This window comes from Pelodiscus sinensis, chromosome 33 (genome assembly GCF_049634645.1).
Source record: "Pelodiscus sinensis isolate JC-2024 chromosome 33, ASM4963464v1, whole genome shotgun sequence".
Classification (NCBI taxonomy): domain Eukaryota; kingdom Metazoa; phylum Chordata; order Testudines; family Trionychidae; genus Pelodiscus; species Pelodiscus sinensis.
The window spans coordinates 2,513,816-2,572,241 of record NC_134743.1 but is presented as its reverse complement, the minus strand read 5'-3'; the positions used below and the strand labels follow the sequence as shown (position 1 = coordinate 2,572,241).

Genomic DNA, 58,426 nt, shown 5'->3' with positions numbered 1-58,426 from the left:
GCCTGCCCCAGGAGCGAGCCAGGGCCCTTGGCAGCACCACGGCCCTGCTGGGAGTCGCCACCACCCTCCCGGGGTTTGACGTAAGTGACCTCGGAGCCGGGGGGTCTGGGGCTGCAGGGCGCGGGGCTGGGAGCGTCCCCGGGAGGCAGAGGCAGGGCCGGGAATGGGCCGGGAATGGGCCGCGTTCTCCTTTCCCCGGGGAGGGGCGACCCTGGGCCCTTCAGGGGGGCTCTTGAGGGACTGGGCCTGGGGACTGGGGAGTGGCCGTCAGTGGATCCCCTTGTTCCACCCCCGGAGTGACCCTTCAGTCGGGGCCATTGCTCAGGGTTGTCTCCTCGCAAGGCCGGCCCCGTCCCGCCCCGGGAGGTGTCTCTGTCCGTCCCCCGAGCTCAGACCCGCCTCGGCGGCCGTTTGCATGGGACGTGCAGCCCCAGGATGCTGAGGGACCCCCCCTCTTCTCTCCCCTCAGAACTCCGCTGACTGGCCGAGGATGGGTCACCACGTGGCCCAGCTGGGCCTTTTTATTTCGGACCCATCCGAAGACGTCAGCCGGCTGGCCCGGGAGGGGGTGCACAGCCTGTATCAACTCCTCCTGCACCACAGGGGTAAGGAACCCAGCCGGGACCTGGGCCCCAGGGACACCCTGAGGGTGCCGGCGGCGGGGGGAGGGGACCCAGCCCTTTTCCCCCAGACTGGCCCAAGGGGGGATGCGTCCCTCTGTGTTCCCCTTCTGCCCCCTGTGCCCCTCCATTTGCCCAGGGATGCCTGCAGGGGCCCGTGGGAGGGGAAGGGCTCAGACCTGCCAGCAGAATGACCCTGTTGTGTCTCTTGCAGGCCTCAACATCCACCAGGCAGAGGACCTGTGGTGCAGACACTACTACAAAGAAAGATGGGTCCTGGCTCACAGCAACAGCGTGAGGGTGGGAGAGGTAAGGACGCGCTGCCAGGGCAGGGCAGGGCTCGGGGGTGGGGCTGGCTGGGGCCCTCGTGGGGGTAGGAGGGTCTTGGGGGCAGGAGGAAGCTGTGACCTGGGGCAGGGGTTGGGGTGCCGGGTGAGGAGAGCGTCTGGGTGCAGGGTCTGGAAGGGAGTTTGGGGGAGGAGGAAGCTGTTTTAGCCCCAGGAGTTGGGGCCGGGCTCTGGGCCGTCAGCTGAAACCTCCTGTGCTCTTGATTTCAGGTCTTTGGGCAGCTCTTCACACCAGAGCAGGAGAACTGCTTTTTGGACAAGGCTCTGCTCGCTGCCCGCTCCCCTCCTACGGCGCCCCAGCCAGGCCGGGCTGGTCCTGGCCCACGCCCTGCATGGGCAGGCCCATCAGCTCCTGGAATACATGGTGAGCAGCCGGAGCAGATCAGGAGAGTGGGGCAGGGCCAGGGTCTCCTTCCCATCCCCTCAGGGAGTCCCCCGCCCCTTTCCTCAGGCTGCCCCCACCCCACATCCCTGCTGGCAGAATCCCTCCTGCCCCTGCGAGCGTCCCTGGGGGTGGGGGAGGCTCTGAACACAGAAACTGTCCTAGGAGGCGGGACGGGAGGGGGCCGAGGTGTCAGGAGCTCTGGGGGGGTCAGGAGCTCACCCTGCGGGCCTGACGGGGGGTGACCAGAGAGCAGGGGGGAGGAGGGTGGAAATGCTGGGGGGGCCAGTTCCCCTGAGTCCCCAGGGATGAATGTGACGGATTCTGCTTCCCTTGCAGCAGGAAGACACCCAGTGAGAGCAGCAAGAGCTGAGGAGCCAGCAGCTGCGTCCCCCTCCCCCCAACCCTCCCAATTGTATTGAATTGTATTTACATTCTCATTAAACAATGTTTCAAAAAACATTTGGATCAGGCTTGGTCAATAATTTGTAATGGGGGGGCCATTTTGGCAACTGATCAAGGGCCACATTTCTACCGAGGGCTTTGGGGTCTGGGACGGGGCGGTTGGGTGCAGAAGGGAGCTTAGAGTAGGAGCCTCGTTCGCCCTGAGATGGGGACACTGTGCAGACGCGACTCTTGCACCTACAGCAGGGCCTTGTCGTGGTGAGAACGCCAATGAGCACTTCAGTGGCGGTTACCTTCCTACCTCCCATTGACGTTCCATGGGAACTGAGCACCTCACTTTGTACCTTTCACCATCACGCCTCCCGTCCTTTGGCCAAGATACATAAAGCTACATAAAACCCACCTGCAAGCAGCTTTATGGATCTAGGCCAAAGGACAGCGCTCATGTAACCCACACACCTACTGGGTGGGTTGTACTGTCCCAGCCAGTGGCACGGAGACCACATCCAGCGACAGTGACTGGGCTCTGCAACTTTAGCGGCTTTTACCTCATGCAGTAGAGGAGGCTCCAGACTTACAACCCAGGTAACAGAATTTTTGCGTTCTCCTCCAGCAGCAGGCGCTCCTACACAGCTGGACTGAGTACAACACCTGCAAATAACCCAGGGTATGTCTACACTACCCCGCTAGTTCGAGTCGCCCCGAGCTGGTGGGATCCAGCTTCCCCGCCCGCGGGGACGGAGAAGCTGCTCCCCACCGGCCCTGGGGCCATCTTCAGGGCTTTCTTGAACCACAGCCGAAAACGTTTGGCCATGCTGCAAATGAGGGGAGCAAAGGGGAGCTTGGGGCGCAGCCTGCAGAGCGAAATCCAGGGGTTCCAGCTCCCCAGAGCGACTGCCCCCAGCCCCCAAATGGCCCCTTGCTTATCGGTTCGGTCTTGCACAGGCACTGCAAGGACCTGAGGGTATGTCTACACTACCCCGCTAGTTCGAACTAGGAGGGTAATGTAGGCATACCGCACTTGCAAATGAAGCCCGGGATTTGAATTTCCCGGGCTTCATTTGCATAAGCGGGAAGCCGCCATTTTTAAATCCCCGCTGGTTCGAACCCCGTGCAGCGTGGCTACACGGGGCACGAACTAGGTAGTTCGGACTAGGTTCCTATTCCGAACTACCGGTACACCTCATTTCACGAGGAGTAACGGTAGTTCGGAATAGGAACCTAGTCCGAACTACTTAGTTCGAGCCCCGTGTAGCCACGCTGCACGGGGTTCGAACCAGCGGGGATTTAAAAATGGCGGCTCCCCGCTTATGCATATGAAGCCCGGGAAATTCAAATCCCGGGCTTCATTTGCAAGTGCGGTATGCCTACATTACCCCACTAGTTCGAACTAGCGGGGTAGTGTAGACATACCCCCAGTTAGTTAATGCAAGCATAAAGATGCAGATGGACCAGATGCAACCATTCATTAACTTCCAGGCCAGAGAGGGCCATTGTGATCTTCAGTCTAGCCTGGCATCCTATGAGGTGCACACAGGCCCTTCTCTTCCACTTGTTTAAACAGAGGCACCCTGGGGCACCTTAAAGACTAACACGTGTATTTGGGCATCCGCTTCCAGGGGTAAAAACACTTGCACCTGCTTTTCCTCCGCAACAGCTGATGCCCAAATAAATCTTCAAGGTGCCACAGGACTCCTTGTTAGTAATGACTGTTGGGGTTGCCCCTCTAAGGCTATGTCTACACTGCAGGCTTTTTGCACAAGAACAGCTGTTCTTTCGCAAAAACTTGCAGAGCGTCTGCACTGCATGCGTGTTTTTGCACAAGTATTACAGTACAGCATCAGCAAACAGGGCTTCTTCCGGAAGAGTTATTCCTCTCCCTACGAGGAATAAGCCCTCTTGCACAAGAGCTCTTCCAGAAGGCGGCAGTGTAGACAGGCAACATGAATTTCTTGCACAAAAAACCCCTACGGCTAAAATGGCCATCAGAGCTTTCTTGTGCAAGAGAGTGTCGACACTGCCATGGATGCTCTTGTGCAAAAGCACATCTCTTCCACAAAAGCACACGGCAGTGTGGACACGCTCGTATGGAAGACCTTTTGCACAAGAACTCTTCTGCAAAACAGTTCTTGTGCAAGAAGCCTGCAGTGTAGACAGAGCCCACGAGTTTCAGAGGGGTAGCTGAGTGAGTCTGTAACAGGAAAAACTTAAAACACAACATATAGTCACCTTAAAGATTAACAAACCGTGTCGATGGGATCATGAGCTTTCCTGGGCATAGCCCACTTCTTCAGATGACTGGAGTGTTGTATGTCCAGAACCAAAATGAACAGGGGAGGAAAAAATGGGAGGGGGGGGAAAGGAGGCAGGGGGTATGTAAATATCACAGGGAAAACCCAGCTGGTATGTAACGGGCACCACTGATAAGAGTTGTTTGGAATTTCCCAGGAACCGATCGGGGTTTCTTAGGAACAAGTTTAAAACGGGGTGAGAATCGGGGTGAACTGGGTGGATGCCTGGGTGAGGGTTGTGTCGAACAACGCAGGGAGGGAAAAGCAGGAGCGTGGGGCGTGAGGGCAGGTGAGCGCTGCGGTGAAAGCCACGTGCGCAGGCCGGGCCGGGCCGGGCCCCTCTCTCCTCCAGCTGACTAGCAACTTGCAACTTCCACTGCCGGCCCACGTGGCCCTCGAAGGGCAGAGCTTCCCCTTCCCTGCGCCTGCCCCTGGGGCCCTCCAGCCAATGGGAAGCGAGGGCTAATGTTGCTGGTGTTTCAACATTCGGAGCCGGCTGGCACAGCTGCTGCCGCGGGCCCGGGGGCTGCGAGCAGGCAGGAGGCGGAGGTGAGGGGCGGGGGGCGGTGACTCCTGGCCCCGCAGCGCAGGGGGTTCCGGATCCGTCCGGGGTTACCAGGCCGCGCGCTCCCCTCGCTCTTGGAGGCGACGCTGGTGCCAGTGTCTGCTTCAATGCGACCCTACAATAACAAGCCCCAATCGACCGAGTTGCTGCTTGTTTCACCTCGTGTCCCCCTGCGCTGCAGAAATCCTTCCTGTGCTGGGCCAGCCCCGAGACACGGGGTTGCCCCTGGATTGTAAGCAAGCTGCCCCCTTCTCCCCCATGCTCCCCGTTCCCTGAGTATCAGTCCTGCCCCCGCAGCCTGCACAAATCTTCATCCTTTAGGACCAAATAGGAAGGGGAGGGGGCGAGGGATTATTTTCTTTATTCCCACCCCCCCTAACGGAAGGAGCTGTTCTCTGTGTCTGTGTTTACAAACCAAGGAACGTGTTTCTCCCTGGTTTGGGTTGGGGTTTTTTTTTTGCCTGTTTCTTGACAAGATTGATTGAAATGTTGGTCTGACTAGAGTAGTCCCCAAGTTTAGTGCCCTGCCCTGAAGCAGGACGAAGTCAACCAAGACCTATGGGTTTGTCTAACCCTGTCTAATTCTTTCTTCCCACCCATGCTTCCCCAGAAGGGATCAGACAGGCTGTACACAGCGGGTGTTTAAGTCTCAGCTTGACAAAGCCCTGGCCGGGTTGATTTAGTTGGGATTGGTCCTGCCTAGAGCAGGGGGCTGGATTTGATGACCTTCTGAGGTCTCCTCCAGCTCTATGATTCTATGATTCCCTCCCCTTTCCTTCACCAGCATTAATATCCTTTTGCAGTGAGTTCCAGAGGTTGATTATACACTTCAAAATACGGCCATTTTAACTAGAGCTGGAAGGAAGTTTTCTGAGGGGATGTTTTTCCATTGGAAAACGCTGATTTTAGTGACCTTTTGTTTGGAAGGGGAAAACTCCACCATTTCAGAACATTAAAATGTAGTTTTCCATTCCTGAAATGACTCTTTGTTTGGTCTCTTTAAAGTTTATCTTCCGTAATCCACTGTAATAAATTTTTAAAAAGTCAAAATCTAAACAAAATGTGAATTTATTTGCAGAACTGGGTGTGATCAGGAAAAAAAAGTCAAAATCCTGGAATTTCTAGTCCCAGTTCAACCCTACTTTTAGCCACCTTGGTGCCAGGGATGTAAAATCTCATTTAATTAGCTAACCAGTTAAACAATACGTTGAACCAGTTAACCGATTAAATGGGACACGTAGGGCGAGTGGTCCCCCTGCGTGTTAAAGATGGACTTGGAGCAGCCCCAGCACCTACCCCCGTGGCACACTGCTGTGACTGCTGAGCAACCCTACCCGTGGTGTGCCAGAGTGCCCTGTGCCTATGGCTGGTGGAGGGCTGCTCCAGCCCCCACTGGTTAACCATAACCGGCTTACTGGTTAACCGTTCACTTCCGAACTTGGTGTCCCCACTGCTAACATTAGGACAGTGGTCCCCAACACGGTGCCCGCATTTGTATGCGCCCGCCAAGTGCTCAGGGCTGGCCTGGCCCCGGGCACGTGGCACATGTGCGGTGCCGGAGCTGGCCCCGGGCGCATGGTGCACGGTGAGCGCCGGCCCCGGGGGCGCCGCGGATTGGCTGCCCGCGCTATGGCCACGTGGTGCATGGGGGGAGCGCAGGCCCCGGGCGCGTGGCGCTTGCAGGGTGCGCCGGCCCCGGGCGCGCGGTGCTTGGGGGAGAGCGCCGGTCCCGGGCGCGCGGCGCTTGGCGGGGGGCCCGGCCCTGGGCGTGCGGTGCTTGTGGGGGGGGGGGGGGCGGCCCTGGGAATGCGGCTATGGGGGGGCCCCGCCCGGCAATGTGGCTATGGGGGGTCCCCGCCCGGGAATGTGGCTATGGGGGGGTTCCCGCCCCCAGGTGCACAATGGGGGTCCCCGCGCCAGGGCGCCCTGCGGGCAAACGGCCACGCCCCTTGGCGCCGGGAAACCTCAAATGGTTGGGGACCACTGAATTAGGAGAAGCCGTTGGCTGCCTGCCCCGCCCTGCCCCATTCCTTCTTTTACATTCCCCTGCTCCCATGGGGGTCACGCTGCCCCCCTTTGAGAGCTGATGCTGAAAAGTGCTGGGAAAGCTCGGGGCGATTATCTGCCTGACCCCGGTGAATAGGAGCTGGCAAAGGCCCTGAAGTGTGACAGACCCTGGAGCTGTGACCGGCCCTTTCACCCAGCAGGATGTGCCGAATGCCCCAGAGGACCAAGGGATGGTGGGCGTGGCACTTCAAGCACACCTTGATTTTCTTCTGTCAGGGCTGGGGCATCGGACCGTCCAGGCTGGGTTCCTGTGATTTCCCGCGCGTGCTGGGCGGATGGTTTCCTGTCCAGTGCAGACTGCCGCTGGTGCGGGACCTCTGCATATAAACGCTGGGTAAGTCCTGGTGGGTTTTTAATGGGCAGTGTCATGTGGGTTGGTAACTCAGGGTGCCCCTGTATAAAACTATGGGACACCAACATCTTGAATACTGTGTACAGATGTGGTCTCCTCACCTCAAAACAGATATTTTGGCCTTGGAAAGGGTTCAGAAAAGGGCAACTAACATGATTAGGGGTTTGAAACGGGTCCCATATGAAGAGAGGTTAAAGCGATGGGACTTTTCAGTTTAGAAAAGAGGAGATTGAGGGGGGATATGATAGAGGTCTATAAAAACATGAGTGGTGTGGAGAGGGTGAATCAAGAAAAGTGATTTATTAGTTCCCATAATAGAAGAACTAGAGGACACCAAATGAAGTTAATGGGTAGCAGGTTTAAAACTAATAAAAGAAAGTTCTTCTTCACACAGGGTGTAGTCAACCTGTGGAACTCCTTGCCAGAGGAGACTGTGAAGGCTAGAACTATAACAGGATTTAAAGAGAAGCTAGATAATTTCACGGAGGTTAGGTCCATAAAAGGCCATTAGCCAAGAGATAGAAATAGTGTCCCTGGCCTCTGTTTGTGGAAGGCTGGAGAAGGATGGCAGGAGACAAATCGCTTGATCATTGTCTTTGGTCAACCCTCTTTGGGGCACCTGGTGCTGGCCACTGTCAGCAGACAGGCTACCCAGTACTGCCGTTCTTATGTTAGGGTTCTTGGTTGGGGCACAGGGCAGAGCCCATCGGTTCAGAGCTGCTAAGAGCAGAGTTATTTGCACTTACGTCCCAGCCAGACTCCCTCGTATCCCCTAACACAGGGCTGGGGGGATCCTTTTTTGGGTCGGGGGCCACAGAGAAATCCGTCGGGCCTTGTAGGAGTTGGGCGGCAGGAGTGGAGCTTAGTGCCTACGGGGCCAAGGGAAACAGAGAGGGCACCATGTCCACAGGGCCGGGGTGCCATTTTCCCTAGGGCCTCTGGGGGGGTGGGGGGGGAGTGTGTCTATGGTCTAGGAGCCAGGGCCCACCAAAGATGAATCCGACCCAGGCTCTGGTACATCTCTGCAGCGCTGCCGGCCGGTTCCCCCACCTCTTGGTCCTCAACCCAACTAGACCCGCTTCCCGACGGCTGGTTGCCCCCCGGCCAGCCCCGCTCCCTCCAGCCCCCTCCCAGCCAGCCCCGCTTCCCGGCGGCCGGTTCCCCCCCACCCCCTCTCTTCCAGCCAGTCCCACCCCCCCCCGGCCCCTGCTGTTCGGTATTTTTTTTAAACCATCTGGTAACCCTAGCAGGTGGGGGTGAAAAGTGCATGGAAATGCCCGCACAGGCGCGTCTGGGAATGAGATGCTGCTCTAACATCTCCGCCTCTGTTCACTTCCAGCCCCTGCCTCGTGGCGCTGGCCCCCCGTGGCCTGGGAGGGCTCCCCAGGCGCACCATGGCCCGGCATAGCAAGCTGCAGAAGCACGTCCTGAGCCTATACAGGCAGTTCCTGCGCACCGGCCGGGAGAAGCCGGGATTCCTGCCTCGCATCCAGGCCGAGTTCCGGAAGAACGCCAGCATCCCCCGGGCCGACGTGATGCACATCGAGTATCTGCTCCGCCGTGGCCAGAGGCAGCTGGCGCAGCTCCGAGACGCGAACACCAAACAGATGGGCACCTTTGTCCAAGCCAAACCGGAGGAGCAGTGACCCCTGCTGGTTGGCGCAAGCGTCTGTCTTGTACTGGGACGGTTGGGGGTGAATTCACAGATCAGCCTTCCTGGTTCTCACATCCCTGTGCACCCCTCGTGTCCAAACACAGGTGCCTGGCTTGGCATTTGCTGAGCTAAGGTGTCTTTATTGGCAGCCAAGCTTTTAAACAGTTCAGGTGTGGATGGGTGATCTGGAGGAGATGCTCTTGTTTCCAGGACCTGGTACACAATTCATTCTACCCCTGCTGGCTCCTCTCTTCGGGTATGTCTACACTACAGCGCTAGTTCGAACTAAGCTAATTCGAACTAACGCGTCTAGAACTAAAAACTAGTTTTGCTAATTCGAACTAGCAAGTCCACATTGAGTGGACTCTGAACAGGGCTTAAGGATGGCCGGAAGCAGTGCCAGCAGGGCATCAGAGGAGGACTTAGAGCGTGGAGATGCAGTCTCAGGCTAGCCGAGGGCTGCGCTTAAAGGGTCCCGACCCCCACCCCGGACAGACAGTTCTAAGGGGTGCCCCGCTTGAAAACCAGTCCTGGCTTGGAGTGCCCGGAGTACCTACACTGGGCACATCACACCACTCAGCCATCAGCCCGGCTGCACTTGCCGCAGGCTGCCATCTGGGGAGAGGGGGTAATCGGGGGGCTGCAGGAGAGCTTCCACCCCCAGAAGCCTGCAGAGCCAGCCCAGTCCTCCCCATCGGGGGCTCGTACCCCATTCCTCCCTCACCTCCTTCCACTTACCCTTCCCTAGCCCCCCTTCTTATTGATGTACAAAATAAAGATAACGTTTCTTCCAACATTGACTCTGTCTTTATTGAACAAAACTGGGGGAGACTGGGAAAAGGAGGTGGGAGAGGGGAAGATTAAGGCTGGGAGAGGGGAGGGCAACTAACATGATAAGGGGTTGGGAACAGGTCCCAGATGAAGAGAGGCTACAGAGACTGGGACTGTTCAGCTTAGAAAAGAGGAGACGGAGGGGGGACAGGATAGAGGTCTCTAAAAGCAGGGGTTGGGTGGAGAGGGTGCATTCAGAAAAGTTCTTCATGAGTTCCCATAAAGAAGGACTAGAGGACACCAAAGGAAAGGACTGGGTAGCAGGCTTGAAACTAGTAAGAGAAAGTTGTTGTTCTTGACAAAGCAAATAGTTAACCGGTGGAACTCCTTGCTGCAGGAGGCTGTGAAGGCTACAACTAGAACAGAGTTTAAAGGGAAGGGAGATCAAGTCATGGAGGTTGGGTCCATGGAGTAGTCTTAGCCAGGGGGTAGGAGTGGTGTCCCTGCCCAAAGTTTGTGCAAGGCTGGAGAGGGATGGCACGAGACAAATGGCTTGGTCACTGTCTTTGGTCCATCCCCTCCACGGTCCCTAGGGTTGGCCGCTGTCGGCAGACAGGCTACTGGGCTAGATGGACCTTTGGTCTGACCCAGGACGGCCATTGTAAGCTCAGGGCTCAGGGTCGGGGGTCTCAGTGGACCCCCTTGATTTTCATGCAAACCTGCTCCTGGGTGGCCAGGCTGGCAGCTCTCCTGCCCTAGATGGCCACTTTCCTGTGCCTAGTGCGGAGATCGTGGACGAGGTCCACGATGTCCGCACTAGCCCAGGAATGTACCCGCCTCTTGCGGTCCCGGGCAAGCTTCCGGGAGCCGCCAGCCTGGTCCCGGGAAGAGGGGGTGGGCTGGGGGACATCGGGTGGGTGGCTCTGTGCCGTGCCAGGTGCAGGGTCTGCTGGCTGGGTGCTAGCAGGCTTGCACCTGGCACGGGCACCGTAGCCAGCCCATGCCCCTTTAAGGGGTCCGGGGCCGGGAGGGGGGCATAGAGTTTCCCTGGTGTTGGCCAGAGTGGCCACCAGGGAAACCTGGGGAGGGCTAGCCTCCCACTCGTTCAAATTAAGGGGCTACACAGCCCTTAATTCGAACTAGTAAGTTCGAACTAGGCTTAAGCCTCGTAAAATGAGGTTTTCCTAGTTCGAACTAAGCGCTCCGCTAGTTCGATTCAAATTCGAACTAGCGGAGCGCTAGTGTAGCGGCTATGAATGTTAGTTCGAACTAACGTCCGTTAGTTCGAACTAACATTGTAGTGTAGACATACCCTTCCATCCTTAGCCAAAGAGGAACAAGCCAGTTAGCCCAGGGAAATAAAAGAAAGGGAGAGCGGTGACGGAAAACCCTGTGTCTGTCATTTTTTCAAATGATCTATCTTGCCTAAAAGCCTGTCAGGGATTGGGCTCTGTTGCAGGAGGTGCTGGCGAAACACTCCGTGGATTTGGGTGCTACAATTCCTGAGTGTCGTCCGCCTTCCTGCCCCCTCCCCCCACCGAAGCGCTTTGGAAGGCTCACAAAGGACAGAGACCTGCCTTTTGAAAATCCGACTCCCCACCGGTGTCTCAAGACAGGCGGCTCTCTCTCGCCAAAAACGGAGGCAGCAGCGTGGGATGACAGGCAGCCAGGTCGCAAGGGGAGGTGCTTTTTAGACCAGTTCCCTCCTGGCACTCCGTACTGCTGCCTCTGTATCAGAGGCAGCAGCACAAGCTGGCAGCAGCCCTTGCCTGGGGGCTGGGTCTGAGCTTCTGGACCTGGTGCAAACTGGAACTGAGCCGGGCTGCCTGCCTGCCTGGCTCCTAACACACTGTAAATGCAGAGCCGCAGAGGGGGTAGGTCCCGCACCCAGCGCGAGCCAGGACTGAGACAGCTGGCCCCTGGGGACTATCGAAAAGTCAAGTAACCGATAAGAAATCATGAGGTTAATTGACTACTCAGTAAATATCTAACGTCCCTAATCCCTTTTCATAGTTCCCCTCTGGACTCTCTCTCCTAAAGCATGGCCCTGAGATCTGGACACAGTGCTCCAGCTGAGGCCTCCTCCGTGCCAAATAGCTAGGAGAGTGACCTCCCATGTCTGCCGTACGTCTCCTACCACGCCCCAGGGCTATGCCCTCTTACTGAAGGGCTTTGTGTCTGAGATAGCTTCTCTCCTAGGCTACGTCTACACAACGAGTTTTTTTGGCAACAAATATGCTAACGAGGGACTCTATGACACGCAATGTCATTTGCATATTTTCTGCCGATCCGTTTTTGTGCTCGGGGTTTGTGCGCAAAACCAAGCCATGTGGATGTTTACTTTTTGTGCAAAAAACCCCCTTTTCCCACAAGATCCCTATTTCTGCAAAAAGGCCGACTGATCTTGTGCAAAAAGGGGCTTTTGCCTAAAAAGAAAACATCCACATGGCTTGTTTTTGTGTGTTCTTGCGAAAAAACTTGTGGCGCGTCTACACTCTACGTGTGTTCTTGCAGAAGTAAATTTGCAGTAAAGCATCAGAGAACAGGGCTCCTTGCACAGGAGTTATTCCTCTCCCGACGATGACTAAGCCCCCTTTGTGCAAGAGCTGTTGTGCAAGAAGGCAGCGTGGACGGGCACCAGGGGCTTCTTGAGCAAGACACTTTTATGGCTAAAATGACCATCAGAGCTTTCTTGCACAAGAGAGCGTTCACACTGCCATGGACGCTCTTGTGCAAAAGCCCATGGCAGGGTGGAGGCACTCTTGCACGAGACCTTTTGCGCAAGAACTCCGGCGTGAAACAGCTCTCGTGCAAGAAGCCTGCAGTGTAGGGCAGGGAGCAGCCTATGAGGGAGGGGGAGGGACCCCTAGTAATGGCTCAAACTTCCCAGGGGGGTGGCCAGAGGCAGGACATTTGCCTGGCAGGGTGGGGGGGGGCGGTGACCTCACAGGGGCTTTGGGCAGCCCTCAGCATATAAGGCAAAGGGCAGGTGGGGAGGTGATGACCTCACAGAGGGACCCACATCTCAGGCTGATAAAAGCGGGGGGCGGGCCCAGGGGACTTTGGAGACCCCCGGTTGCTTTAGCTCTGGTGCGTCTCCTCCTCACGGTTCGTTCGCGTTCTGTGAGTTCCACATCCCGACACCTTTGTGACGAAGGTAAGAGCCCCCAGGGGTTGGATCCCGCCCGGGGCCGGCTGGGTTCCAGGCAGGCCCAGCCCTCGGTCAAGGGCCAGAAGGTGATTCCTCACCTGGGCTGCGTCCTTAGCGCCACTGGGGCTTTCTCCTGGTTGGTTTCCCTTTTCCTCCATCCCCCCACATTTCTGCTCTGTTCTTGCCTCCTCTGTGACCTTCCCTTGCTGCCTCCCCCAGCTTGGGACCCAACAGACTAGCTGAAGGACGGGGGGTGGTTTGCAGGAGCCGTGGGGTGGGGGATGCAGCCCCCATTGTGGGGACTGGGGAGGTGGGGCTGGAACAAGTCTATGCCGGTGTCTTTGGGGAGAACGCTCCACCCCCCACACCTTAGATTCTCCCCTGATTGGCCAAGAAGGGGCTGTTGATGGGCAGGAGACTCGTGGAATGAGGAGTAACGGTAGTTTGAACTAGGAAGCCTAGTTCGAACTACCTAGTTCGTGCCCCGTGTAGCCGCGCTGCACGGGGTTCGAACGAGCGGGGTTTTAAAAATGGCGGCTCCCCGCTTATGCAAATGAAGCCCGGGAAATTCAAATCCCGGGCTTCATTTGCAAGTGCGGTATGCCTACATTACCCTCCTAGTTCGAACTAGCGGGGTAGTGTAGACATACCCTCAGGTCCTTGCAGTGCCTGTGCAAGACCGAACCGATAAGCAAGGGGCCATTTGGGGGCTGGGGGCAGTCGCTCTGGGGAGCTGGAACCCCTGGATTTCGTTCATCAGGCTGCGCCCCAAGCTCCCCTTTGCTCCCCTCATTTCCAGCATGGCCAAACGTTTTCGGCTGTGGTTCAAGAAAGCCCTGAAGATGGCCCCAGGGCCGGTGGGGAGCAGCTTCTCCGTCCCCGCGGGCGGGGAAGCTGAATCCCACCAGCTCGGGGCGACTCGCCCACCGGCCAGGCCCCCCCGGACCTCGCTCCAGAGGCGGCTGGGCAGGCGGGACCCAGCCCAGCGGGGGAGCCGGGTAGGGTGGCTCCGGGGCCTCCTCTGTGGAGAGAAACACCTGCCCCGGGAGCCCAGCCCCCATTACCACCAGGGGGCATCGCCCTGCCCGGCCCCCGGGGACCTGCCAGTCTCCGGGAGCCCCCAGCCCGTCGCTCCCCGCACCAGCCCCTGCAGCTGTGGGTCCAGGTCCGTCAGCAGCAGCGCCTGGGCCTCCAGCTGCAGCCGGGCCACCTCCTGCAGCCGCTCTGACCCAGGTGAGGGGCCGTGAACACGCTGGGCCCAGGGGCTCACCCAGTACCCGGGGGGGGGCGGGGAGGGGCAGCCCCAGTGTCTGCCCCGCAGCCAGGGCAATGGATGGGGGGGGGCTGCTTGGCTCTCTTGTTCCTGGTGGGGGCTCTGCTGAGGGCGTTGGCAGATGTGAGGGTGGCAGGGGGATGGGTCCCTGCGAGGGGCGTGTGGGGCCCAACCTGCCCTGGGTCCCTGACATGGGGGCGCGTGACCCCTGCTGGCCGCTGGAGTCACCCTGGTCCCTTCCCTCCCGCACAGAGCCCCCCTGCGCCTCGGCGGAGCTCTGCCAGGAGCGGGTGGACTCCCGGGTGGAGGAAGGGGCCATCTATGACATCGAAGAGCAGCTCCACACCCGGGACACGGTAGGAACCTTCTCCACACGGGGGGGACCCGAGATTGTCCGGCCCCTTCCCAGCACGTTCCCCCCCCTCCGGGAGGGGCTTGTCCCTGGGGATCCTCCTGGGGCCCCTTCTCCTGCATGACCTGGACCCCCCAAGCTGGGGGCTCTTGTCATGCACCAGCTGGGCCCCCACAAGCCTGAGGCAGCAGTTGGGGGGGGAGTGTGGGTGCTTGGACAACCGGCAGCTCCCACCTCCACTCCTGGGAGACCTGAGCCCTGCAGCTGTCCGTGGGGGGCAGGCAGGCCCCAGGCTCACAGACTCTCTCTGGGGTGCAGAGCCCAGCCGCCCTGCAGCGGTTCCTTCTGGCCGTCCCCCTCGCCTGCCTCGCCGCCCTCCAAAGGGGCGAGGACACCCTGGCGCCGCGCTGCTGCAAGGACACCATGATGGCCAGGATCGTTGTAAGCGAGTCGCGGCAGCCGGGAGGAGGGAAGGGGATACGTGGGGTGGACGGGGGTCTGCCTGGGCCATGGCGGCGGGTGGGGGTGCTGGATACGGGATGGGTGGAGCCAGGAGGGCTGGAGGTGGACATGGGGAGGGCGGGTGGGGATGCTGGAGGAGGGAGGGACACAGAAATGGGGCAGGTCTGGGGTGCCGGACAGGAAGGGGGATTCGGGACAGGGAGGGGTCTCCCCGGGCCATGGGGGGCTGGAAGGGAGCCGAGCGGGCTGCTGGGGATGCGCCTGGGGAGCAGGGATGAGGAGGTTCAGAGGCTGGTCACCAGGGCAGGGAGGGGCAGGAGACGGCCTGGGGACAAGGATTGAGCTGGTCCCGGTTTGGGAGGGGGGTGCTGGGAGGGGCCCTGTGTCGGGCAGGGGGGCTACAGGGCAGCGGGAGGCAGTGGGGTTGGATCCTGCTGGGTGGGGGCGCTGGCCGTGTGAGCGTCTCTTGGGGGCCCAGCCTCACACGCCCCTTTGTCTCCTTGGGTCTCCCAGGAGATCATGGAGGACTCGCCCCCCCCGCGGGTCTTGGCCGACTGCCTCAACGCCGCCTGCAGCCTCAGGTACCGACCCCCCCCCCCCCGCCGACTCCCCCCAGAGCAGATCCCCTGGCCAGGGAGTGGGAAAGTCTCTGTCTCCTGCTGCTGAATTAACAGCCTCTGCCCCTCTCTCCTGCCAGCACCTTGCAGCCTCCCCTGCGGGCCCAGCTCCTGAGCCCCCTGCTGACGGCGGCCGTGGGACAGACTGTGTCTGGGGACTGGCAGCAGGAGCCCATCCACACACAGGTACGTCCCTCCGGGCCCTGCTCCCGGGCTGGGCTGGAGCTCCAGAGAGGAGGGGGGGGGGGGCAGAGGGAGGGAAGAAGCTGCAGGTTTGGATCCTTCCCTCCAGGGTTCCCGTTGCTCTCCCGGGGGGCCCGTCCCTTCCATGCCCAGCCTGGGCTCCTCCCTGCTCTGCGAGGCGGCTCAGACCCTGCTCAAGGCTGCACCCCGGAGCCAGTGGGTGGCCTGGATTCCCCAACCCCCCTCTGACCCAGGGCTCCCCCTTGTCTTGCAGCAGTTCATCCGGGCCCTTCCCTACGACCTCCAGGCCCTACTGGCGAGCCTCCTCGCCGAGTCCCCAGACACGGCCCGGCTGCAGCTCATAATGGAGGTGAGCCCCGTGGGGGGGACGGGGCCATTGTCCCTGCTTCCTCGGGGGGCCGAGAGAGGAGCAGTGTCAGTGGCTGGGGGGGGCACAGTCCGAGAGGAGCCCCAGGCTCTGCCCAGAACTGGCGCCTCCCTACGGGTCCTGACCTGCCTCTTTCCCCCCCAGCACCTGAGCCCGTGGCTGGAGTCCCGCCTGCCCCAGGAGCGAGCCAGGGCCCTTGGCAGCACCACGGCCCTGCTGGGAGTCGCCACCACCCTCCCAGGGTTTGACGTAAGTGACCTCGGAGCCGGGGGGTCTGGGGCTGCAGGGCGCGGGGCTGGGAGCGTCCCCGGGAGGCAGAGGCAGGGCCGGGAATGGGCCGGGAATGGGCCGGGAATGGGCCGCGTTCTCCTTTCCCCGGGGAGGGGCGACCCTGGGCCCTTCAGGGGGGCTCTTGAGGGACTGGGCCTGGGGACTGGGGAGTGGCCGTCAGTGGATCCCCTTGTTCCACCCCCGGAGTGACCCTTCAGTCGGGGCCATTGCTCAGGGTTGTCTCCTCGCAAGGCCGGCCCCGCCCCGCCCCGGGAGGTGTCTCTGTCCGTCCCCCGAGCTCAGACCCGCCTCGGCGGCCGTTTGCATGGGACGTGCAGCCCCAGGATGCTGAGGGACCCCCCCTCTTCTCTCCCCTCAGAACTCCGCCGACTGGCCGAGGATGGGTCACCACGTGGCCCAGCTGGGCCTTTTTATTTCGGACCCATCCGAAGACGTCAGCCGGCTGGCCCGGGAGGGGGTGCACAGCCTGTATCAACTCCTCCTGCACCACAGGGGTAAGGAACCCAGCCGGGACCTGGGCCCCAGGGACACCCTGAGGGTGCCGGCGGCGGGGGGAGGGGACCCAGCCCTTTTCCCCCAGACTGGCCCAAGGGGGGATGCGTCCCTCTGTGTTCCCCTTCTGCCCCCTGTGCCCCTCCATTTGCCCAGGGATGCCTGCAGGGACCCGTGGGAGGGGAAGGGCTCAGACCTGCCAGCAGAATGACCCTGTTGTGTCTCTTGCAGGCCTCAACATCCACCAGGCAGAGGACCTGTGGTGCAGACACTACTACAAAGAAAGATGGGTCCTGGCTCACAGCAACAGCGTGCGGGTGGGAGAGGTAAGGACGCGCTGCCAGGGCAGGGCAGGGCTCGGGGGTGGGGCTGGCTGGGGCCCTCGTGGGGGTAGGAGGGTCTTGGGGGCAGGAGGAAGCTGTGACCTGGGGCAGGGGTTGGGGTGCCGGGTGAGGAGAGCGTCTGGGTGCAGGGTCTGGAAGGGAGTTTGGGGGAGGAGGAAGCTGTTTTAGCCCCAGGAGTTGGGGCCGGGCTCTGGGCCGTCAGCTGAAACCTCCTGTGCTCTTGATTCCAGGTCTTTGGGCAGCTCTTCACAGCAGAGCAGGAGAACTGCTTTTTGGACAAGGCTCTGCTCGCTGCCCGCTCCCCCCTGCGGCGCCCCAGCCAGGCCGGGCTGGTCCTGGCCCACGCCCTGCATGGGCAGGCCCATCAGCTCCTGGAATACATGGTGAGCAGCCGGAGCAGATCAGGAGAGTGGGGCAGGGCCAGGGTCTCCTTCCCATCCCCTCAGGGAGTCCCCCGCCCCTTTCCTCAGGCTGCCCCCACCCCACGTCCCTGCTGGCAGAATCCCTCCTGCCCCTGCGAGCGTCCTTGGGGGTGGGGGAGGCTCTGAACACAGAAACTGTCCTAGGAGGCGGGAGGGGGCCGAGGTGTCAGGAGCTCTGCGGGGGGGGGGGGGGGGGTCAGGAGCTCACCCTGCGGGCCTGACGGGGGGTGACCAGAGAGCAGGGGGGAGGAGGGTGGAAATGCTGGGGGGCCAGTTCCCCTGAGTCCCCAGGGATGAATGTGACGGATTCTGCTTCCCTTGCAGCAGGAAGACACCCAGTGAGAGCAGCAAGAGCTGAGGAGCCAGCAGCTGCGTCCCCCTCCCCCCAACCCTCCCAATTGTATTGAATTGTATTTACATTCTCATTAAACAATGTTTCAAAAAACATTTGGATCAGGCTTGGTCAATAATTTGTAATGGGGGGGCCATTTTGGCAACTGATCAAGGGCCACATTTCTACCGAGGGCTTTGGGGTCTGGAAAGGGGCGGTTGGGTGCAGAAGGGAGCTTAGGGGAGGAGCCTGGGTGCAGGGGGGGGGTATGATCTGGGGCGGTGGATAGGGGTGCAGGGTCCAGGAGGGGGTATGGGCGCAGGAGAGGAGTCTGGCCTGGGGGAGGGGCTCTAGGGGGTGCAGGTCTGGGAGGGAGCTGTGATCTGGGTGAAGGGGGAGCAGAGGGTTTGGGGGAGGGGTGTGGGTGCCAGAGAGGAGTCTGGCCTGGGCGAGGGGTGTCGGGGGGTGCAGGGTCAGGGAGGGAGCTGTGATCTGAGGGAATGGGGGACGCAGGTTCAGATGGTCGCCTGGGACAGGCAGGCGGGGAGGGGACGTGGGCGCCAGGGGCAGGCTCTGGCTGGGGAGGCGCCTACCTAGGCAGCTGCGTATGGGGGAGCCCGACTGTCACCTGAGGGGATGGGGGAGCTCAATTTTCAACTGTGGGGAATGGAGGAAATACTGTGGAGTGGAGGGAGCGAGATGCGGGGGGTGAATTGTTCCTGGAGGGGAGATCTCCCTGGCTTGGGTGGGGGGGGGGGGCGTTTCCAGCAAAGCCCTCACATAAGAGGGAGACAGACGGGGGGGGGGTAGGGAGAGGACGGGGATGGGCAGGGCAGGGCGGGTAGAAATGGGGAGGGGCAGGAGAAGGGAAAGGGGAGGAGATGGAGGAGAACAGGGGACAAGAGTGGGGGCGGGGATGAGGAGCAGGACACAGGCAGGGCAGTGGTGGTGATGGCTGAGCGATGAGAACAGCTTGCGGGGAACTTAGCTCTCCCCCAGCTGTACACGCGATACTAGACTGACTCTAGTCTCTCTGCGGCTCCCCGGCTGGGCTCTCTCTCCCACGTCTCCCCTCAGGGTGCCTGCCGGCTCCCCTGCTCTCTCTGAACGCGTCCCTGGGGCCATTGTTACCATGAGGTGTCTGGTCCCTGGAGCGTCCCCTGTGACCCGCTTTATCTTCTGCAAGGACGGGCGGGAGGCTGCCAGCCAAGTGTTCACCCCCGGGCCATTCACCTACCACCTCACCCGTCGCGTCTCCGGCCCGGGGGACGCTGGGAATTTCTCCTGCTGGTACCAGCACAGGAGTGACAATAAGGAGCTGCTGAATTCCAACCTGAGCCTCTCCAGGACGCTGCGTGTGACCGGTGAGGCCCTGAGGCCCAGACCTGCCCCACCCAGAGCAGCCGGACCCCACTGCTGGGGCAGGAACCAGGGGCTGTGCTGAACAGAAGGGGCTCCGGGGCAGCTGGCATGTGTGGGCAGCAGCCCCCGTCACACCCCTCCTGCAGGGCAGGGACTCCCTGCCCCCCATCACTGTGTCTAGGGGAGCTGGCTGGGCCGGCACAGCCCAGAACAGCCCCGGTTCCTGGAGCACCCCAAGGTGCCAGAGAGCCCAGCAGGATAGTGACAGCCTGGGCTGGCTGGGTTTTCACAAGCAGGGCCAGGGGCTCTGCGGGCCCTTCCCAAACTCTGCTCATGACTGGTGCTGCCAGTGGCTTGGGGGCTGGGATTAGAGGAGCGGTCTGGTGCCCAGCTGGGGGGCTGGGATTAGAGGAGCGGTCTGGTGCCCAGCGGGGGGCTGGGATTAGAGGAGCGGTCTGGTGCCCAGCTGGGGGGCTGGGATTAGAGGAGCGGTCTGGTACCCAGCTGGGGGACTGGGATTAGAGGAGCGGTCTGGTGCCCAGCTGGGGGGCTGGGATTAGAGGAGCGGTCTGGTACCCAGCTGGGGGGCTGGGATTAGAGGAGCGGTCTGGTGCCCAGCTGGGGGGCTGGGATTAGGGGAGCGGTCTGGTACCCAGCTGGGGGGCTGGGATTAGAGGAGCGGTCTGGTGCCCAGCGGGGGGCTGGGATTAGAGGAGCGGTCTGGTGCCCAGCTGGGGGGCTGGGATTAGAGGAGCGGTCTGGTGCCCAGCTGGGGGGCTGGGATTAGAGGAGCGGTCTGGTGCCCAGCTGGGGGGCTGGGATTAGAGGAGCGGTCTGGTGCCCAGCTGGGGGGCTGGGATTAGGGGAGGGGCGGGCTGGCATTATGGGCCGCCCAGCTAGCCAGCAGGCAGGTTGCTTGCTGGCCCTTGTTCTTGCCCAGGTCTCTGCGCAGCTGGAAGGGGGCAGGATAGAAGGGGGCAGGGGCTGGAGTTCAGGGATTCCCTTCACACCCTCTGCTGGTGTCTGGCTCCTTCCCAGAGCCAGTTGCAGCCCTGGCCCCTCTGGCCCCCTCCTCCCTTTACTGTGACCGTTCCTTTTGCTGCAGGTGCCCAGGACGGAGCCGTCGCCGCCAGCCCAGGTACCCGCATCCAGCACTAGGGCTGTTCTCAGCCCCCGAGCTCCCTGAGGGTCTGTCCTGGCCTGGGGAGGGCTAATCCCTGCCGATGACCCAGGATGGGGGAGGAAACAGGTGCAAAGTCCCTGCACAACACGGCCACTGCCAGAGCCAGGGATAGAACCCAGACATCCTGGCAGCCACCCCCCACTCTAACCACTAGGTCTTACTCCCCTCCCAGAGCTGGGGATGAAACCTGGTTCCCAGCCCTCCTGCGCTAACTGCTAGGCCCCATGGCCCTCTGTGCAGTGGGAGGCTAACCCCCCATCCCATTGCGTGTGCTGGTGTTGCCCTCTAGTGGTGAGCCCAGCTGGCTCAGGTCAAGCCTCTGAGGGTATGTCTACACTACCCTCCTAGTTCGATTTGAATTTCCCGGGCTTCATTTGCATAAGCGGGGAGCCGCCATTTTTAAAACCCCGCTGGTTCGAACCCTGTGCAGCGCGGCTACACGGGGCACGAACTAGGTACTTCGAACTAGGCTTCCTAGTTCAAACTACCGTTACTCCTCATCCCTCTGCAGCCACGGTGCAACGCCCGGAGCCCAGGGATAATGGGGACAGACAGAAGGGCGGGGGCTCAGGGTGCATATCGGAGCCCTCTGGGCGCTGGCCAGCCCCTGCCTAGATGGAGGTCGTCTGGCAGCGGGTGCCAGCACAGCCGCAGCGTGGTGGGGGCAGGAGGGGCCTGCGCGGTTCCTAGTGACGTTCTCCCTCTTTCTTCCAGTTGTGTCGTCCTGGCGAAGACCCAGGTAGGTGGGCCCCGGGGAGGAGTCCCCCTGGCACGGTGCCCCTGGGCTTCCCTTGCAGCAGGGATCAGGGCGGGGGGATTTTGGGGGCACAACCGAACTGCGCGGGAGGGTTCCGATGTCCCTGACAGCTGGGTCCCCTCTGCAGCCTGCTCCCCCGTCCCACGGCCCTCTGATCCCCTGGCCGAGCTTGGGTGCGGGCTGGGCCATGCTGCAGGGGTGCAGTGGGTGGCAGGGCAGGGTGTCGGGGGTGGCATGCGCTGAGCCGGCTGTGTTTGTCCTGCACAGGCAGCCGGGCACGGGAGGCCCTGGCCATGACGCTGCGGCTGGTGTTGGCGATCGTCACAGGGGCCCTGGCAGTGGCGGACACACCGAGGGGCAGCTGCACTGTGAGGGCCTGCCAGGCTCCCCCATGCCGCTGGGGGGGGGGGGCAACACGAGCTGGGTCCTTTTCATCTGGCAGCTCTCACTGTCCCCGCCTGATGGAGACGGGGCCCCCTCCCTCACTGTGACCGTCCACCCCCACCCCGTCTGGGGGTCCCGGCAGTGCACCTCCATAGGCTGACGGGGGCACCGTGTCCATGTGCAGCGCTGGGCCTGCCGCTGCAAGGGCCGGGGAGCGCTGGTGGGGGAAGGACCCCCCAGTGGAGCTATAGGTGGGGGAGTCTGGGGGCTCCCCGGACTGGGGCTCCCCAGGGATGGAGAGGTTAGGGGTGTCTGGCTGGAGGGGGAAGAGGGTGGGAAACTGTGGGACCTGCCCATGTGATTCAATCTAACCCCCCATCTCTCTCTCAGATGCAGACATTGGCCAGTTCTGCACCTCCAAGGTAGGTGCTGCACCCCGGCCCTGGCTGCAGTGGGGGGTTCAGGCCTGGATGACCAGGGGGAGGGGGAGCAGTGAGGCAGGGGCCCTGGGTTTCCCCTACTAAAGCCAGAACTGACCCTGTCCCGGCACCCAGGGTGAGGCTGAGCACCGGGTGGACCCTGCTGCCATGGGGCTAAGCATCTGGGGGCCTTGCCTCCATGGGGCTGAGCACCTGGGGGACATGCTGCCGTGGGGCTGAGCACCTGGGGGACCTTGCCTCCATGGGGCTAAGCACCTGGGGGACATGCTGCCGTGGGGCTGAGCACCTGGGGGACCCTGCTGCCGTGGGGCTGAGCAGCTAGGGGACATGCTGCCGTGGGGCTGAGCACCTGGGGGCCTTGCCTCCATGGGGCTGAGCACCTGGGGGACATGCTGCCGTGGGGCTGAGCACCTGGGGGACCCTGCTGCCGTGGGGCTGAGTATGTGGGGCAGCCCACCTGCAGGGACTCTGCGATGGGAGTTGCTAACCCCGGTTGGGGGGCTGGGGGGGGGGCGCAGCAGCTCCCAGGCAGAGGGATGGGCCTGGCCATGGGCAGTGCAGCCTGAACTGACCCCTCCTGCCTCTCTTCCAGACACTGCCCCCCGTGCACTATGACATGGTGACCTACGAGCACTGAGGTGATCCTGTGCTGCTGCCTCCTGCCCCAGGAGCCTGGTGAGTGGGGCTCAGTGCTGGGGGTGAGGGGGGGGCACCCACCCAGCAGGGGCCAGCAGGGGGCGCTGGGGGGGTAATGGGGGGAGGGGCTTGCACAGTTGCACACACCCAGGATGGCTGTGGGGCACATCGGGGGCTCTGGGGATAATGGGGCAGGTGCTGGGGCAGTGGGATCGGAGGTGGCAGGACAGGGGGCTGGGTGCCCCTAGCGGGGATAAGGGGGGAAGTAGGGCTGGGGGTTGCACTGTGCATAGCTGAGCCCCCTCCCATTTTCTCTCCCCAGGACGTGGAGGGGACGTCCCTCGCCCGGCTGGCTGAGGGGCACCAGGACTCCTGGGCGCAGGGAGGGCGCTGGCTGGGTGCTGGGGCTGCGCTGGAGCCTGGGAGCGGGCTAGAGCCACCAGAGCCTCTCTGCCCCCCGCCCCCGATCTCCAGTGAGGCTTGTCCCGGCATGACCCCCATGCCTGCAGCTGGGCCCTGGACACTGCTCGGCCCACACGGGAGAGGAGGAGGCACCTGCTCTGCCCTTGGATCTGTGGGCACAGGCAGGCTGTGAACCAGTGGTGCCAGCAACCTCCCCCAAGCGCGCTGGTACCAGCCCCTCAGCAGCCTGCGAGCCGGGGCCCTGCCCAGCCCCACAACGATGGCCAGGGCCGCTGGGGTTAATGCAACGAGACGCGCCCAGCTGCAATGGCCGAACCCCCCGGGCTCCGGCAGCCGTGTCCCTGCGTCCCTCTGTCCGTCTGTCGGGCGCTGGGGCTGGGCTCGCCCTGCAGGTGGCAGCTGGTTTCTCTCCATAACTCTGCCATCGAGAAAGGGCCCTAAGCCCGGGGTGCAGCCAGCGGATCCCAGGCTCAGTTCCAGCAGCCTTGGTCACAGCAGCCAGGAGGCGGCATGAGGAGCATGACTGGGACTGGGGGGGGGGGGGGAGTGTGAAAGAGGCTCACGGTGCTGGACTCCACCAGAGTCCTCCACTGAGAGGGGGACACTGCACAGCATCAGCCTTCTACCCCACCCACTGCAGCACAGCGCCCCCTGCTGAGCCCCGTCCCGCCCACTGCAGGACAGCGCCCCCTGCTGAGCCCCGTCCCGCCCACTGCAGGACAGCGCCCCCTGCTGAGCCCCGTCCCGCCCACTGCAGGACAGCACCCCCTGCTGAGCCCTGTCCCGCCCACTGCAGCCCCGTCCCACCCACTGCAGCTCAGTGCCCCCTGCTGAGCCCCGTCCCGCCCACTGCAGCACAGCGCCCCCTGCTGAGCCCCGTCCCGCCCACTGCAGGACAGCACCCCCTGCTGAGCCCTGTCCCGCCCACTGCAGCCCCGTCCCACCCACTGCAGCTCAGTGCCCCCTGCTGAGTCCCGTCCCGCCCACTGCAGCACAGCGCCCCCTGCTGAGCCCCATCCCACCCACTGCAGCACAGCGCCCCCTGCTGAGCCCCATCCCACCCACTGCAGCACAGCGCCCCCTGCTGAGCCCCATCCCACCCACTGCAGCACAGCGCCCCCTGCTGAGCCCTGTCCCGCCCACTGCAGCACAGCGCCCCCTGCTGAGCCCCCGTCCCACCCAGTGCAGCACAGCGCCCCCTGCTGAGCCCCGTCCCGCCCACTGCAGCACAGCGCCCCCTGCTGAGCCCCCTCCCGCCCACTGCAGCACAGCGCCCCCTGCTGAGCCCCGTCCCGCCCACTGCAGCACAGCACCCCCTGCTGAGCCCCCTCCCGCCCACTGCAGCACAGCGCCCCCTGCTGAGCCCCATCCCACCCACTGCAGCCCCGTCCCACCCACTGCAGCACAGCACCCCCTGCTGAGCCCCGTCCTGCCCACTGCAGCACAGCACCCCCTGCTGAGCCCCCTCCCGCCCACTGCAGCACAGCGCCCCCTGCTGAGCCCCGTCCCGCCCACTGCAGCACAGCACCCCCTGCTGAGCCCCGTCCCGCCCACTGCAGCACAGCGCCCCCTGCTGAGCCCCATCCCACCCACTGCAGCACAGCGCCCCCTGCTGAGCCCTGTCCCACCCACTGCAGCCCCGTCCCACCCACTGCAGCACAGCACCCCCTGCTGAGCCCCGTCCCGCCCACTGCAGCACAGCGCCCCCTGCTGAGCCCCGTCCCACCCACTGCAGCACAGCGCCCCCTGCTGAGCCCCATCCCGCCCCTTGCTGAGCCCCGTCCCGCCCACTGCAGCACAGCGCCCCCTGCTGAGCCCCATCCCGCCCCTTGCTGAGCCCCGTCCCACCCACTGCAGCCCCGTCCCACCCACTGCAGTACAGCGCCCCCTGCTGAGCCCCACTTCCCCATGCCCTGCCTCCACTCACTGCCCTCTAGGAAGTGACTGCGTCTGAGCCGACAGGGCAGGTCCTCGGCAGGGAATCGCTCCAGCAACCTGGGAGTGATACAGGCTCCCTCAGGACCCACTTGCCTGGAGGGGCCCAGCGAAGCCGCCCCACGCTCCCTCCCGCAATGGGCTGAGACTGGTCAGACTTCTGCACTGGTCCTTAGTGGCTCAGCTCCAGCGAGACAGGTGGGCCCCACAGGTGGTCAGATGCAGAGACTGCTCCGAGCCGGCATCCCACCAGCAGGCAGAGAGAAGCTGGCGGGCGAGACTGGGAGACAGAAAGGAGCCCTCAGCTGACCAGCAGGCAGGCTGAGAGTACGTGGTGGGTGGCCGGGGAGAGGAGCCAGTGGGCTGACAGGGCTTCAGGGCACAGTGCAAGCAGAGCAGGACGGAGGCCCTTCTGGGCATGGGCTCAGCTCCATGGTGCCATTGTAAACCTGGCTCTGCTCCCACGAGGGAATAAATGTGTGAACCCCCCACCCCCCACTCCAGGACAGGCCTAGCCTCATATCTCCTTGATGCCGGGAGAGTCACCACTAGGGGCTCCTCTTTGGCCAGTTCGACATTACCTAGCCCAGCTGCAAACCCTCGTGCTGGCCACCCGGAGCCCTGTGAGTGTGTGTGAGCTGGGCACGGCACGGCCAGGGAGCCGCACGCCTGGTGCAGGGCGAGTTGCCAGAGCGCTGCCTGCTCCGGGCTTTGGCACAGGCTCGGGGGGTGAGAGCCAACACCTCTGCACAGCCCCACGCCCTGGCAGCGACACGCCTCAGCTCGGGGGCAACGCTCATCTTAGGCCTTGTCCACAGTGGGGAGTTCTCGGTTCTCGTCACCTAGCTCAGTTGCTCCCTGGGCTGGGGCAAGACAATATCAGCTTGAGGTCTTGGTAGCTGAACCCAGCATCCCCCCCCCCCCCCCCCGCCAGCTCTCGGTTCCAGCGGCGGCTCCCTTGGAACAGACCAGTGGATGATGAAGCGCGTTTACCAACGAAAGCTGCTCCGCAGCCAGCAATCACACAGGCGCCAAACGCCTCCATGGTCCACTGAGAGCCCCAAGGGTGGGCATAGACCCACAGCCCCCAGAGAGCATCAGGGGCTAGCAGGGACTGGGCCACTGGGCCCTCGATCCGCAAGGAAGCCGTGTTCTCTGGGATTTGCCGAGATAGTGACATGGGAACAGGTCTTGGGTATAAGCTCAGGTGTGATTGTGCTCTAGGTACATGGGGTGCCCCCCAGGGTGAGGCCAGTGCAGTGATGCCCCTGCCCTGGGCAGACAAGGGCTGTGTCGACCCTACACGTGCAGGACTGTGCCGCTGGAGTGTTGTAATACAGACCCTGCAGCAATGGAAGGGGCTTTGCTGTCACCGTAGTTAATCCCCCTTCCAAGCGATGCTATCCAGGTCAATGGGAGAATGTTTCTGTTCACCTTCTGCTGGCTACACCGGGACATAGGTCGGCCTCACCACGTCCCCAGCGCTCTGGATTTTTCACACACACCGATGCAATATAGCTGGGTTGACCGAAGTTTTAGGTGGGCATAGACCCACAGCCTTCAGCTGGAGTCAGGGTGTCCTCACGGCCATCAGCCTGGCTTTAACGGCATCGGCTGGTCCTCGCCCCCTCAGCCAAACCCGGGCACCTGATCCTCGTCCCCTCAGCCAAACCTGGGTGCCTGTCCCGAGTCCTCCAGCCCTCCGTGGGTCGTTTCTACTGAGTCCCTGCAAACCTGCTCCAGGAACTGCCCCTCCTGCCCCATGTGTCCCAGAGCCAGCTGTTCCAAGAGGAGTTTGCTCAGCATGTTCCCAGAACACGGATTTCACAATCCAGTGATATAAATAAGGCCACAGCGCTGGGCACGAGGGTCACTTCCCCTCTGTGGTCTCCATTGCACACGCCCATTGGGGCAGTGCCAGGGGGTGCAGAGGGAGGGGTCTCAGCAATGAGAGGCCTGTCACACACCCTGCCCCCTTGGGTGCCTGCCCCATCTCCCCCACCTCCCAGCCTGTGACCGTCACACCGAGCTCAGCCTGCCTCTCTCGCTAGGGCCATCGCCTGCACTAGTGCCTGGCTACGCTGCCCCGCAACCTCTGCTGTGGGGCATGGGGTTTCCTGGGCACTGCCTGCTCCCAGCTGGACGCCCCCGTGGCAGGAGTTCAGCTGCCTGCTCTGGAGCTGGGTACACAAGGATCCCCATCCTCCTGGCCTGGCTGTGGGGTGAGTGGCCTTTTCCCTTTGCTCTGGCTTTGAGTAGCCCCGTGGGCAACCTGCTCTCCTCCATCCCCACCCATCAGGCACAGCATAGCTGTGTCCTGGGAGCCGGGACTCCTGGGTGCATTGCTGCTGGGGCCAGGAGAGTGGGGGCGATGGTTTGGGGAGGGTCTTACCAGGGTTTATCTAGCTGCATGTACGATTTTACAGCACAATAAGTTTAGCTTTTGTTTAACGTCTGTCAGTGACTCCTGGAGGTGTTTCCCAGCCCCCCTGGGCTGGTTTCTTTGGGAACACGGGGCATCGGGCTGGGAGGACACGTCATACAATCCCCGTCACACGCTTACCAAGCGCCATCTTCACGCGCGTGAAGCTGTTCTCCCCTCCCCCGTTAGGAGGCTGGTCCCGACCCCCCTTCTCATTTCCAGCCTAACGTGATTCCTGGCTAGTTTATCCCCAGTAGCTCTTGTGCCAACACTGTCCTTTGGCTTCACTGGTTCCTCTCCCTCCCCGGGGTTCCCTGATGGGGTCCTACAGAGCAGTCAGCTCCCCGCTCAGCCTGCGCTGTGCCAGCCAAACCCGCCCTGCTGTGCTTGGTGCTGTGCACCACACGGCCAGGGAGAGCTTTTGCCCTGCTGTGCTCACAACCAGCCATGACACGTGCTGTCCCCAGACACAGCCCTTCTCCGGCTCTGGCCATCACTGGGGGACAAGGACACGTTACCATCCCAAATCGCAGCTCCCTCTCAGCCCCCACTGGCATTTCCAGAGGGCTGGCCAGCCGCTCTGTGGGCCCACACAGACCCGCCGGCCCCGTCGCTGGGGCTGAAAGCAGAGCTCGTCGCTGAGAACGTTTGCAGATGACACAACCGGGGAGTGTAAATACGGAACGGGACAGGTCACGGATTCAGCGCAAGCTGGGCACTTTGTAAACTGGTGCAAGCAAACAATCTGTGTTTTAACAGAGATACGAGCAACTGTGCACAGCTAGGAACCAAGCCCACGGGGCTGACGAGCGGCCCGCAGCCCCCTTGGCCTAGGAGTCTCTGGCTCTGAACCTTTCCCTCGGCCCCTGTGTGGGGTGCGCGGGCTGGGCAGGGTCTGCGGAGCCCAGAGACTCTCGCAAGGCTGCAGAAAAGAGGCAGCACAGTGAGAGTGGGGCCCGCGGATGTAGCCAGGAATAGTGGGGGTATGGGCCAGCCTTGGTGAGGGGCGTGGGTCATGGGGTGCTGAGGAGAGCGGGTGAGGGTTGGTGAGGGGGCATATGTCAGTGAATGGGGGCGAGGCAGTGGGGCAGGAGGGCCCGGGCCAGTCAGGAGGTGGGGTGAGGAGAGGTGAGGGGAGGGGTTCAGTGAGGAGGGTGGGGAAAGGGTTCGAGGGGGGTGAGCCAGGATCAGTGAGGCGTGTGTAGCGAGGGTTAGTGAGAGGTGTGAGGTAAAGGTCAGCGACGCGGAGGGGGAGCCAGGGTCAGTGGGGGTGGCCGAGGGTTGGTGAGGGGCCAGGGTCCCACTGTGATATAGCAACAGGCCCAGCTGGACAGGGCCCTGCAGAGGGAGCGAACCCAACAGCAGAGACGGGGTTGCCAGGGGCTGGAGGATCAGGGCCGTGCTGTGTGGGAGCAGGAGACAGGCAGAGACCCCGCAAGGGGGAGCAAGTGGGCAGCAGGGCGGGCTGAGCTGTCCCAGAAACATCCCCCCACACGCTGCCTTGAGACCCGCCGTGCAGGGAGCTGTGACTGCCCCGGCCTTGGGGGCGTCCAGCAGCCCCTGAGCCAGGCAGATGACTGCAACTGGCTCTGCAGAGGTTTGCCTGGTCCTGTCCTGGGGAAAGGCCTGTGTTAGCCGTGTACGGCCTGGACAAAGGCAGCCCCACCTCACAGCAGGCTGGAGCTCAGAGGAGGAAGGGTTTTTCTTTTCTCGATTTCTTTCCTTTTCCATTGACTCTTGGCTCCAGGGGCTGAGCACCCACTGACTGGTGAGTACTCGGCTGGGGCAGTCACCAGGCATTCATCAGCGTGGGCAATCACCAGCATTCACCTTCCAAACCAGGCTCTGTTGGGGGGGAGATGTGAGGCTAGTGCAAAAAGAGAAAAGAGGCGGGAGGCTGCTGAGATAATTGGTATGGAGAGAGCAGGTGAGTGAGGGGAAGGGACACAGGAGATACGTGAGTGTTACTGAGATCAGCTCTCCACTGTGCCCCCTCCCAACAGAGGTGGGAAAGCATCAAGGGATGAAATATCACCTCAGCACACCCCCTTCTGGGGTGAGCAACCACAGCACCAAATTTCAGCATCCCAGAGAAGAGAGTGTGACTGCTGAAGGTGTGTTGGTTTGTATAGAACCGCAGAGACGCAGGACTGGAAGGGACCTTGGGAGAGCATCTCGTCCAGTTCTCTGCACACATGGCAGGACTAGGTATTATCGAAACCTTTCCTGACAAGCGTTTCTCTAACCCACTCTAAAAAGTCTTCAGTGAGGGAGATTCCTCAACCACGCTAGCTCCCTAGGCAATTTATTCCTGTGTTGAATTGAATTTCATCCTATTTACTTCAGACCGTTACTCCCGTTAGCCCAGATCATTTTGACTTTTAATCTTGTCCTCCAAAGCACAAAGCACTGCAACATGTACATTCAGAGTCAATCATTCAGTATGTTTCCCATGCAGGTATCAGCTAGAGTGTGACGATTGCTTTAGCATGTTTTCAAATCTTTCAGCTGCTTAGTGCACCCTTAAACTTGCTCACAAATTCTCACCCCTTGCCAGGCTGTTCCAGGCAGAGAGAAATCTGTTGTGTTTGTGTTGGCTTTTTGTGTGTGCTCTTCTTTACATGTCAGATGTGGATAAAAGCACAACCCCAGATAGCCCCGCCCATGTTACTGATTGGAAAGCTGTCCAGTAGCCAGGCAGGAGCGCTGCAGCTCACAGACGCCGACATGTGGACAGCAGCTGGGGAGGGGGTGCTGTGTGGTGAGGGGACAAGGTGATCTGGAAGCCCCTTTGCCATAGTCTACAGTGTTCAGGTTTGGCCTTCGGGATGCAGGAGCAGCTGTGAGGTCCCTCAAGAGGGAGGATAGCTGGTAACAGGGCAGTAGCCCAATCCCAGAGTGTTCTCGGGGCCCCGTAGGCAAGGCCCTGCTGGTGTAGCCTCTCTAGGTAAATTGGGGCAAGAAATCTCCTGGAGTTACTAGTGTCCCTCCGCTTCCCCAGCCTGCTTCTCTGTGTAGCGGATAGTGAGGGGTGGGCTGCTTCCTGTCCCCCCAAGATAACTTAGGGTGGGGTAGGGTCCCATTTTGCAATACCCCGCCCCTAGTGCCATTACAGTATGTCAGTGTAGCCCAGGGGTGTCCAGCCTAAACCTGAGAAGGAGCCAGAATGTACCAGCGCCCATTGCCAAAGAGCTACAGTTCTATGTCACCAGCCCTGATCAGCTCCCCAAACAGCTCTCACCACATCCCGCCCACTGGCAGCCCCACCGGTCAGCGCCTCCTTCTCCTTTTCCTCCTGCCCACTGGGATCCGCTCTCGCTCAGTGGGAGACACTGGAGGGGAGAAGCGTGGGTGTGACAGGCTCAGTCGGAAGTGGCAGGATCCTGGGGGGAAAGGGCCTAGGGCAGAGCTGGGGTTGAACAGCGAGCACCCTCCGGCTCAGTGGAAAGTTGGCACCTGTAGCTCCAGCCCTGGATTTGGTACCTATGCAAGGAGCCTCATATTAACTTCTGAAAAGCCGCATGTGGCTCTGGAGGTTTAACTTTTTTATCTTATTTGGCATCTTTGTGTCTGGTCCCTTTCCTTTGGAGAGCAATTCTTTTCCAAAGTTGGACTGGTTGATTTAGTTGGGTCGGTCCTGCTCTGGGCAGGGGGTTAGACTCGATGACTCCTGAGGTCTTGTCCAGCCCTAGGATTCTAGGATTCTGAATTGTCTTCCCATCAGGAGCTGTGCTGGACTGTTTTCAGCAGCTGCTATGGGTGTGGCTCTGTAACTGAGAAGAGCAAGGAATGGATCTTCCTGCTATCGGGTTTTCTTGGTTCCCTATACAGCTCCTTCAGCCTCTCCATTTGCTTGGGGTAATGTGGGGAGCTTGGGATAACAGTTTGTTCGGAATGACAAATGTTGCTGCAGTGAACTGTGGTCCATTGTCTGTCACTGGTTGCTCTGGAATACCAAGTGAGCAAAAATGCACTTCAGTGTCTCGATAACACCGCAATGTGCCTTTCAATTACATTGTCTCTATACACCCGGAAAAATAATCCATGGTGACCAGGTAATGAAGGACTCTGAATTTCCCTAAATCTGCAGCTAGTCTCTTCAAGGTCTCTCTGGTGGGAACGTTTGTGCGCTATATAGTTCAGTATTGTCTCTTATGTTGAGTTGTACTGGATCCCCTTTCAAAAGCCCAGGGTCCTAAGAACATAAGAATGGCCATACTAGAGCAGAGCAATGCTCCTAGCCCTGTACCCATTCTGTTTTCAATTGGAGTCAATGCCAGGTGCTTCAGAGGGAATGAACAGATCAGGCGATCATCAAGTGATCCATCCCCTGTTATCCACTCCCAGCTTCTGGCAAAAAGAGTCTAGGGACACTTCAGAGCATGGTGTTACATCCCTTCCCATCCTAGCTCATAGACCTGTCCTCTATGAATTTCTCTAGTTCTTTTTTGAACCCTGTTATAGTTTTGGTCTTTACAATATCACCTAGCAAGGAGTTCCATAGGCTAAGACTAGAGCTTTGCATTGAGAGTGAATGTGATCAAAGAACCACAGACAACCAGCGACCTTCTGAGCTGCAGTGTGGCAGCCAAGATGGGCCTGGTGAGAAAGGCAGAAGAACTTGCTGGAAGATTTTCTGATATAACACTTATTTCTGTGGTGAACTCGCACAGGCAGGTCAGATAAGTCCAGGGCTAGTTACAGCTGTTTTAGGTGACTTCTACTCTGGGAGGGACTGGAGGGCTACATCTAGGCTGCAGCACTTTTCCGGGATACCGGCGTATCCTGGAAATCAATGCCATGTCCAAGGAGCGTGTCTGCTTTTTCAGAAAAAAATTCAAAAAAGCAGACGTGCTCTTTTGCCATCCCTATAAACCTCGTTTTACGCGGAAGAGGGATGTGTCAAAAGAGGACTTTTTTTCCAAAATGTGGCACCATGTAGACATGCCAAATTTTGGAAAAGCCTCTTTTAACAGTAAAGCGGAAAAAGATACACAATTTGTGTACTGCAAATGGTGTTTCTTTTTCCGATTTATCTTTGCAGTGTAGACCTAGCAAAGTGTAGATTTTAAGTCCCATCTGAAATGCCAGAGACATCAGCTCAGGAGTCAATTTTATAGAGAATTGTCTTGCCATTAGCATTCAGTTTCATTCTCCAGACATGCTCTCTGTGATCACCGGTGACAGATCCCACAAACAATGGCTCTTGGTTGTTTGCGATGAGTCAGATCCCTACGTGCTCTGGTGCTGTACACAGCTGCAAAATGCCCATAATTCATGTAAATATTATACCATGTGCCTCTGGCTGGACAGGCTGAATTTTTCCCTTCTGCATATAGGCTGGGATTTGTCCCTCTTAATCTGAGTGGTCTCTCTCCTGGTCTCAGGGGGGGTCTTACCCCAATACGTTCTAACACACAAGTGTCTGTTTATGGCTTCTGTCATGGTCATGAGGGATGACCAGCAGCCTGGGAACTAAGGAGTTAACTATGTCCCTATACCTAGCCAGGTAGCATTCAGCCAATAGAAATGCAGGTAGGGATTTCAAACTGAGACAAAGGGATTTTGGGGGTTTCCCTCCTTTGTCTCTGGGCCGGTTTGCTCTAGAATACTGAGGGAGACAGAAGACATGTCTCTCTCCAAGAAAAAGACTCTTCAGAATGTGTCAGAAGGGTAAAGTTTAGATAAATCTGGGTATGTCTACGCTACAGCACTATTTCGAATTCACTTATTTCGAATTAGTTAATTCGAATTATGCTCATTCGAAATAACGCATCTAGACAAAAAAACTAATTCGAAATAGAATTTTTCTAAATAGCACGTCCACAGTGAGTGGACCCTGAATTGAAGGTAAGGCTGGCTGGAACCAGTGCCGGCAGGGCATCAGGGTCGGACTTAGTGTATGGGGCTGTTGCCTCAGGCTAGCCGAGGTCTGTGATTAAAGGGACCTGACTCCCATCCTGGACAGACAGTTCTCAGGTTTCTCCGCTTGCTGGTCCACCTCGCTAAGTGCTCTGCTTGCCCTCACTTGGGACACCACGGCACGCTGCAACATGGAACCAGACCTGCCCCCGGGGACTCTGCTGCGTCTCGTGGACACGTTGCCGGCAGCCTGGCTGCACTGTCTGCAGGCTGCCATCCGGGAGGACCATCGAGGGGATGTCAGGATCCAGGGGGCCCTGCGGAAGCGCTTCCACCCTGAGGAGCGCTAACAGTCTCCCCGGTCTGCCCCACCGGGGGCTTGTGCCCCACTCCTCCCTCTCATCCTTCCACTTACCCTTCCCTAGCCCCCCCTTCCTGATGTCAAATAAAAGACACGTATTTTCAAAAATAGCAACTCCCTTTATTTAACACAACTGGGGAGGGGAAATGAAACTCTGGGGAGACGGAGGCGGGAGAGGGCAGGAAGAGGGTGGAAGAGGGGAGGGGGAAAACTGGGAGGAGGGAGCTGGAAGGGGGAAGAAGGGGAAGGAGAAGCTCAGGGCTCAGGGGTGGGGGTCTCGCCGGGCCAACCGCCTCCCAGCATGGCGGGGGAGGAGGCCTCGGCGTCCCCGGGGAGATGGGGAGGAGGGTGCAGAGGTTGAGGTGGGGGGGTGGACATTGAGGATGAGGGTGTGGAGGTTGAGGAGGAAGAGGTGGGAGGGGGGCAGGAGTGGGAGGAGGACCCGTAGCGGGGGGGGGCAGCAGGTGCAGGACCGGCGCGGAGCAGCATGCTCTGCAGCAGGGCCTGCAGGTTAGCGTTTATGGCTCGGTCCTCAGCCAGCTGCTCCCGGCGGAGCTGCAGGTCTTCCCGCGTCCAGGCCTCAATGGTGTGGTGCAGGGCTCTCAGGACCCCCAGGTGCTGGTCCCAGTACTCCTGCCAGGTGTGGGAGCGCCCTGCACAAGCAGCTGGTGCAGCTGTAGAGAAAGAAGAGAAGTGGTCAGTTCTCCCTGGGGACGCAGTGGACGATGCCCAGCCCGCCCCTGCGACGTGAGGGCACCCGTGCCCTGCACTGTCAGAACCGATGTGCTTGCACAGAGGCCATGGTCAGGATGTCTGGCTCTCCCCGGGATTGGGAGCTGCCCCAAGACTGCACCCATGCCCCTGTGCCGTGTATAGTGTGGCCGGGGCGGGGGGGGAGATGTCCCCTGACTCTGTGTAGAAGGGGCCTGTGAAGGGAGAGCATCCTGCAGGGTCCCGCCCCGGGGTCGGGAACGTGTCAGGTCTCTCCACACACGCATGTGCCTATTGGGCCACGGCCCCTGGGTGGCAGGGCATGTGCTCGCAGGTGCACAAGTGGCTGCGTGATCTGTGGGAGGCATGGCCCACGCGCGCGGTCCCTGGTCTCCCTCCCGCCTCCCCCCCCGGGCAGGGGACAGTGCTGGCACTTACCTGGTATGGCCTCCCTGGACGACCCTGCCGACTCCAGTGCCGGGACAGCTGGTGGTGGCCCCTCTGCTGTGCCCAGGTCGGGGCCCTCTGGCCCCAGGTCGCTGTCTCCCAGGCTGGCACAGACCGCCCCGCCCCCCAGGAGTCGGTCGAGGGCGGGGAAGTAGGGGCAGGTGGCAGCCCCTGCGGCGCCGCCCCTGGTGGCCCTGGCGTACGCCTGCCGCAGCTGTTTGACCTTCACGTGCACCTGCTCCGGGGTGCGCCTGTGGCCTTTCCTGGCCATGGCGGCCGCTATGCGCCTGTAGACGGCCGCGTTCCTCCGCCTAGAGCGGAGACCATGGAGGTTGGGGGGCTGCCCCCAAACCTCAATGAGGTCCATGACCTCCACACTAGTCCAGCAGGGTGCGCGCTGTCTAAGGCCCCTGGCTGGCTCCTGGGCAGGGGAGAGCTGGCTGCTCCAGGCTGCCATTGTGTGGCCACTGGCTGAGGGTCTGCAGCTGCTGGCAGGCCTGGCTCTCGCACGTGCCCAGTGGCAAGTCTACCCCTGTAAGGGCCCCAGGGCTGGGGAGGGGAGAGGAGTTTTCCTGGTTTGGCCCTTTAGGGCGCTCCAGGGCAGTGGTGGATTCTCCGCGTGTCGATGGGTCTAGTGCAGGCCCAGAGGCCTTGCTGGGATGCGCTAGGGCAAAATCCAGGGCCGGGACCGGACAGAAACCCGTGAGAGGCAGCGGGGCGGGTGGGAGGCTCTAACTCTTGCTCCTGGGCCAGGAAGTCCAGTGCTGGGTGACACCAAGGCCACGTCTGCACGGCAGGCATTTTGCACAAGAACAAGTGTTCCTGAGCAACAGCTTGTGGCGCGTCTACACTCTATGTGTGTTCTTGCGCAAGTAAATTTGCAGTAAAGCATCAGAGAACAGGGCTTCTTGCACAGGAGTTATTCCTCTCCCCACGATGACTAAGCCCCCTTTGTGCAAGAGCTGTTGTGCAAGAAGGCAGCGTGGACGGGCACCAGGGGCTTCTTCAGCAAGACACTTTTCTGGCTAAAATAGCCAGCAGAGCTTTCTTGCGCAAGAGAGCGTTCACACTGCCATGGACGCTCTGGTGCAAAAGCCCATGGCAGGGTGGAGGCGCTCTTGCACGAGACCTTTGGCGCAAGAACTCCGGCGTGAAACAGTTCTCGTGCAAGAAGCCTGCAATGTAGGGCAGGGAGCAGCCTATGGGGCTACTGGAGCCGCTGGCTGCAGGGTGCCCAGTGAGGGAGGGGAGGGACCCCTAGGAATGGCTCCAACTTCCCAATGGCCAGAGGCAGGACATTTGCCTGGCAGGGTGAGGTGGGGGGGCAGTGACCTCACAGGGGCTTTGGGCAGCCCTCAGCACATAAGGCTGTTGGGATTTTGTGGTTCCCAGAGAGTCAGGAGCTGGGCAGAATCAAGGGTCTTCAATTCAATTCAATACTTTATTCAATGTGCACAAAGGGAAGGCCCCTGGCACTAAAATCAGGCAGAGCCCCTCGAGCCGAGAGCCCCTCCCCTTGCTGTTCTATAGCACATGGTTACAGGTTACATAACACAAACTTCTAAACCAATCAGATTCAACCTTTCCGTACATGGCTTTGTTTGTCACATGCTTGTGCTTCTCCACCCCACATGTTGAGTTCACCCCCCTCCCCCTGGCCTTTCCTAGGCTGTTGCTAGGGTGGAGCCACAGCATGCGTCTTTCTGCACAGCTCCTTTCCAAAGCACGTTCCGTTTAAAATGAACACATGCAAACCCTTCAAGGCAAAGGGCAGGTGGGGAGGTGGTGACCTCACAGAGGGACCCACGTCTCAGGCTGATAAAAGCGGGGGGCGGGCCCAGGGGACTTTGGAGACCCCCGGTTGCTTTAGCTCTGGTGCGTCTCCTCCTCACGGTTCATTCGCGTTCTGTGAGTTCCACATCCCGACACCTTTGTGAAGAAGGTAAGAGCCCCCAGGGGTTGGATCCCGCCCGGGGCCGGCTGGGTTCCAGGCAGGCCCAGCCCTCGGTCAAGGGCCAGAAGGTGATTCCTCACCTGGGCTGCATCCTTAGCACCACTGGGGCTTTCTCCTGGTTGGTTTCCCTTTTCCTCCATCCCCCCACATTTCTGCTCTGTTCTTGCCTCTCCTGTGACCTCCCCCTGCTGCCCCCCCCCAGCTTGTGACCTAACAGACTAGCTGAAGGACGGGGGGTGGTTTGCAGGAGCCATGGGGTGGGGGATGCAGCCCCCATTGTGGGGACTGGGGAGGTGGGGCTGGAACAGGTCTATGCCGGTGTCTTTGGGGAGAACGCTCCACCCCCCACACCTTAGACTCTCCCCTGATTGGCCGAGCAGGGGCTGTTGATGGGCAGGAGACTCAGGTCCTTGCAGTGCCTGTGCAAGACCGAGCCAATAAGCAAGGGGCCATTTGGGGGCTGGGGGCAGTCGCTCTGGGGAGCTGGAACCCCTGGATTTCGCTCTGCAGGCTGCGCCCCAAGCTCCCCTTTGCTCCCCTCATTTGCAGCATGGCCAAACGCGTCCAGCTGTGGTTCAGGAAAGCCCTGAAGATGGCCCCAGGGCCGGTGGGGAGCAGCTTCTCCGTCCCCGCGGGCGGGGAAGCTGAATCCCACCAGCTCGGGGCGACTCGCCCACCGGCCAGGCCCCCCCGGACCTGGCTCCAGAGGCGGCTGGGCAGGCGGGACCCAGCCCAGCGGGGGAGCCAGGTAGGGTGGCTCCTGGACCTCCTCTGTGGAGAGAAACACCTGCCCCGGGAGCCCAGCCCCCATTACCACCAGGGGGCATCGCCCTGCCCGGCCCCCGGGGACCTGCCAGTCTCCGGGAGCCCCCAGCCCGTCGCTCCCCGCACCAGCCCCTGCAGCTGTGGGTCCAGGTCCGTCAGCAGCAGCGCCTGGGCCTCCAGCTGCAGCCAGGCCACCTCCCGCAGCCGCTCAGACCCAGGTGAGGGGCCGTGAACACGCTGGGCCCAGGGGCTCACCCAGTACCCCGGGGGGGCAGCCCCAGTGTCTGCCCCGCAGCCAGGGCAATGGATGGAGGCGGGGGCTGCTTGGCTCTCTTCTTCCTGGTGGGGGCTCTGCTGAGGGCGTTGGCAGATGTGAGGGTGGCAGGGGGATGGGTCCCTGCGAGAGGCGTGTGGGGCCCAACCTGCCCTGGGTCCCTGACATGGGGGCGCGTGACCCCTGCTGGCCGCTGGAGTCACCCTGGTCCCTTCCCTCCCGCACAGAGCCCCCCTGCGCCTCGGCGGAGCTCTGCCAGGAGCGGGTGGACTCCCGGGTGGAGGAAGGGGCCATCTACGACATCGAAGAGCAGCTCCACACCCGGGACACGGTAGGAACCTTCTCCACACGGGGGGGACCCGAGATTGTCCGGCCCCTTCCCAGCACGTCCCCCCCCCCTCCGGGAGGGGCTTGTCCCTGGGGATCCCCCTGGGGCCCCTTCTCCTGCATGGCCTGGGCCCCCCAAGCTGGGGGCTCTTGTCATGCACCAGCTGGGCCCCCACAAGCCTGAGGCAGCAGTTGGGGGGGGAGTGTGGGTGCTTGGACAACCGGCAGCTCCCACCTCCACTCCTGGGAGGCCTGAGCCCTGCAGCTGTCCGTGGGGGGCAGGCAGGCCCCAGGCTCACAGACTCTCTCTGGGGTGCAGAGCCCAGCCGCCCTGCAGCGGTTCCTCTTGGCCATCCCCCTCGCCTGCCTCGCCGCCCTCCAAAGGGGCGAGGACACCCTGGCGCCGCGCTGCTGCAAGGACACCATGGTGGCCAGGCTCGTGGTGAGGGAGTCGCGGTGGCCGGGAGGAGGGGAGGGGATACGTGGGGTGGACAGGGGTCTGCCTGGGCCATGGCGGCGGGTGGGGGTGCTGGAAACGGGATGGGTGGGGCCAGGAGTTCTGGAGTCGGAGGGGGAGGTGGACATGGGGAGGGCGGGTGGGGATGCTGGAGGAGGGAGGGACACAGAAATGGGGCAGGTCTGGGGTGCCGGACAGGAAGGGGGATTCGGGACAGGGAGGGGTCTCCCCGGGCCATGGGGGGCTGGAAGGGAGCCGAGCGGGCTGCTGGGGATGCGCCTGGGGAGCAGGGATGAGGAGGTTCAGAGGCTGGTCACCTGGGCAGTGAGGGGCAGGAGACGGCCTGGGGACAAGGATTGAGCTGGTCCCGGTTTGGGAGGGGGGTGCTGGGAGGGGCCCTGTGCCGGGCAGGGGGGCTACAGGGCAGCGGGAGGCAGTGGGGTTGGATCCTGCTGGGTGGGGGCGCTGGCCGTGTGAGCGTCTCTTGGGGGCCCCAGCCTCACACGCCCCTTTGTCTCCTTGGGTCTCACAGGAGATCATGGAGGACTCGCCCCCCCCGCTGGTCTTGGCCGACTGCCTCAACGCCGCCTGCAGCCTCAGGTACCGACCCCCCCCCCCCCGCCGACTCCCCCCAGAGCAGATCCCCTGGCCAGGGAGTGGGAAAGTCTCTGTCTCCTGCTGCTGAATTAACAGTCTCTGCCCCTCTCTCCTGCCAGCACCTTGCAGCCTCCCCTGCGGGCCCAGCTCCTGAGCCCCCTGCTGACGGCGGCCGTGGGACAGACTGTGTCTGGGGACTGGCAGCAGGAGCCCATCCACACTCAGGTACGTCCCTCCGGGCCCTGCTCCCGGGCTGGGCTGGAGCTCCAGAGAGGAGGGGGGGGGGGCAGAGGGCGGGAAGAAGCTGCAGGTTTGGATCCTTCCCTCCAGGGTTCCCGTTGCTCTCCCGGGGGGCCCGTCCCTTCCATGCCCAGCCTGGGCTCCTCCCTGCTCTGCGAGGCGGCTCAGACCCTGCTCTAGGCTGGACCCCGGAGCCAGCGGGTGGCCTGGATTCCCCAACCCCCCTCTGACCCAGGGCTCCCCCTTGTCTTGCAGCAGTTCATCCGGGCCCTTCCCTACGACCTCCAGGCCCTACTGGCGAGCCTCCTCGCCGAGTCCCCAGACACCGCCCGGCTGCAGCTCATAATGGAGGTGAGCCCCGTGGGGGGGACGGGGCCATTGTCCCTGCTTCCTCGGGGGGCCGAGAGAGGAGCAGTGTCAGTGGCTGGGGGGGGCACAGTCCGAGAGGAGCCCCAGGCTCTGCCCAGATCTGGCGCCTCCCTACGGGTCCTGACCTGCCTCTTCCCCCCCCAGCACCTGAGCCCGTGGCTGGAGTCCCGCCTGCCCCAGGAGCGAGCCAGGGCCCTTGGCAGCACCACGGCCCTGCTGGGAGTCGCCACCACCCTCCCGGGGTTTGACGTAAGTGACCTCGGAGCCGGGGGGTCTGGGGCTGCAGGGCGCGGGGCTGGGAGCGTCCCCGGGAGGCAGAGGCAGGGCCGGGAATGGGCCGGGAATGGGCCGCGTTCTCCTTTCCCCGGGGAGGGGCGACCCTGGGCCCTTCAGGGGGGCTCTTGAGGGACTGGGCCTGGGGACTGGGGAGTGGCCGTCAGTGGATCCCCTTGTTCCACCCCCGGAGTGACCCTTCAGTCGGGGCCATTGCTCAGGGTTGTCTCCTCGCAAGGCCGGCCCCGTCCCGCCCCGGGAGGTGTCTCTGTCCGTCCCCCGAGCTCAGACCCGCCTCGGCGGCCGTTTGCATGGGACGTGCAGCCCCAGGATGCTGAGGGACCCCCCCTCTTCTCTCCCCTCAGAACTCCGCTGACTGGCCGAGGATGGGTCACCACGTGGCCCAGCTGGGCCTTTTTATTTCGGACCCATCCGAAGACGTCAGCCGGCTGGCCCGGGAGGGGGTGCACAGCCTGTATCAACTCCTCCTGCACCACAGGGGTAAGGAACCCAGCCGGGACCTGGGCCCCAGGGACACCCTGAGGGTGCCGGCGGCGGGGGGAGGGGACCCAGCCCTTTTCCCCCAGACTGGCCCAAGGGGGGATGCGTCCCTCTGTGTTCCCCTTCTGCCCCCTGTGCCCCTCCATTTGCCCAGGGATGCCTGCAGGGGCCCGTGGGAGGGGAAGGGCTCAGACCTGCCAGCAGAATGACCCTGTTGTGTCTCTTGCAGGCCTCAACATCCACCAGGCAGAGGACCTGTGGTGCAGACACTACTACAAAGAAAGATGGGTCCTGGCTCACAGCAACAGCGTGAGGGTGGGAGAGGTAAGGACGCGCTGCCAGGGCAGGGCAGGGCTCGGGGGTGGGGCTGGCTGGGGCCCTCGTGGGGGTAGGAGGGTCTTGGGGGCAGGAGGAAGCTGTGACCTGGGGCAGGGGTTGGGGTGCCGGGTGAGGAGAGCGTCTGGGTGCAGGGTCTGGAAGGGAGTTTGGGGGAGGAGGAAGCTGTTTTAGCCCCAGGAGTTGGGGCCGGGCTCTGGGCCGTCAGCTGAAACCTCCTGTGCTCTTGATTTCAGGTCTTTGGGCAGCTCTTCACACCAGAGCAGGAGAACTGCTTTTTGGACAAGGCTCTGCTCGCTGCCCGCTCCCCTCCTACGGCGCCCCAGCCAGGCCGGGCTGGTCCTGGCCCACGCCCTGCATGGGCAGGCCCATCAGCTCCTGGAATACATGGTGAGCAGCCGGAGCAGATCAGGAGAGTGGGGCAGGGCCAGGGTCTCCTTCCCATCCCCTCAGGGAGTCCCCCGCCCCTTTCCTCAGGCTGCCCCCACCCCACATCCCTGCTGGCAGAATCCCTCCTGCCCCTGCGAGCGTCCCTGGGGGTGGGGGAGGCTCTGAACACAGAAACTGTCCTAGGAGGCGGGACGGGAGGGGGCCGAGGTGTCAGGAGCTCTGGGGGGGTCAGGAGCTCACCCTGCGGGCCTGACGGGGGGTGACCAGAGAGCAGGGGGGAGGAGGGTGGAAATGCTGGGGGGGCCAGTTCCCCTGAGTCCCCAGGGATGAATGTGACGGATTCTGCTTCCCTTGCAGCAGGAAGACACCCAGTGAGAGCAGCAAGAGCTGAGGAGCCAGCAGCTGCGTCCCCCTCCCCCCAACCCTCCCAATTGTATTGAATTGTATTTACATTCTCATTAAACAATGTTTCAAAAAACATTTGGATCAGGCTTGGTCAATAATTTGTAATGGGGGGGCCATTTTGGCAACTGATCAAGGGCCACATTTCTACCGAGGGCTTTGGGGTCTGGGACGGGGCGGTTGGGTGCAGAAGGGAGCTTAGAGTAGGAGCCTCGTTCGCCCTGAGATGGGGACACTGTGCAGACGCGACTCTTGCACCTACAGCAGGGCCTTGTCGTGGTGAGAACGCCAATGAGCACTTCAGTGGCGGTTACCTTCCTACCTCCCATTGACGTTCCATGGGAACTGAGCACCTCACTTTGTACCTTTCACCATCACGCCTCCCGTCCTTTGGCCAAGATACATAAAGCTACATAAAACCCACCTGCAAGCAGCTTTATGGATCTAGGCCAAAGGACAGCGCTCATGTAACCCACACACCTACTGGGTGGGTTGTACTGTCCCAGCCAGTGGCACGGAGACCACATCCAGCGACAGTGACTGGGCTCTGCAACTTTAGCGGCTTTTACCTCATGCAGTAGAGGAGGCTCCAGACTTACAACCCAGGTAACAGAATTTTTGCGTTCTCCTCCAGCAGCAGGCGCTCCTACACAGCTGGACTGAGTACAACACCTGCAAATAACCCAGGGTATGTCTACACTACCCCGCTAGTTCGAGTCGCCCCGAGCTGGTGGGATCCAGCTTCCCTGCCCGCGGGGACGGAGAAGCTGCTCCCCACCGGCCCTGGGGCCATCTTCAGGGCTTTCTTGAACCACAGCCGAAAACGTTTGGCCATGCTGCAAATGAGGGGAGCAAAGGGGAGCTTGGGGCGCAGCCTGCAGAGCGAAATCCAGGGGTTCCAGCTCCCCAGAGCGACTGCCCCCAGCCCCCAAATGGCCCCTTGCTTATCGGTTCGGTCTTGCACAGGCACTGCAAGGACCTGAGGGTATGTCTACACTACCCCGCTAGTTCGAACTAGGAGGGTAATGTAGGCATACCGCACTTGCAAATGAAGCCCGGGATTTGAATTTCCCGGGCTTCATTTGCATAAGCGGGAAGCCGCCATTTTTAAATCCCCGCTGGTTCGAACCCCGTGCAGCGTGGCTACACGGGGCACGAACTAGGTAGTTCGGACTAGGTTCCTATTCCGAACTACCGGTACACCTCATTTCACGAGGAGTAACGGTAGTTCGGAATAGGAACCTAGTCCGAACTACTTAGTTCGAGCCCCGTGTAGCCACGCTGCACGGGGTTCGAACCAGCGGGGATTTAAAAATGGCGGCTCCCCGCTTATGCATATGAAGCCCGGGAAATTCAAATCCCGGGCTTCATTTGCAAGTGCGGTATGCCTACATTACCCCACTAGTTCGAACTAGCGGGGTAGTGTAGACATACCCCCAGTTAGTTAATGCAAGCATAAAGATGCAGATGGACCAGATGCAACCATTCATTAACTTCCAGGCCAGAGAGGGCCATTGTGATCTTCAGTCTAGCCTGGCATCCTATGAGGTGCACACAGGCCCTTCTCTTCCACTTGTTTAAACAGAGGCACCCTGGGGCACCTTAAAGACTAACACGTGTATTTGGGCATCCGCTTCCAGGGGTAAAAACACTTGCACCTGCTTTTCCTCCGCAACAGCTGATGCCCAAATAAATCTTCAAGGTGCCACAGGACTCCTTGTTAGTAATGACTGTTGGGGTTGCCCCTCTAAGGCTATGTCTACACTGCAGGCTTTTTGCACAAGAACAGCTGTTCTTTCGCAAAAACTTGCAGAGCGTCTGCACTGCATGCGTGTTTTTGCACAAGTATTACAGTACAGCATCAGCAAACAGGGCTTCTTCCGGAAGAGTTATTCCTCTCCCTACGAGGAATAAGCCCTCTTGCACAAGAGCTCTTCCAGAAGGCGGCAGTGTAGACAGGCAACATGAATTTCTTGCACAAAAAACCCCTACGGCTAAAATGGCCATCAGAGCTTTCTTGTGCAAGAGAGTGTCGACACTGCCATGGATGCTCTTGTGCAAAAGCACATCTCTTCCACAAAAGCACACGGCAGTGTGGACACGCTCGTATGGAAGACCTTTTGCACAAGAACTCTTCTGCAAAACAGTTCTTGTGCAAGAAGCCTGCAGTGTAGACAGAGCCCACGAGTTTCAGAGGGGTAGCTGAGTGAGTCTGTAACAGGAAAAACTTAAAACACAACATATAGTCACCTTAAAGATTAACAAACCGTGTCGATGGGATCATGAGCTTTCCTGGGCATAGCCCACTTCTTCAGATGACTGGAGTGTTGTATGTCCAGAACCAAAATGAACAGGGGAGGAAAAAATGGGAGGGGGGGGAAAGGAGGCAGGGGGTATGTAAATATCACAGGGAAAACCCAGCTGGTATGTAACGGGCACCACTGATAAGAGTTGTTTGGAATTTCCCAGGAACCGATCGGGGTTTCTTAGGAACAAGTTTAAAACGGGGTGAGAATCGGGGTGAACTGGGTGGATGCCTGGGTGAGGGTTGTGTCGAACAACGCAGGGAGGGAAAAGCAGGAGCGTGGGGCGTGAGGGCAGGTGAGCGCTGCGGTGAAAGCCACGTGCGCAGGCCGGGCCGGGCCGGGCCCCTCTCTCCTCCAGCTGACTAGCAACTTGCAACTTCCACTGCGGGCCCACGTGGCCCTCGAAGGGCAGAGCTTCCCCTTCCCTGCGCCTGCCCCTGGGGCCCTCCAGCCAATGGGAAGCGAGGGCTAATGTTGCTGGTGTTTCAACATTCGGAGCCGGCTGGCACAGCTGCTGCCGCGGGCCCGGGGGCTGCGAGCAGGCAGGAGGCGGAGGTGAGGGGCGGGGGGCGGTGACTCCTGGCCCCGCAGCGCAGGGGGTTCCGGATCCGTCCGGGGTTACCAGGCCGCGCGCTCCCCTCGCTCTTGGAGGCGACGCTGGTGCCAGTGTCTGCTTCAATGCGACCCTACAATAACAAGCCCCAATCGGCCGAGTTGCTGCTTGTTTCACCTCGTGTCCCCCTGCGCTGCAGAAATCCTTCCTGTGCTGGGCCAGCCCCGAGACACGGGGTTGCCCCTGGATTGTAAGCAAGCTGCCCCCTTCTCCCCCATGCTCCCCGTTCCCTGAGTATCAGTCCTGCCCCCGCAGCCTGCACAAATCTTCATCCTTTAGGACCAAATAGGAAGGGGAGGGGGCGAGGGATTATTTTCTTTATTCCCACCCCCCCTAACGGAAGGAGCTGTTCTCTGTGTCTGTGTTTACAAACCAAGGAACGTGTTTCTCCCTGGTTTGGGTTGGGGTTTTTTTTTGCCTGTTTCTTGACAAGATTGATTGAAATGTTGGTCTGACTAGAGTAGTCCCCAAGTTTAGTGCCCTGCCCTGAAGCAGGACGAAGTCAACCAAGACCTATGGGTTTGTCTAACCCTGTCTAATTCTTTCTTCCCACCCATGCTTCCCCAGAAGGGATCAGACAGGCTGTACACAGCGGGTGTTTAAGTCTCAGCTTGACAAAGCCCTGGCCGGGTTGATTTAGTTGGGATTGGTCCTGCCTAGAGCAGGGGGCTGGATTTGATGACCTTCTGAGGTCTCCTCCAGCTCTATGATTCTATGATTCCCTCCCCTTTCCTTCACCAGCATTAATATCCTTTTGCAGTGAGTTCCAGAGGTTGATTATACACTTCAAAATACGGCCATTTTAACTAGAGCTGGAAGGAAGTTTTCTGAGGGGATGTTTTTCCATTGGAAAACGCTGATTTTAGTGACCTTTTGTTTGGAAGGGGAAAACTCCACCATTTCAGAACATTAAAATGTAGTTTTCCATTCCTGAAATGACTCTTTGTTTGGTCTCTTTAAAGTTTATCTTCCGTAATCCACTGTAATAAATTTTTAAAAAGTCAAAATCTAAACAAAATGTGAATTTATTTGCAGAACTGGGTGTGATCAGGAAAAAAAAGTCAAAATCCTGGAATTTCTAGTCCCAGTTCAACCCTACTTTTAGCCACCTTGGTGCCAGGGATGTAAAATCTCATTTAATTAGCTAACCAGTTAAACAATACGTTGAACCAGTTAACCGATTAAATGGGACACGTAGGGCGAGTGGTCCCCCTGCGTGTTAAAGATGGACTTGGAGCAGCCCCAGCACCTACCCCCGTGGCACACTGCTGTGACTGCTGAGCAACCCTACCCGTGGTGTGCCAGAGTGCCCTGTGCCTATGGCTGGTGGAGGGCTGCTCCAGCCCCCACTGGTTAACCATAACCGGCTTACTGGTTAACCGTTCACTTCCGAACTTGGTGTCCCCACTGCTAACATTAGGACAGTGGTCCCCAACACGGTGCCCGCATTTGTATGCGCCCGCCAAGTGCTCAGGGCTGGCCTGGCCCCGGGCACGTGGCACATGTGCGGTGCCGGAGCTGGCCCCGGGCGCATGGTGCACGGTGAGCGCCGGCCCCGGGGGCGCCGCGGATTGGCTGCCCGCGCTATGGCCACGTGGTGCATGGGGGGAGCGCAGGCCCCGGGCGCGTGGCGCTTGCAGGGTGCGCCGGCCCCGGGCGCGCGGTGCTTGGGGGAGAGCGCCGGTCCCGGGCGCGCGGCGCTTGGCGGGGGGCCCGGCCCTGGGCGTGCGGTGCTTGTGGGGGGGGGGGGCGGCCCTGGGAATGCGGCTATGGGGGGGCCCCGCCCGGCAATGTGGCTATGGGGGGTCCCCGCCCGGGAATGTGGCTATGGGGGGGTTCCCGCCCCCAGGTGCACAATGGGGGTCCCCGCGCCAGGGCGCCCTGCGGGCAAACGGCCACGCCCCTTGGCGCCGGGAAACCTCAAATGGTTGGGGACCACTGAATTAGGAGAAGCCGTTGGCTGCCTGCCCCGCCCTGCCCCATTCCTTCTTTTACATTCCCCTGCTCCCATGGGGGTCACGCTGCCCCCCTTTGAGAGCTGATGCTGAAAAGTGCTGGGAAAGCTCGGGGCGATTATCTGCCTGACCCCGGTGAATAGGAGCTGGCAAAGGCCCTGAAGTGTGACAGACCCTGGAGCTGTGACCGGCCCTTTCACCCAGCAGGATGTGCCGAATGCCCCAGAGGACCAAGGGATGGTGGGCGTGGCACTTCAAGCACACCTTGATTTTCTTCTGTCAGGGCTGGGGCATCGGACCGTCCAGGCTGGGTTCCTGTGATTTCCCGCGCGTGCTGGGCGGATGGTTTCCTGTCCAGTGCAGACTGCCGCTGGTGCGGGACCTCTGCATATAAACGCTGGGTAAGTCCTGGTGGGTTTTTAATGGGCAGTGTCATGTGGGTTGGTAACTCAGGGTGCCCCTGTATAAAACTATGGGACACCAACATCTTGAATACTGTGTACAGATGTGGTCTCCTCACCTCAAAACAGATATTTTGGCCTTGGAAAGGGTTCAGAAAAGGGCAACTAACATGATTAGGGGTTTGAAACGGGTCCCATATGAAGAGAGGTTAAAGCGATGGGACTTTTCAGTTTAGAAAAGAGGAGATTGAGGGGGGATATGATAGAGGTCTATAAAAACATGAGTGGTGTGGAGAGGGTGAATCAAGAAAAGTGATTTATTAGTTCCCATAATAGAAGAACTAGAGGACACCAAATGAAGTTAATGGGTAGCAGGTTTAAAACTAATAAAAGAAAGTTCTTCTTCACACAGGGTGTAGTCAACCTGTGGAACTCCTTGCCAGAGGAGACTGTGAAGGCTAGAACTATAACAGGATTTAAAGAGAAGCTAGATAATTTCACGGAGGTTAGGTCCATAAAAGGCCATTAGCCAAGAGATAGAAATAGTGTCCCTGGCCTCTGTTTGTGGAAGGCTGGAGAAGGATGGCAGGAGACAAATCGCTTGATCATTGTCTTTGGTCAACCCTCTTTGGGGCACCTGGTGCTGGCCACTGTCAGCAGACAGGCTACCCAGTACTGCCGTTCTTATGTTAGGGTTCTTGGTTGGGGCACAGGGCAGAGCCCATCGGTTCAGAGCTGCTAAGAGCAGAGTTATTTGCACTTACGTCCCAGCCAGACTCCCTCGTATCCCCTAACACAGGGCTGGGGGGATCCTTTTTTGGGTCGGGGGCCACAGAGAAATCCGTCGGGCCTTGTAGGAGTTGGGCGGCAGGAGTGGAGCTTAGTGCCTACGGGGCCAAGGGAAACAGAGAGGGCACCATGTCCACAGGGCCGGGGTGCCATTTTCCCTAGGGCCTCTGGGGGGGTGGGGGGGGAGTGTGTCTATGGTCTAGGAGCCAGGGCCCACCAAAGATGAATCCGACCCAGGCTCTGGTACATCTCTGCAGCGCTGCCGGCCGGTTCCCCCACCTCTTGGTCCTCAACCCAACTAGACCCGCTTCCCGACGGCTGGTTGCCCCCCGGCCAGCCCCGCTCCCTCCAGCCCCCTCCCAGCCAGCCCCGCTTCCCGGCGGCCGGTTCCCCCCCACCCCCTCTCTTCCAGCCAGTCCCACCCCCCCCCGGCCCCTGCTGTTCGGTATTTTTTTTAAACCATCTGGTAACCCTAGCAGGTGGGGGTGAAAAGTGCATGGAAATGCCCGCACAGGCGCGTCTGGGAATGAGATGCTGCTCTAACATCTCCGCCTCTGTTCACTTCCAGCCCCTGCCTCGTGGCGCTGGCCCCCCGTGGCCTGGGAGGGCTCCCCAGGCGCACCATGGCCCGGCATAGCAAGCTGCAGAAGCACGTCCTGAGCCTATACAGGCAGTTCCTGCGCACCGGCCGGGAGAAGCCGGGATTCCTGCCTCGCATCCAGGCCGAGTTCCGGAAGAACGCCAGCATCCCCCGGGCCGACGTGATGCACATCGAGTATCTGCTCCGCCGTGGCCAGAGGCAGCTGGCGCAGCTCCGAGACGCGAACACCAAACAGATGGGCACCTTTGTCCAAGCCAAACCGGAGGAGCAGTGACCCCTGCTGGTTGGCGCAAGCGTCTGTCTTGTACTGGGACGGTTGGGGGTGAATTCACAGATCAGCCTTCCTGGTTCTCACATCCCTGTGCACCCCTCGTGTCCAAACACAGGTGCCTGGCTTGGCATTTGCTGAGCTAAGGTGTCTTTATTGGCAGCCAAGCTTTTAAACAGTTCAGGTGTGGATGGGTGATCTGGAGGAGATGCTCTTGTTTCCAGGACCTGGTACACAATTCATTCTACCCCTGCTGGCTCCTCTCTTCGGGTATGTCTACACTACAGCGCTAGTTCGAACTAAGCTAATTCGAACTAACGCGTCTAGAACTAAAAACTAGTTTTGCTAATTCGAACTAGCAAGTCCACATTGAGTGGACTCTGAACAGGGCTTAAGGATGGCCGGAAGCAGTGCCAGCAGGGCATCAGAGGAGGACTTAGAGCGTGGAGATGCAGTCTCAGGCTAGCCGAGGGCTGCGCTTAAAGGGTCCCGACCCCCACCCCGGACAGACAGTTCTAAGGGGTGCCCCGCTTGAAAACCAGTCCTGGCTTGGAGTGCCCGGAGTACCTACACTGGGCACATCACACCACTCAGCCATCAGCCCGGCTGCACTTGCCGCAGGCTGCCATCTGGGGAGAGGGGGTAATCGGGGGGCTGCAGGAGAGCTTCCACCCCCAGAAGCCTGCAGAGCCAGCCCAGTCCTCCCCATCGGGGGCTCGTACCCCATTCCTCCCTCACCTCCTTCCACTTACCCTTCCCTAGCCCCCCTTCTTATTGATGTACAAAATAAAGATAACGTTTCTTCCAACATTGACTCTGTCTTTATTGAACAAAACTGGGGGAGACTGGGAAAAGGAGGTGGGAGAGGGGAAGATTAAGGCTGGGAGAGGGGAGGGCAACTAACATGATAAGGGGTTGGGAACAGGTCCCAGATGAAGAGAGGCTACAGAGACTGGGACTGTTCAGCTTAGAAAAGAGGAGACGGAGGGGGGACAGGATAGAGGTCTCTAAAAGCAGGGGTTGGGTGGAGAGGGTGCATTCAGAAAAGTTCTTCATGAGTTCCCATAAAGAAGGACTAGAGGACACCAAAGGAAAGGACTGGGTAGCAGGCTTGAAACTAGTAAGAGAAAGTTGTTGTTCTTGACAAAGCAAATAGTTAACCGGTGGAACTCCTTGCTGCAGGAGGCTGTGAAGGCTACAACTAGAACAGAGTTTAAAGGGAAGGGAGATCAAGTCATGGAGGTTGGGTCCATGGAGTAGTCTTAGCCAGGGGGTAGGAGTGGTGTCCCTGCCCAAAGTTTGTGCAAGGCTGGAGAGGGATGGCACGAGACAAATGGCTTGGTCACTGTCTTTGGTCCATCCCCTCCACGGTCCCTAGGGTTGGCCGCTGTCGGCAGACAGGCTACTGGGCTAGATGGACCTTTGGTCTGACCCAGGACGGCCATTGTAAGCTCAGGGCTCAGGGTCGGGGGTCTCAGTGGACCCCCTTGATTTTCATGCAAACCTGCTCCTGGGTGGCCAGGCTGGCAGCTCTCCTGCCCTAGATGGCCACTTTCCTGTGCCTAGTGCGGAGATCGTGGACGAGGTCCACGATGTCCGCACTAGCCCAGGAATGTACCCGCCTCTTGCGGTCCCGGGCAAGCTTCCGGGAGCCGCCAGCCTGGTCCCGGGAAGAGGGGGTGGGCTGGGGGACATCGGGTGGGTGGCTCTGTGCCGTGCCAGGTGCAGGGTCTGCTGGCTGGGTGCTAGCAGGCTTGCACCTGGCACGGGCACCGTAGCCAGCCCATGCCCCTTTAAGGGGTCCGGGGCCGGGAGGGGGGCATAGAGTTTCCCTGGTGTTGGCCAGAGTGGCCACCAGGGAAACCTGGGGAGGGCTAGCCTCCCACTCGTTCAAATTAAGGGGCTACACAGCCCTTAATTCGAACTAGTAAGTTCGAACTAGGCTTAAGCCTCGTAAAATGAGGTTTTCCTAGTTCGAACTAAGCGCTCCGCTAGTTCGATTCAAATTCGAACTAGCGGAGCGCTAGTGTAGCGGCTATGAATGTTAGTTCGAACTAACGTCCGTTAGTTCGAACTAACATTGTAGTGTAGACATACCCTTCCATCCTTAGCCAAAGAGGAACAAGCCAGTTAGCCCAGGGAAATAAAAGAAAGGGAGAGCGGTGACGGAAAACCCTGTGTCTGTCATTTTTTCAAATGATCTATCTTGCCTAAAAGCCTGTCAGGGATTGGGCTCTGTTGCAGGAGGTGCTGGCGAAACACTCCGTGGATTTGGGTGCTACAATTCCTGAGTGTCGTCCGCCTTCCTGCCCCCTCCCCCCACCGAAGCGCTTTGGAAGGCTCACAAAGGACAGAGACCTGCCTTTTGAAAATCCGACTCCCCACCGGTGTCTCAAGACAGGCGGCTCTCTCTCGCCAAAAACGGAGGCAGCAGCGTGGGATGACAGGCAGCCAGGTCGCAAGGGGAGGTGCTTTTTAGACCAGTTCCCTCCTGGCACTCCGTACTGCTGCCTCTGTATCAGAGGCAGCAGCACAAGCTGGCAGCAGCCCTTGCCTGGGGGCTGGGTCTGAGCTTCTGGACCTGGTGCAAACTGGAACTGAGCCGGGCTGCCTGCCTGCCTGGCTCCTAACACACTGTAAATGCAGAGCCGCAGAGGGGGTAGGTCCCGCACCCAGCGCGAGCCAGGACTGAGACAGCTGGCCCCTGGGGACTATCGAAAAGTCAAGTAACCGATAAGAAATCATGAGGTTAATTGACTACTCAGTAAATATCTAACGTCCCTAATCCCTTTTCATAGTTCCCCTCTGGACTCTCTCTCCTAAAGCATGGCCCTGAGATCTGGACACAGTGCTCCAGCTGAGGCCTCCTCCGTGCCAAATAGCTAGGAGAGTGACCTCCCATGTCTGCCGTACGTCTCCTACCACGCCCCAGGGCTATGCCCTCTTACTGAAGGGCTTTGTGTCTGAGATAGCTTCTCTCCTAGGCTACGTCTACACAACGAGTTTTTTTGGCAACAAATATGCTAACGAGGGACTCTATGACACGCAATGTCATTTGCATATTTTCTGCCGATCCGTTTTTGTGCTCGGGGTTTGTGCGCAAAACCAAGCCATGTGGATGTTTACTTTTTGTGCAAAAAACCCCCTTTTCCCACAAGATCCCTATTTCTGCAAAAAGGCCGACTGATCTTGTGCAAAAAGGGGCTTTTGCCTAAAAAGAAAACATCCACATGGCTTGTTTTTGTGTGTTCTTGCGAAAAAACTTGTGGCGCGTCTACACTCTACGTGTGTTCTTGCAGAAGTAAATTTGCAGTAAAGCATCAGAGAACAGGGCTCCTTGCACAGGAGTTATTCCTCTCCCGACGATGACTAAGCCCCCTTTGTGCAAGAGCTGTTGTGCAAGAAGGCAGCGTGGACGGGCACCAGGGGCTTCTTGAGCAAGACACTTTTATGGCTAAAATGACCATCAGAGCTTTCTTGCACAAGAGAGCGTTCACACTGCCATGGACGCTCTTGTGCAAAAGCCCATGGCAGGGTGGAGGCACTCTTGCACGAGACCTTTTGCGCAAGAACTCCGGCGTGAAACAGCTCTCGTGCAAGAAGCCTGCAGTGTAGGGCAGGGAGCAGCCTATGAGGGAGGGGGAGGGACCCCTAGTAATGGCTCAAACTTCCCAGGGGGGTGGCCAGAGGCAGGACATTTGCCTGGCAGGGTGGGGGGGGGCGGTGACCTCACAGGGGCTTTGGGCAGCCCTCAGCATATAAGGCAAAGGGCAGGTGGGGAGGTGATGACCTCACAGAGGGACCCACATCTCAGGCTGATAAAAGCGGGGGGCGGGCCCAGGGGACTTTGGAGACCCCCGGTTGCTTTAGCTCTGGTGCGTCTCCTCCTCACGGTTCCTTCGCGTTCTGTGAGTTCCACATCCCGACACCTTTGTGACGAAGGTAAGAGCCCCCAGGGGTTGGATCCCGCCCGGGGCCGGCTGGGTTCCAGGCAGGCCCAGCCCTCGGTCAAGGGCCAGAAGGTGATTCCTCACCTGGGCTGCGTCCTTAGCGCCACTGGGGCTTTCTCCTGGTTGGTTTCCCTTTTCCTCCATCCCCCCACATTTCTGCTCTGTTCTTGCCTCCTCTGTGACCTTCCCTTGCTGCCTCCCCCAGCTTGGGACCCAACAGACTAGCTGAAGGACGGGGGGTGGTTTGCAGGAGCCGTGGGGTGGGGGATGCAGCCCCCATTGTGGGGACTGGGGAGGTGGGGCTGGAACAAGTCTATGCCGGTGTCTTTGGGGAGAACGCTCCACCCCCCACACCTTAGATTCTCCCCTGATTGGCCAAGAAGGGGCTGTTGATGGGCAGGAGACTCGTGGAATGAGGAGTAACGGTAGTTTGAACTAGGAAGCCTAGTTCGAACTACCTAGTTCGTGCCCCGTGTAGCCGCGCTGCACGGGGTTCGAACGAGCGGGGTTTTAAAAATGGCGGCTCCCCGCTTATGCAAATGAAGCCCGGGAAATTCAAATCCCGGGCTTCATTTGCAAGTGCGGTATGCCTACATTACCCTCCTAGTTCGAACTAGCGGGGTAGTGTAGACATACCCTCAGGTCCTTGCAGTGCCTGTGCAAGACCGAACCGATAAGCAAGGGGCCATTTGGGGGCTGGGGGCAGTCGCTCTGGGGAGCTGGAACCCCTGGATTTCGTTCATCAGGCTGCGCCCCAAGCTCCCCTTTGCTCCCCTCATTTCCAGCATGGCCAAACGTTTTCGGCTGTGGTTCAAGAAAGCCCTGAAGATGGCCCCAGGGCCGGTGGGGAGCAGCTTCTCCGTCCCCGCGGGCGGGGAAGCTGAATCCCACCAGCTCGGGGCGACTCGCCCACCGGCCAGGCCCCCCCGGACCTGGCTCCAGAGGCGGCTGGGCAGGCGGGACCCAGCCCAGCGGGGGAGCCGGGTAGGGTGGCTCTGGGGCCTCCTCTGTGGAGAGAAACACCTGCCCCGGGAGCCCAGCCCCCATTACCACCAGGGGGCATCGCCCTGCCCGGCCCCCGGGGACCTGCCAGTCTCCGGGAGCCCCCAGCCCGTCGCTCCCCGCACCAGCCCCTGCAGCTGTGGGTCCAGGTCCGTCAGCAGCAGCGCCTGGGCCTCCAGCTGCAGCCGGGCCACCTCCTGCAGCCGCTCTGACCCAGGTGAGGGGCCGTGAACACGCTGGGCCCAGGGGCTCACCCAGTACCCGGGGGGGGGCGGGGAGGGGCAGCCCCAGTGTCTGCCCCGCAGCCAGGGCAATGGATGGGGGGGGGCTGCTTGGCTCTCTTGTTCCTGGTGGGGGCTCTGCTGAGGGCGTTGGCAGATGTGAGGGTGGCAGGGGGATGGGTCCCTGCGAGGGGCGTGTGGGGCCCAACCTGCCCTGGGTCCCTGACATGGGGGCGCGTGACCCCTGCTGGCCGCTGGAGTCACCCTGGTCCCTTCCCTCCCGCACAGAGCCCCCCTGCGCCTCACCGGAGCGCTGCCAGGAGCGGGTGGACTCCCGGGTGGAGGAAGGGGCCATCTATGACATCGAAGAGCAGCTCCACACCCGGGACACGGTAGGAACCTTCTCCACACGGGGGGGACCCGAGATTGTCCGGCCCCTTCCCAGCACGTTCCCCCCCCTCCGGGAGGGGCTTGTCCCTGGGGATCCTCCTGGGGCCCCTTCTCCTGCATGACCTGGACCCCCCAAGCTGGGGGCTCTTGTCATGCACCAGCTGGGCCCCCACAAGCCTGAGGCAGCAGTTGGGGGGGGAGTGTGGGTGCTTGGACAACCGGCAGCTCCCACCTCCACTCCTGGGAGACCTGAGCCCTGCAGCTGTCCGTGGGGGGCAGGCAGGCCCCAGGCTCACAGACTCTCTCTGGGGTGCAGAGCCCAGCCGCCCTGCAGCGGTTCCTTCTGGCCGTCCCCCTCGCCTGCCTCGCCGCCCTCCAAAGGGGCGAGGACACCCTGGCGCCGCGCTGCTGCAAGGACACCATGATGGCCAGGATCGTTGTAAGCGAGTCGCGGCAGCCGGGAGGAGGGAAGGGGATACGTGGGGTGGACGGGGGTCTGCCTGGGCCATGGCGGCGGGTGGGGGTGCTGGATACGGGATGGGTGGAGCCAGGAGGGCTGGAGGTGGACATGGGGAGGGCGGGTGGGGATGCTGGAGGAGGGAGGGACACAGAAATGGGGCAGGTCTGGGGTGCCGGACAGGAAGGGGGATTCGGGACAGGGAGGGGTCTCCCCGGGCCATGGGGGGCTGGAAGGGAGCCGAGCGGGCTGCTGGGGATGCGCCTGGGGAGCAGGGATGAGGAGGTTCAGAGGCTGGTCACCAGGGCAGGGAGGGGCAGGAGACGGCCTGGGGACAAGGATTGAGCTGGTCCCGGTTTGGGAGGGGGGTGCTGGGAGGGGCCCTGTGTCGGGCAGGGGGGCTACAGGGCAGCGGGAGGCAGTGGGGTTGGATCCTGCTGGGTGGGGGCGCTGGCCGTGTGAGCGTCTCTTGGGGGCCCAGCCTCACACGCCCCTTTGTCTCCTTGGGTCTCCCAGGAGATCATGGAGGACTCGCCCCCCCCGCTGGTCTTGGCCGACTGCCTCAACGCCGCCTGCAGCCTCAGGTACCGACCCCCCCCCCCCGCCGACTCCCCCCAGAGCAGATCCCCTGGCCAGGGAGTGGGAAAGTCTCTGTCTCCTGCTGCTGAATTAACAGCCTCTGCCCCTCTCTCCTGCCAGCACCTTGCAGCCTCCCCTGCGGGCCCAGCTCCTGAGCCCCCTGCTGACGGCGGCCGTGGGACAGACTGTGTCTGGGGACTGGCAGCAGGAGCCCATCCACACACAGGTACGTCCCTCCGGGCCCTGCTCCCGGGCTGGGCTGGAGCTCCAGAGAGGAGGGGGGGGGGGCAGAGGGAGGGAAGAAGCTGCAGGTTTGGATCCTTCCCTCCAGGGTTCCCGTTGCTCTCCCGGGGGGCCCGTCCCTTCCATGCCCAGCCTGGGCTCCTCCCTGCTCTGCGAGGCGGCTCAGACCCTGCTCAAGGCTGCACCCCGGAGCCAGTGGGTGGCCTGGATTCCCCAACCCCCCTCTGACCCAGGGCTCCCCCTTGTCTTGCAGCAGTTCATCCGGGCCCTTCCCTACGACCTCCAGGCCCTACTGGCGAGCCTCCTCGCCGAGTCCCCAGACACGGCCCGGCTGCAGCTCATAATGGAGGTGAGCCCCGTGGGGGGGACGGGGCCATTGTCCCTGCTTCCTCGGGGGGCCGAGAGAGGAGCAGTGTCAGTGGCTGGGGGGGGCACAGTCCGAGAGGAGCCCCAGGCTCTGCCCAGAACTGGCGCCTCCCTACGGGTCCTGACCTGCCTCTTTCCCCCCCAGCACCTGAGCCCGTGGCTGGAGTCCCGCCTGCCCCAGGAGCGAGCCAGGGCCCTTGGCAGCACCACGGCCCTGCTGGGAGTCGCCACCACCCTCCCAGGGTTTGACGTAAGTGACCTCGGAGCCGGGGGGTCTGGGGCTGCAGGGCGCGGGGCTGGGAGCGTCCCCGGGAGGCAGAGGCAGGGCCGGGAATGGGCCGGGAATGGGCCGGGAATGGGCCGCGTTCTCCTTTCCCCGGGGAGGGGCGACCCTGGGCCCTTCAGGGGGGCTCTTGAGGGACTGGGCCTGGGGACTGGGGAGTGGCCGTCAGTGGATCCCCTTGTTCCACCCCCGGAGTGACCCTTCAGTCGGGGCCATTGCTCAGGGTTGTCTCCTCGCAAGGCCGGCCCCGCCCCGCCCCGGGAGGTGTCTCTGTCCGTCCCCCGAGCTCAGACCCGCCTCGGCGGCCGTTTGCATGGGACGTGCAGCCCCAGGATGCTGAGGGACCCCCCCTCTTCTCTCCCCTCAGAACTCCGCCGACTGGCCGAGGATGGGTCACCACGTGGCCCAGCTGGGCCTTTTTATTTCGGACCCATCCGAAGACGTCAGCCGGCTGGCCCGGGAGGGGGTGCACAGCCTGTATCAACTCCTCCTGCACCACAGGGGTAAGGAACCCAGCCGGGACCTGGGCCCCAGGGACACCCTGAGGGTGCCGGCGGCGGGGGGAGGGGACCCAGCCCTTTTCCCCCAGACTGGCCCAAGGGGGGATGCGTCCCTCTGTGTTCCCCTTCTGCCCCCTGTGCCCCTCCATTTGCCCAGGGATGCCTGCAGGGACCCGTGGGAGGGGAAGGGCTCAGACCTGCCAGCAGAATGACCCTGTTGTGTCTCTTGCAGGCCTCAACATCCACCAGGCAGAGGACCTGTGGTGCAGACACTACTACAAAGAAAGATGGGTCCTGGCTCACAGCAACAGCGTGCGGGTGGGAGAGGTAAGGACGCGCTGCCAGGGCAGGGCAGGGCTCGGGGGTGGGGCTGGCTGGGGCCCTCGTGGGGGTAGGAGGGTCTTGGGGGCAGGAGGAAGCTGTGACCTGGGGCAGGGGTTGGGGTGCCGGGTGAGGAGAGCGTCTGGGTGCAGGGTCTGGAAGGGAGTTTGGGGGAGGAGGAAGCTGTTTTAGCCCCAGGAGTTGGGGCCGGGCTCTGGGCCGTCAGCTGAAACCTCCTGTGCTCTTGATTCCAGGTCTTTGGGCAGCTCTTCACAGCAGAGCAGGAGAAAAGCTTTTTGGACAAGGCTCTGCTCGCTGCCCGCTCCCCCCTGCGGCGCCCCAGCCAGGCCGGGCTGGTCCTGGCCCACGCCCTGCATGGGCAGGCCCATCAGCTCCTGGAATACATGGTGAGCAGCCGGAGCAGATGCAGGAGAGTGGGGCAGGGCCAGGGTCTCCTTCCCATCCCCTCAGGGAGTCCCCCGCCCCTTTCCTCAGGCTGCCCCCACCCCACGTCCCTGCTGGCAGAATCCCTCCTGCCCCTGCGAGCGTCCTTGGGGGTGGGGGAGGCTCTGAACACAGAAACTGTCCTAGGAGGCGGGAGGGGGCCGAGGTGTCAGGAGCTCTGCGGGGGGGGGGGGGGGGGTCAGGAGCTCACCCTGCGGGCCTGACGGGGGGTGACCAGAGAGCAGGGGGGAGGAGGGTGGAAATGCTGGGGGGCCAGTTCCCCTGAGTCCCCAGGGATGAATGTGACGGATTCTGCTTCCCTTGCAGCAGGAAGACACCCAGTGAGAGCAGCAAGAGCTGAGGAGCCAGCAGCTGCGTCCCCCTCCCCCCAACCCTCCCAATTGTATTGAATTGTATTTACATTCTCATTAAACAATGTTTCAAAAAACATTTGGATCAGGCTTGGTCAATAATTTGTAATGGGGGGGCCATTTTGGCAACTGATCAAGGGCCACATTTCTACCGAGGGCTTTGGGGTCTGGAAAGGGGCGGTTGGGTGCAGAAGGGAGCTTAGGGGAGGAGCCTGGGTGCAGGGGGGGGGTATGATCTGGGGCGGTGGATAGGGGTGCAGGGTCCAGGAGGGGGTATGGGCGCAGGAGAGGAGTCTGGCCTGGGGGAGGGGCTCTAGGGGGTGCAGGTCTGGGAGGGAGCTGTGATCTGGGTGAAGGGGGAGCAGAGGGTTTGGGGGAGGGGTGTGGGTGCCAGAGAGGAGTCTGGCCTGGGCGAGGGGTGTCGGGGGGTGCAGGGTCAGGGAGGGAGCTGTGATCTGAGGGAATGGGGGACGCAGGTTCAGATGGTCGCCTGGGACAGGCAGGCGGGGAGGGGACGTGGGCGCCAGGGGCAGGCTCTGGCTGGGGAGGCGCCTACCTAGGCAGCTGCGTATGGGGGAGCCCGACTGTCACCTGAGGGGATGGGGGAGCTCAATTTTCAACTGTGGGGAATGGAGGAAATACTGTGGAGTGGAGGGAGCGAGATGCGGGGGGTGAATTGTTCCTGGAGGGGAGATCTCCCTGGCTTGGGTGGGGGGGGGGGCGTTTCCAGCAAAGCCCTCACATAAGAGGGAGACAGACGGGGGGGGGTAGGGAGAGGACGGGGATGGGCAGGGCAGG

General features: G+C 61.0%; 3 protein-coding genes across 11 annotated transcripts in view; all 3 read left to right on the top strand.

Moving 5' to 3' along the window:
• LOC142823388 (maestro heat-like repeat-containing protein family member 7) overlaps positions 1-1,816 on the top strand; it is a 14,921-nt gene extending 13,105 nt beyond the window's left edge. The window contains exons 6-10 of one of the 3 annotated variants that reach the window (XM_075914406.1): positions 1-80; positions 470-605; positions 835-929; positions 1,178-1,331; positions 1,689-1,816. The exon at positions 1-80 is cut by the window's left edge and continues 25 nt beyond it. In XM_075914406.1, the coding sequence (XP_075770521.1) occupies positions 1-80; positions 470-605; positions 835-929; positions 1,178-1,331; positions 1,689-1,771 (548 nt within the window). In that variant the 3' untranslated portion in view covers positions 1,772-1,816. The remainder of the gene's footprint in view (positions 81-469; positions 606-834; positions 930-1,177; positions 1,332-1,688) is intronic. The other 2 variants (XM_075914404.1, XM_075914405.1) reach the window with 2 other exon arrangements.
• Positions 1,817-14,069: 12,253 nt separating this feature from the next.
• Positions 14,070-17,875, top strand: LOC142823340 (maestro heat-like repeat-containing protein family member 7). Its single transcript, XM_075914271.1, has 10 exons — positions 14,070-14,234; positions 14,549-14,671; positions 15,206-15,273; positions 15,390-15,495; positions 15,767-15,862; positions 16,025-16,129; positions 16,530-16,665; positions 16,895-16,989; positions 17,238-17,390; positions 17,754-17,875. Exons 1-10 carry the CDS (start codon positions 14,070-14,072, stop codon positions 17,769-17,771), a joined length of 1,065 nt encoding a protein of 354 aa, XP_075770386.1. The 3' UTR covers positions 17,772-17,875.
• An 8,443-nt stretch (positions 17,876-26,318) lies between these two features.
• LOC142823387 (maestro heat-like repeat-containing protein family member 7) lies at positions 26,319-57,706 on the top strand. Of its 7 annotated transcripts, none has more exons than XM_075914401.1 (11): positions 26,319-27,102; positions 53,963-54,066; positions 54,381-54,503; positions 55,038-55,105; positions 55,221-55,326; positions 55,597-55,692; positions 55,855-55,959; positions 56,360-56,495; positions 56,725-56,819; positions 57,068-57,220; positions 57,585-57,706. In XM_075914401.1, exons 1-11 carry the CDS (start codon positions 26,988-26,990, stop codon positions 57,600-57,602), a joined length of 1,119 nt encoding a protein of 372 aa, XP_075770516.1. In that variant the 5' UTR covers positions 26,319-26,987; the 3' UTR covers positions 57,603-57,706. The 7 variants fall into 7 exon arrangements, with proteins under 7 accessions (XP_075770516.1, XP_075770515.1, XP_075770518.1 ...); XM_075914400.1 differs by lacking the exon at positions 53,963-54,066 and adding an exon at positions 37,904-38,007 and having other exon boundaries at positions 26,729-27,102; XM_075914402.1 differs by lacking the exons at positions 53,963-54,066; positions 54,381-54,503; positions 55,038-55,105; ... (3 more) ...; positions 56,360-56,495; positions 56,725-56,819 and adding exons at positions 37,904-38,007; positions 38,323-38,445; positions 38,993-39,060; ... (3 more) ...; positions 40,305-40,440; positions 40,670-40,764 and having other exon boundaries at positions 26,740-27,102; positions 57,588-57,617.
• Positions 57,707-58,426: the final 720 nt, after the last annotated feature.

Coding starts and splice junctions, on each gene's coding strand:
- LOC142823340 (XM_075914271.1), top strand. CDS start 14,070: ATGGGGGCGCGTGACCCCTGCTGGCCGCTGGAGTCACCCTGGTCCCTT. Junction 14,235..14,548: donor AGCTCCACACCCGGGACACG/GTAGGAACCTTC, acceptor TCTGGGGTGCAG/AGCCCAGCCGCCCTGCAGCG. Junction 16,990..17,237: donor ACAGCGTGCGGGTGGGAGAG/GTAAGGACGCGC, acceptor TCTTGATTCCAG/GTCTTTGGGCAGCTCTTCAC.
- LOC142823387 (XM_075914397.1), top strand. CDS start 26,988: ATGGGGTTTCCTGGGCACTGCCTGCTCCCAGCTGGACGCCCCCGTGGC. Junction 39,283..39,552: donor AGGAGCCCATCCACACTCAG/GTACGTCCCTCC, acceptor CTTGTCTTGCAG/CAGTTCATCCGGGCCCTTCC. Junction 39,916..40,304: donor CCACCCTCCCGGGGTTTGAC/GTAAGTGACCTC, acceptor CTCTCCCCTCAG/AACTCCGCTGACTGGCCGAG.